This window comes from Carlito syrichta, unplaced genomic scaffold (assembly GCF_000164805.1).
Source record: "Carlito syrichta isolate Samal-C Ts95f unplaced genomic scaffold, Tarsius_syrichta-2.0.1 Scaffold289529, whole genome shotgun sequence".
Lineage (NCBI taxonomy): Eukaryota > Metazoa > Chordata > Mammalia > Primates > Tarsiidae > Carlito > Carlito syrichta.
In genome coordinates, this window is record NW_007233625.1 from 348,526 (window position 1) to 399,839 (window position 51,314).

At 46.5% G+C, this 51,314-nt stretch overlaps 2 protein-coding genes and 1 pseudogene across 6 annotated transcripts; 2 read left to right on the forward strand and 1 right to left on the reverse strand.

The window, feature by feature from the left end:
* Positions 1 to 12,224: 12,224 nt before the first annotated feature.
* On the forward strand, positions 12,225 to 31,313 carry WDR61 (WD repeat domain 61). 4 transcript variants are annotated; one of them, XM_021710531.1, is made up of 11 exons: positions 12,225 to 12,493; positions 16,830 to 16,880; positions 17,547 to 17,574; positions 19,451 to 19,556; positions 20,284 to 20,456; positions 24,288 to 24,436; positions 24,673 to 24,766; positions 25,559 to 25,652; positions 27,880 to 27,972; positions 29,248 to 29,326; positions 31,033 to 31,313. In XM_021710531.1, the coding sequence occupies exons 2-11, from the start codon at positions 16,869 to 16,871 to the stop codon at positions 31,120 to 31,122; spliced, it is 918 nt and encodes a 305-aa protein (XP_021566206.1). In that variant the 5' UTR covers positions 12,225 to 12,493; positions 16,830 to 16,868; the 3' UTR covers positions 31,123 to 31,313. The 4 variants fall into 4 exon arrangements, with proteins under 4 accessions (XP_021566206.1, XP_021566205.1, XP_021566207.1 ...); XM_021710530.1 differs by having other exon boundaries at positions 12,231 to 12,387; XM_008054318.2 differs by lacking the exon at positions 12,225 to 12,493 and adding an exon at positions 13,737 to 13,850.
* LOC110595327 lies at positions 19,769 to 20,100 on the forward strand (annotated as a pseudogene).
* A 993-nt stretch (positions 31,314 to 32,306) lies between the features above and the next one.
* On the reverse strand, positions 32,307 to 49,983 carry DNAJA4 (DnaJ heat shock protein family (Hsp40) member A4). Of its 2 annotated transcripts, XM_021710529.1 has the most exons (7): positions 49,865 to 49,983; positions 44,081 to 44,258; positions 42,237 to 42,341; positions 41,114 to 41,341; positions 39,700 to 39,930; positions 34,382 to 34,482; positions 32,307 to 34,282 (listed from the first exon to the last, which is right to left on the reverse strand). In XM_021710529.1, the coding sequence occupies exons 2-7, from the start codon at positions 44,136 to 44,138 to the stop codon at positions 34,067 to 34,069; spliced, it is 939 nt and encodes a 312-aa protein (XP_021566204.1). In that variant the 5' UTR covers positions 44,139 to 44,258; positions 49,865 to 49,983; the 3' UTR covers positions 32,307 to 34,066. The 2 variants fall into 2 exon arrangements, with proteins under 2 accessions (XP_021566204.1, XP_008052510.1); XM_008054319.2 differs by lacking the exon at positions 49,865 to 49,983 and having other exon boundaries at positions 44,081 to 44,264.
* Positions 49,984 to 51,314: the final 1,331 nt, after the last annotated feature.

Sequence of the window (51,314 nt, forward strand, 5' to 3'; positions counted from 1 at the left end):
ATCCACTCACCTCAGCCTCCCAAAGCGCGGGATTACAGGCTGAGTCACTGAGCCTGGCTTGGTCTTTCTGAAGACCCTCCATTCCCCTTCTGAATCTCTACCTCTAGTCCCTCCCACAACTGGGCCCCTTAGACCCCTTCTACAGGGTTAGCCCCATCTAGGTGGCCTTAACCTGGTTGTCATGGGAACTTCAACTGCCCTGGGCCCGGAGCCCAGCCTGCTCTGGCCCTCTCCCCAGAGTCTATTTGTAGTTTTATTTCCTGGAGTTATGACATGGGGCTCGGTCACTTCCCTTCAGCAGCAGAGGCCCCTCTAGTCATCCATCTAATCCTAGCGCTCACTCCCTCCTCCTTCTTCTCAGTGTGGCTTTGTCAACCGCCATGCCAGGGCCCGGCAGGAAGGAACACAAAAGGAGCCTGAGAAGAGCCTTGGGCAGAGATGGCCAAGGGCTGGGGCCTTGGACAAGGGTTCCTGCATGGCCTGGGCAGGGCATTGTATAACCACCTGGATGTGGAGACTGGCAATGGAGAGGACTGTGCACGATGGGAGAGGGGCCAGATCATAAGGAGCGTGAGCACTGAGGCCAGGGAGGGGGCCCTCACTCCAGACTACAGCTCTCAGAAGCCCATGGGGACTTTGCCTGAAACTTATAGTTGTGTACTGGAGAGCTGGTTGCTGAGAGTGCAGGGGTGGGGCGGAGAGGTGCTGGTGGAGGGTGGGTGGGCACTGGAGGGTGAAAGGATGCCAGACTGAAGACTGTCCTGGTTCCAAGGCTCCTTCATCTTTTACAGCCCTCCTGACAGCAGCTCAGCAACAGAAGTAACTTCAAAGTCCCAGTGGGGTGGCCATGAGGGTGGCTAGGAGGCCACACTGTGGAATTGGGGTCCACTCTGCCAGTCCTGCATTGGGCTATTAGCCGCGGTTCATACATCCCCCAGGATGGGAGGCTCACCTCTCCAAGGCAGCTCTTACCCCCGTGGAATGGTTCTGCCTCTGAGAAAGACCCTTCTCCCTGTGTTCCAGGCACCTCGTTGTAGCCTGTCCTTGGGGCCTGGGCTGGCTTGGGGTCAGAGCCAATATGCACCCCCTCCAATCAGCAGCACCCTGGGAGTACCCCTCCCAACCCCCACCTCCCAGGTTTCAGCCACAAGAGCAAAGATGCTATTATTTTTTAGCCATGCTATGAGGCATGACCTCCTCATCCCACCCCAACACTTCTCTGGGACCTCGGTTGGGCAGGATCCCAGTCCTCCTGACTACGTGCCCAGGTGTCTGTAAGATGGGGGCCAACTGGTTTCCTCCTGTTCCCCACATTCGGCAGCAACGTGGAATTGAGGTCCACAGAGGACCTGGGCCATCTCTTGACTTCCAGAGCTTTGCTCTGAGAATAACTCAGTTCTGCAAGCACAGGACACCCCACACCAGTGCACTGAGACACCCAATCCATCCAGCAAGGGTCCTCACAGATCTCCTGGTCTCTAACAGGGCCCCCCATTCCAGGTCTTCTAACACCTCTTCCACAGGGCTGAGGGGCTTCTTTATTTTTTTACTTTTTCTTTCTTCTTCTCTCTTTTTTTGTTTTGTTTTTGTTTTTGAGTTGGAGTCTCACTCTGTTACCCAGACTGGAGTGCAGTGGCCGCTCCTGGCCACCGCAGCCTCGACCTGCTAGGCTCCGGCGATCCTTCCGCCTCAGCCTTCCAAATAGCCGGAACTACAGGCGCATGTCACCACGCCCGGCTAATTTTTGATTTATTGTAGAGATGAGATCTTGTCAAGTTGCCCAGGTGGGTCTTGAACCCGCGGGCACAGGCAATCCACTCATCTCGGCCTCCCAAAGTGCTAGAATTACAGACTGAGCCACCAAGCCCGGCCTGTTTTTGTTTTTTAATAGAAGTCTCACTCTGTCATCCTGGCTGGAGTGCAGTGGCATGATCATAGCCACTGCAGCCTCCACCTGCTGGGCTTAGGCAATCCTTCTGTCTCAGTCTTCCAAGTAGCCAGAACTACAGACATGTGCCACCAGGCCCAGCTAATTTTTAAAATTTTTATTGTAGAGATGAGGTCTCACCATGTTGCCCAGGCTGGTCTCGAACTCCAGGGTTTAGGCAATCTTCTCGTCTTGGCCTCCCAAAGTGCTGAAATTACAGGTGTGAGCCACTGTGCCTGGAACTTTTTCTATTTGAGACAGAGTTTCAATCTGTTGCCCAATGCTGGAGCGCAGTGGCACCATCACAGCTCAATGCACCCTTGAACTCCTGGGCTCAGGCGATCCTCCTGAATAGCTGGGACTACAGTAGGTGGCTACTTTGTTTTTTATTTTGTAGAGACGGGATCTTGTTTTGTTGCCCAGGCTTGTCTTGAACTCCTGACCTCAAGCAATCCTCCTGCCTCAGCTTCCCAAAATGCTGGAATTACAGGTATGAAGTCCATCTGCCCACATATCTTTTTACCCCTCAAGAAATCATCTCTGAAACTGGGTGCAGTGGCCTATAATCCCAGCACTTTGGGAGGCTGAGGTGAGAGGATTATCTGATGTCAGGGGTTTGAGACCAGCCTGAGCAACATGGCAAGACCTCGTCTCTACATTAAACCAAAAAATCAGCCGGGCATGGTGGCGCACACCTATAGTTCCAGCTACTTGGAAGCTAGCCTGAGACCAGCAGGTCGAGGCTGTAGTGGCCATGGGCATACCACTGTACTCCAGCCTGGGTGACAGAGTGAGACTCTGTCTCCCCTCAAAAAAAAAAATCATCTCTGTGTACAAGGGAGTGAGAACTTCATTTACACACAAAACATTAGCTCACTTTATTAAAACAGTAGAAGTGCTTGGAGGCTGTCTCAGCCTGGATTCCCCTAAAGCAGTCTTGAGACGAAGACCCCAAGCAGAGAGCTTATTTAGGAATGTGAACCCAGGGGACAGGAGTGGGGATGGAGGAAACAAAAGAAGAAAAAACCAAATCAAGGATGTATCATTAGCTGGGGGCTATGGCTCACGCCTGTAATCCCAGCACTTTGATAGGCAGAGGCTAGAGAATTGCCTGAGCCCAGGGGTTCGAGACCAGCCTGGGCAACTTGGCAAGACCTCTTCTCTACAATAAAAATTTGAAAAAAATAGATGGGCACGGTGACGCGTACCTGTGGTTTCAGCTACTCGAAAGGTTGAGTCTGTGGCAGCCATGATCATGCCACTGCACTCCAGCCTGGGCAATAGAGTGAGACTCCAACTCAGGAAAAAAAAAAAGGATGCATTCTTGAGTTGGCCACCAGTACTAAGGAGCCTTGTGTCAGGTGTCTCAGAACCGTTCCTCGGGGCACAAAGGGGGAAACACCTAGCAGCTTCAATCTCCTATTGGCCAAGGCTGTCCACAAGCAGTGATTCTTCTAGGTGAATGTGGAGAGATTCTCAGGACAAGAAGATAGAGGTAGAGATTCTGGAGAGGGATGGTACTGGCGGTGTATGCTTGAGCCAAGAATAGACCCCAGGTTAGTAGCTTGAGTAAGAGGAGAAGCTGGGGAGATGCAAAATGATGCACAAAAAGCATCCCTACATAGCAAAGAATACAGTGTAATCGCGTGTGACACAGGCAGATCACAGCCATGGTAACAAGCCTACGGGATGAACACCAGGTCAAGAGCCACTGAGGTGAATCAGAGGGTCAAAGCTGGAAGAAGTCCCCCAAAGCCAATGACCTCACTGGACAGACAGATGAGAAAACTGAGACGGTTCAGGCAGAGGCAGGCTGGAGCCTTCCCCTTCGAGAGTCAGGGGTGACTGAGGTCATGGGGTGAGTTGCCCATTTCACACCTAGCCCCAGTCAGGGCTCAAAGTGGGCATTACAACAACAGCAATGGCAATAATAATAACAGCAGTTCCTGATTTGAGGCTCCCTGCTCTGCGCATAACTCACAGCAAGGTCTCCACATGCTTTTGTTCTTCTGCTGTTGGTCTGAGAGCAGTGGCAGCTAAGACGTGCTTTCACCTGGAGATGCCAGCTCAGTTGTCAGGATGCACTTCAGACTCATGTCCAGCATGTGGCCTGGACCTGGTGCCCTCCCTCTGAGCTAAAGGAGGGGGAGGGATGGAGCTTTGCAGGGAGGCTGTTCTGAAGCCACCTTTGGCTCCTTGAGTTCTCTGTGTCCTTCAGAAGTGCATTTGACACTATCCCCGGGGGCTTTCCCAAGCTTCCAGCTTGGCGTTGGCACCTGTTTATGCTGGCAGGATACCCTGTGCTTTGGCTGCAGCGGGAGGGGAAGCCAGGTTCCACCCAAGCCTCAAAGCAGGGAATCTTGTTCCCAGAGCTCTCCTCACTTACCTCCCAGGCCCCTCTGGCCAGTACTTCTTGCCATCCTGCCATACACACCAGCTCTCAAGCCTTTGACACCCCCCGATCTTGTAAATAAATATCCCTCTATTTTCAACTCTCACAATTCCTTAGTCCAACCCTGCTGTCACCACACCTAGCTCTTCCCAGAAGACACCACTTCCTGGAAGCCTCTGGAGTGGACACTGCAAGGTGTGCACATCCCATGTGCTCTGGGTCCAGAGTGACATCCCCAGCTATATGTCAGACCCACTCAGGGTCGAGCTGGAGCCTGTACATACCAGTTTACCAAAGTAGGTGGCACACGGTGGTCAGAAATTTCATGTTAGTTGTTGTGAATGGCTCACAGAAGTCATATGTACATCATGGAAGTCAGCAAATGCCATAAAGGTTTAAGCTTCCCCACAAAGAGCCTTTTGTTCAACATTTACCAGCACACCCCTGGAATCCCTGGTCTTCCTCCTTAGAGACTCTCAGCGTCCAGGTAGACCTCCCGCTATAGTTTGAATGTATTCCCCAAAGTTCATGTGTTTGAACCTTGATCCTTAACGCAATGGTGTTATGAAGTGGGACCTTTAAGAGATGATCAGATCATTATGGTTCCACCCTCATGAATGGACTAATACTGTTATGGTGGGAGTGGGTTCCCAATAAAAGGATGAGTTTTGGTCCCTCTTGCACTCTCTCTCTCTGCTTCCTTTTCTCCCTCCCACTTTCTCTCTCCCCATTCTTTTCTCCCTCTCCCTCTTTCTCCCTGTTTCCCCTTTCTCCTTCTCTCTTTCTTCCCCTCTCCCTCTCCTCCGTTTCTCTCTATATGTGTTCATCTCTCTCTCTCTCTGTCTCTCTCTGTGTGTCTGTCTCTCTCTTCCCCTCTCCCTCTCTTTTGCTTCTCTCTCTCTCTCTCTCTCTCTCTCTCTCTCTCTGTCACTCTCTCTGTCTCTCTCTCTTTTTCCCTCCCTCCCTTCCTCTTTAGGTTTTCTGCCTTTTGCCATGGGACAACACAGCAAGAAGGCCCTTAAGCTGCTGGCACCTTGATCTTGGGCTTTCCAGCCTCTAGAACTGTGAGGAAGTAAATTTCTGTTTGTTATAAATTACCCAGTCTCAGGTGTTCTGTCATAGCAACACAAAACGGACCAAGCCATCTCCGCCTTCCTCATCATACTCACATGCTTGCAAATGGCGGCACTGGCCCACAGCTCCCACACCCAATTCCTGCTGCCCTCCAGGGACTTGTAGCCTCCTCCTGGCAGGCCCAGCCTCTGGGCTCCTTGGCTCACCTTTCTCTACTCTGAACTTCTTTGGTAGCCTGTTCTTGCAGCCTAGCTTTGCTGCTTCCTATGTCAGAGGTAAATGCCAACAATGTCCAGAAATTCATGGCGGGGTCCCAGCTACACCAAAATCTCATGCACTGCTGGGCTTGCCCAGACCCTGCCCCCTCCCCCAGCATTGGGCCTTGTTCTCTCCAGCTGCCCTTTGGCGCCCTTGGGGGTGTGACTCAGTCTCCCACTCCTGGTTCCTGACCATTTTCGAAGGTCATGGACGCAGTAGGCTGTGAAGGAAGGACTCAGGCCCTGGATCACCCATCATGTCTCTGGGCCATGCCCCACAGCCTGCTTAGGGGCACAGAGGCCACCTGCATGGGGACTTAAGGGGCCTGGGCTCTAGTCCCCAGCCTGCCACAGCTTTACTAAGTGCTCTGGATTCACCACATGCTCTCTCTGTGCCAACATTTCTTTCTGTAAAATGGGGACACATATCCCTAGATTGCTTATGCAGGGAGACTCGAATGGGCTAGGGCTTTTTAATGGAAGGTCGATCTCTGTTAAAGATGGCTTAGAGTCCTGGTGAGAGTCACCGTGAGCTCCTTGCAGGAAGGGACTCCATCCAATTCCCTTGAATATCCCCAGCTGGGTCCCACAGAGTTTCAGTGGGTGGACTCTTGCAGAGCAGCTGGGAACAGCAAGTGACCGCCAACCCTGGTCAGCAGCTGGTGGATAGAACAGATCTGAAACCCCACCGTGAACGGGTGCTGGGTGCAAGGACAATCAGTCCCCCAAGCTGAACCTGCAGGCTGCAGCCCCTCAGCCAGATGTGTGCCGAGGGTAGCGATCTCAGACACCCCTCCCAGGGCTTGCTCTCTCCCTCTCCTACCTTCTGCTGTGACTTCCCTGGGAACCTCACTGCTGAGACTGCAAGGATTATAGGTGAGGATCCTACAACTCTGTATCCAGGGGCCCCAAGGATGTGGTGTTTGCATCCTCCTTGCTTCATACTTTGTAGGAACTGCTGCACCATACCGGGAGCTTGGCAACTGTCCTTGGTAGTACCCGGCTCTCCTCGTCTGCATTTGGTGGAGAGCATTGGTTCTCACATGGTGACTGGCATCAGCATCGCTTAGGAGGGCTTGCTAGAACAAAGATTTCTGGGCCTGCCCTCAGTGTTTCTTGTTTAGTGGATCTGAGATGGGGCCTGAGAATTCTGCATTTTGAACAAGTTTCCAGGTGATGCTGACACTGCTGGTCTGGAGACCACACTTTGAAAACCATTAGGGATTAAGGCTTTGGTATTATGAACTTCATTTTCAGGGCAAGGAATTTGAGGCCTCAGAGGCCATTCCTGGGAGGTCCCATAGTGATTCAGCACCAGAGACTCCCTGCCTCTGGGGGCTGAGGAGCTAGGGAGAGTAGACACCCCAATTCCATCAGCAGCAATTTGCTAAGTGCCATGCCCAGGCGGTGACTGCCACCCTCTGGCCAGTCGCAGTATAGCCTCTGGCTTGTGACCACTGCGGTGACCAGTGTTCCCCAGACTTGTCACTTCCAAGGGATGCTGGTTGCAGGGTAAGGAGCCAGTTCCAGGAGGGTCCCTGGTTCAGTCTCCCTGGATTAGTAAGTGAAAGGAGTGATGCATCTCTGTGGGTTTGAATTTGAACCCAGACTCCTGCCTCTGGCCCCATAGCAGCCCTGCCCTCACCCTCTCATGCCCCCTGGCTTCCTGGGACCTCCTGCTCTCCCACCTTCACCTCCCATAGGAACGAAAAAAGAAATATCCGTCTTCCAGTTCAGCTTGGGTTTCCATCCTGACTCCGTCTTGCTGCAGAGTGATCCTGGAGTCGTCTCTCTGCCTCCCTGGGGTCAGTTTCCTTCTCTGTGTAAAAAAGGGCTAATCGCCGTTCCACGGCATTAGCAATAGAATTCCTGACAATTGTGTTTCTCAGTACATGGTTTCATCTGCACAAGGTCCAAAAATTAGGTTAGCAAACCATCCCAGAAAAAGTACTACATACCTCATTGCTGAATATCACTACGTTTACCTTCCAAGTATTCCCCTTGGGAAGCTATGCACTGATGCCAGTGGCTAGTCTACCTGTTAAAGCAATTTTGGAACTCTTTTTTCTGGAATGACCATCAGAGCTGTTGTCATTGTTTGTTGAGGTTTGACAATTAAGTTCACAAACTTGCTACTGTGCACTTATGTTCGTGGCAGTGTACAAATAACTGTATTGGAACACCCTCCCTACTCACCTGATCTGGCCTCCAGTGACTTTTCGTCTTTACCTAAAGATAAAGGACACATTGAAAGGAAGACATTTGATGACATTCAGGACATCATGGGAAATACGCCGACAGCTCTGATAGCCATTCCAGAAAAAGAGTTTCAAAATTGCTTTGACGGGTAGACTAGGTGCTGGCATCAGTGAACAGCTTCCCAAAGGGAGTACTTTGAAGGTGGCAGTAGTAATATTCAGCAATGAGATATGTAGCACTTTTTCTAGGATGAGTTTGTAAACTTAATTGTCAGAACTGATATGTCCATCACTGCAGCTCTCCAGTTTTGTTTGAAACCAAAATTAAAATTCAGAGACATTCAGTTTCCAAACTGGGATTTGCATACCTCAGATGGTGAGCAAGACCACCCACTGGAGTATGGGAAGAAAATTTTAGACCTTCTGATTAGATTCTTTTTTCATTCTTTTAAAATTATATTTTTGTATTTGCTTGATTAATATATAAATAAGTTAGTAGTATACATACACATACATTTATAAGTAGTGTACAATAGGAGAATGCATGGTAAAACAATTTTAATGACAGGTATGTGGGGTTGCTGTTTAGAGAAGGAGGGGCATGACTTTCTAAAAGGTTCCTAATGAGGAAATACCCAGAGTGACTGACTGCTGGTTAAACTCTAGACGTTACCCTGGCTATAAGCTTCAAAGGTGCAAATATCCTTAGCTGTCCAGCAAACTAGTAAAGGAAAGAGCCTCAGGAGCTTTCAGGCCTTCCCTATGGGGGGGAGCTGTATGTTTGAGGCATCTTAGAATTTCAACTGTAAGCATAATAACAGCTGACATTTATTAAGTGTTTTCACTTCCAAGTTGGAGACTCACTCTGTCACTCAGCTGGAGTGCATGGCTCACTGAAGCCTCAGCTTCCTGGGGTCAAGAATCCTTCCACCTCAGTCTTGTGAGTAGGTGGGACTACAGGTGCGTACTACCATACCTGGCTTTTTTTTTTTTTTTTTTTAGAAACGAGGTCTCACTATGTTGCCCAGGCTGGTCTCAAACTCTTGGACTCAGACAATCCTCTCGCCTCAGCCTCCCAAATTGCTGGGATTATGGGTGTAAGCCACTGCCCCCCGGCCTCTTAGTGTGAAGCAGAAGTGCCTGTAGAAAAAAAATTTTACTATATGAAACTTCACACCACTGTGAAAACAATTCAGTTTGGTTTATGCAATATTTCTACAGGTACTGTCCAAAATTACCCACAGCCAAGGCCTTGTCTTCATGAAGTGTTGGCCTCTACTAAACATCTGGGACTGTTCTATTGAACTGCTGCCAGCATTTCATATCTAGTTACCTCCACTTTTTTTAGTCAGAGTCTCACTCTATTGCCCAGGCTGGAGTGCAGTGGCACACCATGGCTACCGCAGCCTCGACCTACTGAGTTCAGGCGATCCTTCTGCCTCAGCCTTCCAAGTAGCCGGAACTACAGGTGCGCGCTACCACGCCCAGCTAATTTTTTATTTATTGTAGAGATGAGGTCTCGCCAAGTTGCCCGGACCGGTCTTGAACCCATGGGCTCAGGCAGTCCTCTCACCTCAGCCTCCCAAAGTGCTGGGATACAGGCCTGAGCCACCATGCCTGGCCTGTTCCCTCCACTTTCTAGAACATATTCTCAACTAACGTTATTGAAACCAATTTCTACTTCATACAGATTTTTTTTTGAAACAGCAATTACAATTTTTCTTCCAAACATTATTCTGAGTGAGGATTCATGGGTTTTATCAGAAGCCAAAGATGTCCACACATTTTAAAAAGTCCAATTATCCCTGCTTAGTCCCAATGCTAAGGTCATGAGGTCCCGATGCTAACCTCATGTGCCTGGTGCTCTGGGGGGCACAGAAGTGAAAGCAGGTGCTTAATAAATAGTTTTTGAATGAATGATTTAAAGTTTCTGGCATAATTATACAATTATAAAGTTGGAAAGTCTTTTGAAAGCCTTTCTTGCAATGATTTTCAAAGTTCTTGGCCATGACCCACAGCCAGAAATAAATTTTCCTTGGTTACCCAGTACCTGCATAACGAAACATGGTTTTTACAAAACATGATGTAGGCCGGGCTTGGTGGCTCAGTCTATAATCCAGCACTTTTGGAGGCCGAGGCGAGTGGATTGCCTGAGCCCACAGGTTTGAGACCAGCCTAGGCAACTCTACAATAAATAAATTAGCCGGGCATGGTAGCGCACACCTGTGGTTCTGGCTACTTGGGAGGCTGAGGCAGAAGGATCGCCAGAGCCCAGGGGGTTGATGCTGGGTTACCCGTGAGTAGGCCACAGCTCTCCAGCCTGGTCAATGGAGTGGGACTCCAACTCAAAAAAAAAAAAAAAATGATGTAATATTACTATGCATGATGCACTCTTATTTTTTTCTCAGTATACTCTATTTCTCTCTCTCTAAGAGATGATTAATTGAATTTTTATCCAAAACAAACTCGGTTTAACTGGAAAGTGATAGTAGCTGATTTGGAAGCAAGTAAGCAGAAAGCATTAGTATTCACATAACAGATAAAATCAAAAGGCAAAAAGGCCAAATGTGGTGGCTCATACTTGTAATCACAACACTTTAGGAGGCCAAGGCATGAGGTTTGACTGTAGCGATGAGTTGGAGGTTCGAGACCAACCTGGGCAACATGGCAAAACCTCATCTCTGTAATAAATAAGTTAGTTGGTCATGGTGGCACGCGCCTGTAGTTCCAGCTATTTGGAAGGCTGAGGCAGAAGATCACCTGAGCCCATCAGGCCAAGGTTGCAGTACTGCCCTCCAACCCAGGCAACAGAGTGAGACTTCCAACTCAAAAAGAAAAAAAAAGGCATAAAGATGATCAGTGTTCTTTTACAATAATCTGGAGGTGGAGTATTTGTAGTTAATACGCAGAAAAGAAAAAAAATCACATAAACCCAAATCACGCAAATTAAGGTTCACTTAATAATATAGTTGTGAGCACTTGATAGTCAAAGTTTCACCATTCTTAAAGTAAGGGTTTCTCAAAAATACTTCTTTATATTTAAAAGCTAAAAGTTAAAGATGGCCTAATTATCTTGGTTTGGGAGAGGCCACATAATAGTGTATTTCCAAAACCCACAAAAACCTACAAATTTCACCAACAAAAACAAAGGATCAGACCGGTTAAAACCAAGGCAAACTATTTGTATAGGAAGGCAGTAGATCACTTATTCTTTCACTGCTAAATGTCATTGCTTTGGGGGGACTAGAGTCCTTTCTGCACTTCAGGAACCAGACACTGTAGGGTCAGTGTCTGTGTATTTAGCCCTGAGAAATATACCGGAACACCAGGGTCCATTTAGCACTTAAGTCAATGTGAGGGGAATCACCTCCAGTTTGAAAATGAGTTCCCTGGCCTCATGATATATTTCATACCCTCTTCCTGGGCTTCAGAGGCACATGCTTTCTGGTCAGAGAGATCCAGAATGGTTACAAGGATATCTTGACTTTTAGGAGGTGCTATATAAGAATTTTGACAATCTAATCTTGAAATATGCTCACTTTGACCCAAACTTTCAATGTCAGTGGTACGCAGGGGATCCACTGGGACCAGATGAAGCTTCCAAGGACAGGAGTATCACTCAGGGAATTTGAGGACCCTGGGAGATTTGTGGGCGTATTCAGCAAACCTCTGGGTCACACAGCTTTCTCAAAAAACTCCCAAAGATGGCTATCTAGTTGTAAGTGGTCTAACAGTCTTTCGAAATCATCATAGACCTCAATCCTAAGAAACGAGATTCTGTGAAGCATTAACTACCAGAAAAGGAGAGAGGACAAAGATACTTCGAGGATTTGCATTCACAGAGGCCATACTTCACGACTGCCACCTTCCACTATAACCTTTTTGAACTTTTAATTCGTTTCAATCTGGAGAAACTACTCTCTCCCACGACTAGCTGAAACAGGGCTTAGCTCTTCAGGGACAACCCCAGACATTCCGCTCCCAAAACATCTCTTCCCTCTTGCAGTGAGAGGCCTGGGCAGCCTCCCCAGGATGGGGTAGGGTCTCCTCCCTTCCATCCCATTGTTTAAAATGCTTGTCACGACCTACTACTTTGATATCCGTCACACTAAGGTCGTGACTTGCAGACTGAAAGAAAAAGCTCGATCGCACTGCTTTAAGCAAAAAAAATAGTAACAGAACTCTAGAAGACATCTAGAAGCCTCAGAAGTCCAACTTCAGAGTACAAAGAAAGAAACCGGAACCCAAGTGCCTAAATCTGCAGGTGCCGGAAGCTGAAACTCTGCGCTTCCGGGAGCAAGTTCCCAGAGGCCGCGACTCTGAGAGAACGAGCAGGGTGTGGCTTCTTCCCTCCTCTCCTCGCCCATCCTTCTCCACGTCTGCACCGCGCGCGGTGTAGCGACGGCAGGGGGCGCTGCGGCGCGCGCCGGGGCTCTGGGGGCGTGGTCTGACGAGCTGCCCCGCCTCTTCGTGAGCTCATCAGCACGCGTCGCAGTCGCGCCGAGCCCGGCGTCGGATTTGCAGGCTGGCGGTGTAGCGGTGAGTTGGAGCGCACGGCGGTTGGGGACGGTGGTCGTTGTGGCCGCTGATGGCCCGGGTCGGAGGGCGGGTGAGCGAGAGCGGGCCGGAAGCAGCTTGCTAGCAGGTTTGTTCAGGGATGCTCCAGCCCGCGGGACCCGAGAGTGATGGCTGCCGTGACTGCATTTACCGTGGCTGCCTGTCAATGTACGGGGAGTGAGAGAAGGGAGGCCCGTGGGGGGCCTTCTTTTGCGTCCTGTGAATGTTCTGTGCAGCCCCGAGATGAAGGCTAGTTTCCCGTAGATGAAAGGACTGTCTTAACTGCAGTTTTCAAGTCGTGGGCCACGCTGTCTTAGGTGGCGAGCCCCCAGTCGGGGGCAGGCACAAGCAGAGGCTGGGGGCGCTTCCCTTCAAGTGCCATGTCATATTGTGGGCTGGTGACATGTGTGGGTTCTGTAAAAGAGACATCTGTAGTGTTCGCTGGGAACACTGAGGAGCGAACAGTGAATCCTGCCTGAGACAATTAGGGGAAAGTTTTCCTAAAGGGAGAAGGTGGCAGAAGGGGGCTCAGAGGTCTCTTAGCTCTGAAATGATCTTTATGAGAGAAGAGACTGGAGGAAGCGAATGTATCTTGGTGTCATATACTACAGTTTGTGCCCTCTTAGTGTCAGACTATCCTTGAGGAAGCGTCCGTCACCTCTCTAAGCCTCCATTTTTTAATTAGGAAAGTGGAGCTGATAATCAGAATACAGTAGTTCCCCCTTATCCGTGGGGTGTACGTTCCAAGACCCCCAATGGATGCCTGAAACTGCAGCCAGTACCCAATCCTGTATATACAGAAGGTCCCTGACTTAACTTTCGATGATTTGGTTGACAATTTTTCAACTTTATGTAGGTGTGTAAGTCAGGGAGCATCTGGACTGTGTTTTTCCTATACAGTACATACATACCTGTGATGATGTTTAATTTATAAATTGGGAACAGTAAGAGATGACCAATAACTAACAATAAAATAGAGCAATTATAACAGTATACTGTAATAAAAGTTATGTGACTATGTCTCTTAAAATGTCTAACTGTACTGTATTCACCTATTTTTGGACCATTGTTGACCTCTGGTAACTGAAACTGGGAAGCAAAACTTCAGACAAAGTAGGGGGACTACTGTACCTACTAAATGGGGTTATGAAGGTTCGATGAACTAATCTATAAGGGGGAGACCCCCAAAAAACAATGTATGTAAAAAAATTGTGTATTTATTCTCACATGTTTAAACTTCTGTCACCTTCAAAGCACTCTCCGTTTGATGCAGTACACCTATCAAGACACTTTTTCCACTACTCAAAACTGTTTTTGAATTCATCCATTTTGATGCCTTTAGTACTTGTGCCATTTTTTGCTTCACCTCTTCCATATCAGCAAAACATTTTCCTTTGAACTTGTTTTTCATCGGGAAGACGAAAAACTGCTCAGGTAGAGATTAGGTGAGTAGAGAGGGTGGGACCCAGGGGTCATGCCGTTTTTGGTCAAAAGCTGCTGAACACTCAGCACAGTGTGGGCAGGTATGTTGTCATGGTGGAAGACCTAGTCACCTGTTGCCACCAAAAAATTCACTGAAGCCAAACATAGCCTCTCACAACAATGCTAGCTGGTACACTGATGCCGATGGGTTCCTAGAACACCTAACTAGTGTAGGAAACCTGTACTGCAAGGGGCCCACCCTCCAAAAGATAATTCTGGTTTTTTGGAGTCTTCCTTCATATGTATATTCTTAAAACAGGACTTGATTCATAGTACATCTTCAAATGTGTGCCTATTGATAGAATCACACCTTTGTCTTGGTGAGACTGGTTTTTATGGAAGTTGCCTTACTGCAAACCTTCCTACTTTTTTGTTTCTCTCCTTGCTAAATGTGAGGCTCAGATTGGCCGGGAAGATGACAAGCCTGTGTCTCACCAGGTAGAAGGCTGTGCTCAGGCAGAGGGTGAATGCCTTCCTGTTAGCAAAGCTAACTTGAGCTCCTTTTGTATTTCTTCCTCTGGGCATAAGCCTATTCTTGGTCATAAATGAATAAAACACTGTCAGCCTGATTGAGATCTTCATAGAAGGATTAATCTGAAATCATTTGTTTGATTGTCTGTAATTCTTGGAAAACCTTTGGCAGCTTTTTGAATTTGCTGATTTAAAGCAAGTAACCTAAATCTGAATGCCCTCACTGTATGGTTTCTCTAACTGAACTGCCTGAGGACAGACTTGAGGGGGCCACAAACTTGGATGCAGAGAAAAACTGTGTCCTTATGTTTCCTAACCTCGAACTGGAATTTAACATTTTCTTCAATTGTGAATGTAGGCAACAAGCCACAGTATCAGCAGTGTGACTTTGTTGTGAATAGAAATTGCAGATATTTTTGTATCTCAGAATATTGTTTATGATCATTACAACTTTGAAATTATGGTAGTTTAAATTAGGCTCACTGTTAGGCCTTCTTATATGATGTGTTAATACAGAAGCACTTGCTATACTATCACTAATTTAGTTTTTGTATTTTGATAAAATTGTATTTGGACAGTCTATCCTTATTGTTTGTGGATTCTTTGTTTTTGAATTCACCTACTTGCTGAAATTTATTTGTAGCCCCAAATCAGTACTTGCAATGATTTTGTGGTCTTTGGAGGACATGGTGCAAGGTGGTAAAAAATTTGAGTCACCTGGTACTCAGGTTCTCAGCTAAGGTCAAACAAGGTAACCCTATGCCTTCTTGTTTCAGCTGACATACTGTAAACAAGTGTCATTTTTGCTTTCTTTGGTGCCTCACTTTTTGCATTTTTGTGCCTTTTTCTTAGCGATTCCACTTTAAGATATCCCCCAAACATAGTGCTGAAGGGTTGTCTATTGTTCCTAAGCTCAAGAAGGCTGTGATGCATCTTATGGAGAAAATATGTGTGTTAGATAAACTTTGTTTAGGCATGAGTTCAATACTAATGCATTACTAATGTATATTCAGTAAGATACTTTTAAACAGAAACACACACAAAACCTGGTTAAGTATTGGCTGATTGACAAAAATGTGCCCAGAGGCTTTCAGGAACCTAACTCTGTTTCCCAGAGTAGCGGTGGTTCACTATTTGATAATTTAGTGTTTGTAGTCATACAACATAACTCTCGTGAATAATGAGAATCCACTATATGTGGTTTCTTTTCTAATCCTATATATTTTCTGTATTAAAAGATATCCTGAGAAAGGGTTTATAGCCTTTTCCAGTCTACTAAAGGACTCTGTAGCACACAGACACAAAAGTGAGAAACCTTAATGTAGCCTGAGAAATTAAATATATTCTTTTTTGGGGTTTTTTTGAGTTGGAGTCTCACTCTCTCGCCCAGGCTGGAGTGCAGTGGCACACTCATGGCCACCCCAGCATCGACCTGCTTGGGCTCTGGTGATTCTTCCACCTCAGCCTTCCAAGTAACCGGAACTACAGGCGTGCACTACACACTCAGCTACTTGAGACGAGGTCTCGCCAAGTTGCCTGGGCTGGTCTCAAACCCACAGACTCAGGCCGTCCTTTCGCCTCAGTCCCCCAACTGGGATTACAGGCTGAGCTGCTGAGCCCTAAATATATTCTTCAAGTAAGTTAAGTCTGTGTTTAGCTGAACTAAGGCCTTGAAGATGTTGATGACTTTTGGGGACATGTGTCTCTCCCTAGCCCCTGCCCTTATCTACATGCTTGTTGACTCTTAAAGGCATTTTTGGTTGAGACCTCTGCATGTAAATAAAAACTTTGCTATCTTTGGTCTCCCCCATGTTTGTTGAATAAATAACATTTCAAATTAAAAGGGGGCTGGCCTGGTGTGGTGGCTCACACTTGTAATCCAAGCACTTTGGGAGACTGAGACAAGAGGATTGCCTGAGCCCAGGAGTTCAAGACCAACCTGGGCAATATGGTAAGACCTTGTCTCTACAATAAATCAAAAAATTAGTTGGGCATGGTGGCAAGTGCTTGTAATCTCAGCTACTTGGAAGGCTGAGGCAGAAGGATTGCTTAAGTCCAGCAGGTTGAGGCTGCAGTGGCCTTGAGCATGCCACTGTACTTCAGCCTGGGCAACAGAGTGAGGCTCTGCTTCAAAATAAATAAATAAATAAATTTAAAAAAAATATGAAGGGAGCTGTGGTTTTGTCTCTTTAAAGAACAGCAAGGGACAGAGACTAGTCACTCTCTAAAGTCAGACTTAGGAAAAAGAAACTATGGGATGGGAATAGGCATTAGTTGAGTCCCTAGGTTCAGAGGGAGAAAGAAGAACTTCATATTGTCTGATGGACTGGTGAAGGGAGCCCCAGGGACTGATCCAGAGAAGGGTGTCAGAACAACCCCTAGCAAGTATTTTCTTGGCCAAGGGGACCCTCCTGCAGCCCCCTCTGTCCTGATGACATCTCCTTACTAAAACTCTGGTGTTGTTTCTACAGAGCTGTTTGGCCTTTTGTCCTTCATCCTTGGTTAAGGAAATGACCAACCAGGTAAGGCCTATGTCAAGGGGAAGAACATCAGTTGGTCCCTTTGCCAAGTTTAAGTCCAGTAGGTTGTCTGGGGATGCAGCCAAGAAACCAGCATCTAATTCTTGCCCTGCTCCTAAAGATCTGTTGACCCTGGACGCCCAGTCACCACAGGGTTAGGTGGCACTAGTATGTTAGTGTACAACACTCAGAGGAGGATTAGTTTATGTAAGTCATGGTTTAGAGAGGATTGTGGAAGCTGAAAAGACTTTGTACACAAAAATAAAAAAGATCAGAGCAGAGGAAACATTTATAATAAGTTAACCAGTTATTATGCAGGCTGTGTGGTTGTATACAATTGCAAAAATTAATCTGCAAACTATACTCCAAGCTTCCTGGTGATCAGAGCAGAAAAAAATATATAATGTGTGAGTCTCTTGTCTTGTCCACCAAGGGGAATGGTAGTAGGGAAGGAGGCAGTATCAGTTTTTTAAATAATTTTTTTCTGGTATGACTGTACAAATCTTGCATGAGTGGGAATAGTGGAGCTTGCAGGGTGACCAGGGTGTCAGCAGAGGATGTAACTAACACTGTAGTGACCATATCTACTTGGGGAAGAGGCTTCAGGAAGGGAATGTGGGATATCTGAAATCTGACCGTGGGTTTAATGTAGCTTCTGTTCTTTTTTAGTACAGTATTCTCTTCAAGCAAGAGCAAGGTAAGTAGCCTGCTTGTTCAAGCACATTCATCTGTGAAACATTGTGTTGTCCCTGGTTTCTTTAAGATTTTCATCATGCTGAGCAGACATGTAGTTCCCAAGTATATTTACTTTGCAAAGATTGGCAGAAGCAGCCAAAAACAAATACACTTAAACAAACAACAGCAAAACCTAAGCAACTGACTAAAAAGAAATGGCAGGGGTCATGTGATAGACTCGAGAGGGCCAGACTGAGAAAAACCTTCCCACCGGAGGTAGGCACCACTGAGCTTCCCAGCTGCCAGGATAGAAGAAGGAAACACTTTGTGCCCAAGAACTCTGTTGAGGACAGCTCATCTAGGAGGCGAAGTGACCTGCCCTCAGCTCATAACTTGCCTTGGAGTATTTTTTTTTTTTTTTTGAGTTGGAGTCTCACTCTGTCGCCCAGACTGGAGTGCAGTGGCCACTCCCGGCCACCACAGCCTCGACCTGCTGGGCTCCAGCGATCCTTCCGCCTCAGCCTTCCAAGTAGCCAGAATTACAGGCATGTGCTACCACGCCCGGCTGATTTTTTTATTTATTGTAGAGATGAGGTCTTGTTGCCCAGGCGGGTCTTGAACCCGTGGGCTCAGGCAATCCACTCACCTCAGCCTCCCAGAGGCGCGGGATTATAGGCTGAGCCACTGAGCCCGGCTGCCTTGGAGTCTTTACACAGGGTCCTCTACTTACAGCAAAGAGAAGCATTTATGCATGAGCTACTCATGCATTTCTTCAGTGTTTAGCCTGGGTGAGTTAGGGAAGGCCTGAGAAACTTGTGGAATGCCTAGTACTTTAAAGCTCTTCCACTCTAAGTAGGTGACATTTAGGTAGTCTAAAGTTTAAGCCAAAAGCATTCTTTCCAAGTTAACTAGTCTAGATAACTAGTAGGCTACTTGGGCACACCAGTCAACTACCTTGTGTATCGCTAATGCCGTTCCAGGTGGCACGTTAGCAGGCTTGGGTCAGGTGGGGATTGTCATTGAAGCCATGATTCTTTGCAACTCACAGCTATGTAAATTTAATGCCCTTATATTCATTATTTTGGCAACACCCTGGAGAATTGCTGCCAGGCATGGATAAAACCTCCATGTGCACTTGTTGCAATTTTATACCCACGCCAGGTCTGCAGACCCACCAGTGTGGCCCCCACCAGACATACAGCTTGCAGACGTAGATTTAAAGTGCACTTTAGTTAATGGAGAGATGGATTTGAATCCTAGCTCTGTCTCTTAGCTTTGTGACTTTGGGTGAGCTCCTAGGCTTTCTAAGCCTCTGATTCCTTGTCTATAAAATGAAGATGATATCAATAGTTCCTAAGTCATAGAGTTGTTATAATGTAATAACTGGCCCATTAATGTAATAAAGATGCTTGTAGTGAAAGGCAGTTTATGTATGGAGGCTATATTAGGTGTCTACTTTTAGACCTGTGCTGTTTACAGTTGAACTGCCTGCTAGTTTCCAGAGATCTCCAAGGCATATCTCTTAGCAAGTTTAGATCTTTTTAGGGGAGAGGAGTTCCTCTCTGGTTTTACTTGTTTTAATCAAGTGATAGCCATTCCGGACTGCTGTATGCCAGACAGCATGCAAAAGGAAAGGTCGCTGGATTTGGAATCTGAAGACCTGGCTTATTCTGGTGCTGTCTTCTTACCTGGCAAATGTGATTTAGGGCAAGTGACTTCTTCAGAGCCTCCAGTTTTCATATGTGTCCCAAAAATTCCAATAAAAACTCTGGGAAAGTGCTTTGGAAAACAGCATAGCAGATACGAATTGTTGAACAGCATTTCAGCTTTACTTTGTCACATTAAACTTAGAAGTTGCATGCATGAAAACTTTCTAAACGAAGCACTTTCCATTCTAGCCCATGATGATGCCATTTGGTCAGTTGCCTGGGGTACGAACAAGAAGGAAAACTCTGAGACAGTGGTCACAGGATCCCTGGATGACCTGGTGAAGGTCTGGAAATGGTGAGCATCTCTTCTGTAGCACCCAGCCTTGGAAAAGTGGGCGCTAGGGTTTTGTTTCTGGGCTCAAGTTGCAATCAGGGAAGTATTAACTTTTCTAGGAAAGAAAGCAACAGCAATATGGTGATATAAAATGGCAGCTTATTTTTTCTCACTTGTTTTCCTGTTATTTGGTGTTAAAGTCCTATAGTGTTTTCTTTTTAAAAAATCACATTTTTGCTGGCTATAAGTGAGGTCTCTGGAACCAAAGGGAGTACACAGCTCTTCTCAAAATTGAAGGTGTTTATGCCCAAGATGAAACAGAATTCTATTTGGGCAAGGGATGTGCTTATGTATGTAAAGCAAAGAACAACACAGTGACTACTGGCAGCAAATAAAACAAAACCAGAGTAATATGGGGAAAGGTAACTCGGGCCCATGGAAACAGTGGCATAGTTTGTGCCAAATTCCGAAGCAACCTTCCTGCTAAGGCCGTTGGACACAGAATCTGTGTAATGCTGTACCCCTCAAGAATTTAAACTAATGGAAAGTAAATAAATAAAAGTGGCTTTTAAAAAAAATCACAAAGTGAAACCCTCGCAGCATTTGGTGTTCTGTATCTCATCAGTTCTTTTCTAATTCTGTATTTCATAGACCACTGATAATGCATAGTCACAGGGACCCAGAATTTCAGGGACGAGGTACAGTGAGTTGTGTTTGAAGATATCCATTTCTCTGTCCCCTGTTGAAGGCGTGATGAGAGGCTGGACCTGCAGTGGAGTCTGGAGGGACATCAGCTGGGGGTGGTGTCTGTGGACATCAGCCACACCCTGCCCATTGCTGCATCCAGTTCTCTTGATGCTCATATCCGTCTCTGGGACTTGGAAAACGGCAAACAGATAAAGTCTATAGATGCAGGACCTGGTAAGAGTTTTACTTTTAAGGGAGGTAATAGAGGTTCATAATCCCTTTTCCAAAACCTTTAGGGATAGATGTGTTTTACAGGTCAGAACTTCTGGGTCTTGGGATGGGTGATATGGGGGCATGGCATGAACTGTATGTCACATAAAGTTTTCAGTGGGGTTAGGTACAGCACCCTCATCATAAACTTAGGTTTCTACAACTAAACTTGGGTATTTACATTAAGAGAAACAAATAAATAAACATGTAATTTCAGATCAGGCTTTACTGCCACATGAATTTTGGTAGTGAACCTATGGACAAACAGTTGTCAGAGCTTTTTGGGTTTCAGAATAGCTATGTGGGATTGTGGACCTGTATTTGGATGATGCTAAAGGTTCCCTATTTGCTGTATTGTGAGTCGATACCTTCCTTGCCTTATAGAAGCCTCGCATGTAAAGCAGTGTGTCTTCATAGCTCTGTGTTGTAGTAATCGCTACTAATTTTGAGTGAAGGGTCTGATTTCTAGTACGTGATAGATAAGAAACTTTTTAAGAGAAAAAGTCATTGATTTTTTAAAGTACTGTAGGACACTATAATCTTGTCCATCAGCCTTGATAAACATCATCTGACATGATGGGAATTAATGATGTCAGTGGACCGGACTAATGTGGAACAAGCAGTGCAACACTTGAGGATTCCTTTGCGCCCTGTGGTTACTTGTAAATGACTGCATAGCATTCACCTGCAGAGCCTGTTCTGCCACAATGGGTGGTGGCCGCTAGAGGGTACAGGTAGCCTGGCGCCTCTGGCACACCCCTTTGTGGGTTGATTGTAGAAGGTTGCATAGGTGACTGGCATAACATAGCTTAACTAACTCCTGTGATTGGCGCCCGGATGGATTTGCTACCTATCCGTTGTGCTCAGTAGCCACTCTAGGCCATTCCTGTGTTGAAAACAATGATTGTCCCAGTTTGTAAGGAGTCTGGGTTGTTTGGAAAACATAGTGTATTTCCCCTCTGAAGCAGTATTCCTCGTCTGTGGTTCTTACTACTGGAAATTTTTTAAAGAATACTCATGCCAGTCTGCCTTTTGGAACCACTGAATCACAGTTTTTGGTGCATAGGCTCCCCAGATTGTTGTCTTTGCATGTGCCCTTACCCTGCTTGCGTTACTTCCAGAGGACTTGGGTCCTCAAACCATCCTGTGAAGTCTATGAAGACTCGGATATGCAAGAGGGGTCATGAGAAGAGGAAGAGGCAGCCCTGTTGCTGCCTTTTAATCCCAGGCACCTGGGCCCTCCCTCACTAACACTGCATGGTTGTTATGGCCCTGGGCACATGGCAGTGGAAGAAATGAGTACTGGATTGAGTTCAAGTAAAAGGATGGCATATGCATCCAACTTGCCTTCTTTGACGAGCAGTACCTTGTACTGGGTTATTATTACTGTTTAGAAAGAAAAATATACTGAGAAGAATAAAGGAGTTGGGCTTATCTTCTTTTTGGATAGAACTGTGCACAAAACTAGATAAGACCATTAAACAGTGGCTATTTGGTCAAGTAACAAAAACAAGCATCGCTATTGACAGCTGAAGAGCAGCTGAATTCATCTGAAGGTAAAACTCCTTTGTTGAGTTTCAGACTAATGAATATAGGGAAAATGGACACTTAAGTTTTACCTATCTTGAAAATATACATAGAGAATGTGAACCACCACAAAAGGAAGAGAAAACAAGAAGAGAGAAAGTCCCAGATCCTGGAGAAGAAAGCAGGGAAACAGAAGAAAGCAAAAATGAAGGGGAAGACCCTATGCTTTCAGCCCAACCAAGCTGCAGTTTTCTAGCAGCCAGCAGTGAAGGAGAGCAAAGCTGGGAATACAGAGGCCTCCCAATGTCAGGTACTCAGGATGCCCAAGGGCAAAGAAAAGCAGCTCTTGGGGTGATGAGTGGAGCTGATTAAAATAAATATTTAATAGGAAAATATTAAAATGAAATCTTAGAGTACAAGGTTTAATAGAGGGATAAAAATTGCTCCTATTTTGAGCATAAGGACATTGGGTACTAAAAGTTACACATTGCAAAACAGTGAATAAGGAAATGTAAAAATAATATAGAAGTATTTTATTAAACTATGAGGATAAAAACAGGTTTTCTAGCAATTATTATCCCCGCAAATGGCTAATTATAATAGGAATAAGGAAACAATCCTGTTGGAATAAATGCTGTGGTCATTTGGGAATAAAGATATTTAAAAACAGCTATTTGAGAGGTTGATTAAAGCTTTTGCAGGTCTTATTGGTTAACTGAGCACTTTTGAAGTGAATGTAATTTCTATGACATTTTCTAAGATAGAGTTAAGTGAGTTGTTATTGCTTTGAATATGTGTGTGGAAATTTTAAAGACATATTTTTTAAAACATCCTAGATATGGTAGTTACCTGTCTGTGCTGGAGCCCTGTCTACCATGAGACACATTCAGAGGCCTCCCCACCTTTACTGTCCCTTGAGCTAAAAAGGGTAGCAGAGGGCCGCAGTCATGACCTCTTTGAGCCCTGCTCCTGGAATGAGGAAGGTGACTTGGGAAAGAGTCCTTGTCTTTCTTCCCTTGGATCTGACCAGCACTGTTCCTGGCAGTTGCAAGACGGGGCAGGACCTTAGGAGTGTTCCCATGTAAGAGTGGGCTTGGGAAGAGCAGACTAGAAGATTGCTTCTTGGCCTCTAGGCCCTGACCCTGTTCCCAAAGCTTGTAAGGTTGCCTCTGAAGGGCAGAGGCTCCCATGAAGCTGAGAAAAAAATGATAAAATACATCAGTGGTCCAGATGAACATTTGCAGTACCTGTGCGTGCACCAACTGCATATGAGTGTGACTGAAGAAGCACTGTGAGGCATAAATAATACTTGGATAGAACTCTTGAGCTCTTAACTAAAATGTGTGGTATAACTTAAGAACTAATTTTTAAAAAAGGGGTTCCTTATTCTTTATTAATTTGTAGTAAATACCTTGTCATATTATAGTTTTATGTACAAGTATTTCTGCCACATTTCTATTTATAGCTTGAGGTCAAACTTTACCTCTATACTTGCACTATGAAATTCATCCATTTAAAGTTCACTGAGTAGATTTCTGCAGTTCGGCAACTCGCCTCAATTCAGTTTTAGAATATTTCCATGCTCACCTATAGGCAATCCCTGCCCCTACCCCCCAGTGTCAGGCAACCACTGATCTGCTTTTTGTCTCTACCATTTCACCTTTTTTGAAAAATTTCATGTAAGTAGAATTGTATTATATGTTTTCATTCTTTCTTTAGTATAATGTCTTGAGGTTCATCCATGTGGTAGCATGGATTTCTTCCTTTTTATTGTGAGTAGATGTCCATTGTAAGGGTATATCACATTTGTTTATCCAGTTACTAGTTGATGGACATTTGGATTGTTTCCAGGTTTTGGCTATTATGAATAAAGCTGCTGTGTACATGAGTGTACTGGTCTTTGTGTGGATGTATGTTTTCATTTATTTGGCGTAGCTATCTAGGAGTGGAATTGCTAGATATTATCATAAGTGTTCGTTTTCACTTAAGAAATTCAAACTGGTTTTCAAAGTGGCTGTACTATTTTCCCATCAGTTTATGAGGGTTCTGGTTTATCCACCATCCAACTAATGCTTGGTACTGCCCTGAATTTTTAACAAAAAATTAAGAAACTGGGCAAAGAGTTAGCATCTTTACAACATAGTTTTCTGTATTAACACGTTTCTCCAATTTTTTTTTAAAAAATGTATCTTTTGGTAAAACTTTAGTTTTTGTAATTAAGGTCAGATCTTTTCTCACTGTATTTTTTTCCTTTTTTTTTCTGTTCAGTGGATGCCTGGACTTTGGCCTTTTCCCCTGATTCCCAGTATCTGGCCACAGGAACTCATGTGGGAAAAGTGAACATATTTGGTGTGGAAAGTGGGAAAAAGGAATATTCTTTGGACACAAGAGGAAAATTCATTCTTAGTATTGCATATGTAAGAAACATTGCTCTCTTAACTTGCTCTGATTATTTTGGTTTACCCTTCTAGCACATAGTGGTCTTTGGCACAGATTCTGCATTGGTCTCGTCAGGCAGCTGCTGTCTCACTGGTGTGGTTTGCCAGCCAACCGGCTAGACCTGTGGCCAGCAGAATGTTTGCTTGTGTTAGTAGGTATAACTTAACAACATGGAGTCTCACAGTGCTCATTTTTCCTTATGTTTTCTGAATAGAGTCCTGATGGGAAATATCTGGCCAGTGGAGCCATAGATGGAATCATCAATATTTTTGATATTGCAACTGGAAAACTTCTGCACACACTGGAAGGTATAGCTCATCATCTTACTTTTACAAACTGGGTTATCACAGATCACAAAGGAAGAATTATTCTTTTATTAAAATGCCATTACGTGGCAAATGAGCATTAGATGTATAAGATATCAATCTCAGTTGGAAAACTGAAATGCCCTCCAGGTTTTAATTTTGTTACTAGGTAGTTTTAACCTAGATATATTGGTTCTTGTTACAGCGTCACATGCTTATTTTGGTGAACAAAACTTTTATGTGTTAATGTATCTTAGCTATATGAATGTCTGGTTTCTGTCATTTTTGGTTCTAAAGAACTTTGTGATTGGAAAACAACTCCTTTTTGTTGCTAACTTGAAGGTAAATGCATGTCTCATGCCCACCCTCCACACGGGTGGCCTCTGGGCAAGAGGGCTGGGTGGTTAAAGAACAGGCAGAGGTAGGGTAGGAGGGAGATTTTATTACATATGCTTTTATACTGCCTTGAATTCTAATCAGAAGCAATGCATATTTCCATGTTTTACCATCTTTGTAGCAGAGGAGTGTTTGTTAAGCAATGTATGCTGAGGTCAGAGAAGAGAACTAAGGAGAAATTGCTCTGGGAGGAAAGGCTACCATTATGTGGATGTTTCTAGAACATTCAGAGAAAGGGCCTAGTCAGTGGCCTCCCTTTACTGACTGAAACTCATGGGCAGTTCAACTCAGTGACTTGTCCAACTCTGTGACTTGTGGTCATTAAAAAGGGCATGGTCAGTGGGAAGCCATGTGAAGAGATGGGTTCACCAGATTAACAAGGGCCTTTGTGGATTTCAGGCCATGCCATGCCCATTCGCTCCTTGACCTTTTCCCCGGACTCTCAGCTTCTCGTCACTGCTTCAGATGATGGCTACATCAAGATCTATGATGTGTAAGTTACCTTGTTGAGACTAAAGGCATCTCGCTGACTGCTGATGCCCATGTTGTGTTGGGGGAGCTGTAGGGAGTGTGCTACACTCTGTTCTGGGTCTACAAAGATTTGTGCTCAGGACACATCAGACCACCCTTATCTCCCCAGGCAGTCTTCCCCTCTCAGTACCCCTGTCTTTGAGCTTAGCGTGTGTCCTTGAGGGTGGCGTGGAGGAAGACATTCATGGGTTCCTTGGGAGGATCAGGTACTTGCCACTTTTTCTCAAGCAGCCTGTCTTTTTTGGCTGTGCTGATTTTGAATTCTTTGGGGTAGGTAAGTACAATACAGAGGAAGAAATGGAGCCAGAGGCTGTGCTGGCCCTGAGTGACAGTAAAAAATTAGAGCAGCCGTTTTTTAGCCCTATGGCTATTCCAGAAGATACTCCAATGCCCTAGATAGGAAGCTGTCAGTTCATAAGCCTCCGTACTGCAGGTCTAGACAGGGAGCATTTGTGTTGTTGGTTCTTGACTGCCAATGTCGACGTGAGCTGCTCACTGTCCTCAGGTTATGGTTCTCTGTGAGCCTGTGCAGGCCATTTCTCTTCTTGTTCCCATCATTCCCAGCTGCCACTCCTGTTCCCTCTGAGGTATCCCCTGGGTTGTGTTTGACATGTGTCCTTGATGCTGTGGTCAGCTCTCTTGCCAGGAGTGCCTCTGGCTCGTTGATCCTGAACACGGCATTCTAAACCACTTCATATGTCACACCTTCAGCCCCAGAATGGGTGCCAAGATTGCCTCCACCTGCACGTCCTGGGCCATCCCGTGCATGTCCTTTCAGGGGCCTCTGAGAATTTTTTTGGGAGTAGGAACACTACTCCTTTTAGCCTACTAATGGCAGATGTTGAATGGCCAAAGGTCGTCAGACATGAAATTAGAACTGCAGCCTTGGCATTAGAGCCAAATAAGGGAAGTGTCTTCCTGGAGCTGGACTTGCCTGTTAGGAGCAGAGCCAGGATAGATGTAGCCATTCCTTCCACACCTGACTATTTTATGAGTTTCATTGCTTCTATTATATTGACCCTCCCAATAGTGAAGTGGCAGTACAGACTAGTGTCCCCTTACTGCAACAAGGGATCTGCCCAAGATGGTGGTGCTGAATGAAGACCCAGGAATTTTTTTTTTTTTTAGCCAATATTGATACGTTATTAACTAGGGTCCATAGTTCACGTTAGAGTTTACTCTTAGTGTTGTGTGTTATGTGAATTTGGACAAATATATAATGACATGTGTCCAACATCACAGTAGCATCCTGAGTAGGTTTGCTGCCCTAAAATTCCTGTGTTCATCCCTTTCTCCCCTTGAACCCTTGGCAAATCACTGATCTTTTTACTAAGACCCAGGATTTTTACCTCGCATGATCCCACCGCATGCCACCAAGGCTGCCCTTCCTGACGCCTAACTAAGGCCTCTCCACTCTACTGAGGTCTGTCTCACAGGTAAAACTACGGACCTCAGGCCTTAGTGCTGTTCTCCTGCCATAGGTGATTTGGTTCCATGTTTATTAAAAATGTGAAAATGGCTGTAGTCATTAGACCTGCCTTGTTCTTGATTAGGTTAGAGGTGGTCTCTGTACCCATATCTGTCGAGAGTACATCTTGATGCTTTCCTTGGGCATGAGGCACTGGGCCTGTATGGCAGGGTTGCTGGTGCAGACAGGATCCGACCTGCCGCTCTCCTAAGATGGCCACATCCCTGCTGGTTCTGTTTCCTCATCTCAGGGCTTGGCTTGCTGAGCCTCAGTAGTGTGGTTCTTTATATTGAGCTTCTAAGCTCTTTGCTTATTATACATCTTATTCTTGGCTTGTGGTGCTGTCAATACATTGTGGGTTAATGCTGCTCTAAAAATTTGTCTCTGTAGCATATGATGCTACTTTGAAAAGGGAACTTTTGGCCAGGTGCAGTGGCTCACGCCTGTAATCCCAGCACTTCAGGATTGAACCTAGTAGTTTGAGGATGTGGTGAGCCATGGTGGTACCACTGCACTCCAGCCTGGGTGACAGAGTGAGACTCTATTAAAAATAAGTTTAAAAAATAAAATTTATAAAGGAGTTTTTGATGTAGTAACATGGTCATTATAAGGATAGCAGATTCAAGCCAATTATGGGCAGAAGTAGTGATATACTTTCTGCTTCAGTGATGATATTCTAAAAATTAACATCTCCATTTTGTTTGACCCTTTTCCATTTCAGACAACACGCCAACTTGGCCGGCACGCTAAGTGGCCATGCCTCCTGGGTGCTAAACGTTGCGTTTTGTCCTGATGACACTCACTTTGTTTCCAGGTACTTATGATTCTTAGTAGTTTCTAAAATGCTGGGAAGATGAGGCAGTCTTCCTGTTTGGTTGCCTTAAAATTTGAAGACTGGTTGGACACAGTGGCTTATACCTGTATTCCCAGCACTTTGGGAGGCCAAGGCTAAAGGATTGCTTGAGCCCAGGAATTCGAGACCAGCCTAGGCAATATAGCAAGACCTCTTCTCTACAAAAAAAATCAGAAAATTAGCTGGGCATAGTGGCATGCACCTATCGTCCCAGTTAATCCTTCCCAGTGGAGGGATCCCCTGAGTCCAGAAGGTTGAGGATGTGGTGAGCTGTGATCATCCACTGCATTCCAGCCTGGATGACAGAGTAAGGCCCCGACTCAAAAATAAATAAACAAATAAACATAAAAATAAAAAATTGAAGACTATATGGCCCTTTTTTATATAGGTGGCAGTTTTTAAAATTTGTATTTAGTGACCTTAGTTGGCCTTAGCTGGAACAAAGGTGAATTCTTTTGAATAGTTCCACTCTTCGTTTTTTCTTTATAAATCTAGGCTTCTACCAAAGTTACTCTACTTGTGTTCCAAGAGTAACTAAAACAAGTAAGTGTGTTTGTAAATGTTGTGCTTATAGACTCCAGTGTTGTTCAGGCCCAGGATGGCCAAGACAGAAAAACATGAGACTGACAACTTATAGGTACTGCACAGTGGTTTCCAGATGCCTCCTGAGAGCCTTTGTTTTGAAGAATTAATAGGCCTCCCTCTCGCCCAGAAGTAGATAGAAGTTTGACAGCAACTTAGTATGAGGGCCAGGCAGCTCAGAATTACAGGAAAATGGCTGTCTTGTGAGGAGGAAAAGCCACAAGTGATGCTGCATTCTGGCCATCACCCACACCGGGGGTGCCTCTGAAGTTAGAAGAATGGGCTGGGCATGGTAGCTCATGCCTTTAATCCCAGCACTTTGGGAGGCTGAGGTGAGAGGATTGCCTGAGCCCAGGAGTTCAAGACAAGCCTGGACAACATGGCAAAACCTCATCTCTACAATAAATCAAAAAATTAGTCAGGTTTGGTGGTGCATCCCTGTAGTTCCAGCTACTCAGGAGGCTGAGGTGGAAAGATCGCCTAAGCCCAGCAGGTCGAGGCTGTGGTAGCCGTGAGCATACCACTGCACTCTGACTCAAAAAGAAAAAACAATATAAGCTAGTGAAGGAGTGTGTGATTTTTGGTCAAATTCCTTCTAACTTCAAGTCTGTCTGAAAACTGTTTTCTCATACTGATATTCATTTTTTAAAATAGTTCATCTGACAAAAGTGTAAAAGTTTGGGATGTTGGAACGAGGACTTGTGTTCACACCTTCTTTGATCACCAGGATCAGGTATGGATAATCCCTTTGTCTTTAGACTGCTGGCATTGTTTGATCACTGTCCCAGAACGCTTTTCTTTTCCTAGCCTTGCAAGCTGGAGCTCTGGAGTCTGGTAGATCTGGGTCTGAGCTGTTCTGCTTGGGTGCCTGTTTAGTGGGCCTTCCTTTGTGCGGTCCATAGTGCAGCCCAGCAGCCGTGAGGCCTGCCCTACACAGGCCAGAGTACACGGTGTCAGCCGCACAGCCACTAGAGGCCTTCTGTGGTGTAGGCGGTGCCGGTGGCATGGGTGCTGCTGGGCCATGGCGGGCTCAGTAAGGATCTTCCTCTTCAGATGCTTCTGTTGCTTAAACAGTCACTTTTGGAACTGTCCGAAGAAGTGATGTGATTTTTTTTTTTTAAATATGGTAGAAGCTGGATATTCTTAAAAGTCTTTTGGCTTTAGTGATATTGATAACTTTTGTTTCAATCTTTAAGATAAAACTGTTCTCCCTAGTCTTTATCTTTGCCAAGTGAATATGAAGTGGTATTCTCCTCTGGTGTAACACTATTCCATCTGTCATGTGTATGTGAATCCCCTGGGAATCTGGCTAAATTGCAGATTCTGATTTGGCAGGTCTGGCACTAGGCCTGAGCTTCTGCATTTCTAACAAGCTCCCAGGTGAGGCCAAGGCTGCTGGTCCTTTGAGTGGCAAGGGTCTTAGGGAACTAAACATGAACGACAAAATGCCCATGACAGTGTAAAATCGACTTTTAACATATTTGAAATGTTTTAGATGATCTTATAGATATTTCTTCTTTTTGGAATGCAACTCGAAGTTACCTGACATACCTGCTCACACTTTTCTGTTTACCCCTGAAGTATAGCCAGTACAATTAAGGGACTTTTGATACCAATTCTGGATTTAAACATTTTACTCAGGGAGTAGGTTCTGGCTAGTTGTGCTGACTTGTATGTGGGTGTCATTGTGGTACTGTTTCAGAGGAAGATGTTCGAAGTAGAAGTGAGGCCATTGTGTGGCAAAATCACAACACTAAAATCAGTGCTAGACACCTGTCGCAGGGTTGGGATGACAGGCTGACTGCCCAGAATCTCCTCCTGATAATCAAGAAGTTATGCCTGATTAAAGAAACTCCAGCCACATCAATTGTCTGGGAAGGAGGTGTGAATCTGTTAATTTCACACATAGCGAATAAAATCAATGGTCCCCAGCACCATGTTGTCTAGCTCCTGGGGACAGGCAGGCTCTGTGGGCCTGTAATGACAGGGTGAGAATGACTGGCCGCGGGCAGTGGGCACAGGGAGTCTGGTGGGCAGTTTTCAGTTTTCCCTGTAGGCAGTGACCTCGGGGGTAGGTATGGGCTCTTTTTCTTCCTGGAAGCATAAGTATTGGTCCCCTATGGATTCCATCTTCCTGGTATTAGATTTTCCCAGATTCTGACTCTTTGAAAGGATTGTAGATATCTTAATGAGTACTGTATTTAAAAATGAAATTTTTTGGAGTCTGGGAGGGAAGGAGAATGGTAATTAAAGATAAATAAAGATGCTTGGTTGAAGAAAAGGCTCCATTCTTGCTGATTTAGCAAGTACAAGAATATCTTCGTCACAATGTTTTTCTAGATTCAGAGTAATGACAAGAGAGTAAGGATGTTCATTTCCTAAACATTCCTTATAAAGAATAAAGGCATTTGCAGGATTTTTTTTTTTTTTTAATTACAGGTCTGGGGAGTAAAATATAATGGAAATGGCTCAAAAATTGTGTCTGTTGGAGATGACCAGGAAATTCACATCTATGATTGTCCCATTTAAACACCAAAGTCTTCCAGGCTCATGCTGCAAAGAGAATGTACAGATTGACTGTGACATTACTACCTTTCTAGGCTTGTTTAAAGGGAATAGAGTGTTTATTGTAGCAGAGACTTAAATTTTGTAGATATATGTTTTCATGTTTTATGGAAACGCTGTTCATACTTTAACATAAATAAAGCATTCTTAATGCACATGCCTGTGTTCTTGAATATGCTGCTTTTTTATTTGCCCTGTTACTAGTGGAGTAGTGAGAGGAATTGACATTAAGAGCGAATCTCTGCTTCTGAGTTGAAGAGGGCCAGGCACTTGTAGAACTTTCCAGCTTAGAAATACGGGCTTCCTCATGCAGGGGATTGACTCATGGAGTGAGATACAGCAGCACGCCCCCAGACACTGTGATGAAGCAGTTCATCTATTTCAGAATGGGGTCCTGAAGGAAACAGGACACTTGACTGAATGGAACCTTCTGTGGTCTTACCTATCCAGGCATCCTTCTAGTTGATGTAGTAAAGATGTCCCCTGCCATGCCCTCCTTTTTACCCTATTAATTTCAGAGAGGACTCTCACTTGCTGGGTGGGCACTGGAAGGCAGGTGGCTGTTCTTGCTGCCTTAGCAATGCCTAGTCTCAAGTCTGTGCCTAACATGGAACTCCAGCCCTGCTTCAGTTACCTCAGAGTACCTGTACCTTGGAGCTGTCTCTTCAGCAGCCTCCTTAAGACCTGGTCTGCATATTAGCGGGAAAGGTGTGGGCAGCAAATACTTGGAAGCTTTTTATTGATCATAACTGCCAGCGCCTGTGAGTCAGGTCGTGTGCTTTTCCCCACACCAGCTAGCACTCTCGGGATTGAGCCCACGCTCTTGCTCACAGCCCCTGCTTCTCTCTTGCCTCTGCTTTCCTCATCATCCTTGCCATTTCCTCTGCCTGGAATGTTCTTCAGACCTTCAGAGTCTAGCCCCTGACTGCATTCGGGTAGCTGCTCCAATGGCAACTGCGTAGAGGCCTTCCTTCCCATTTTTCTTGTTCATAGCAGTCATTGCTCCCTGGCGTCTGCATTTACCACCACCCCCAGAATAAAGCTCCTGAGGGTGGAAACTTCATTCTATGACATCAGCCAATGTGGGGCAAGCTGGCACTTAACGCTGATATTTGAGCTCTCAAAGAAAGAAAAAGCAAAGCCACATGTGTCTCATACCAGCTTAATTTTAATTTTAAAGTGACAAATGTACAGGTGGAATAGAATTTTAAGCAACATCCTCCAAAATCCTCTAACATGACAAGGAGCCGAATGCTCCATCCCCAACTCAACAGTAGTTCTTTAGCAAGAATTTATTAGTAAGTCACAGCACAGAAACAACACCCTGGAGTTGTGGTCCATTTGTAATCTGATTTTAGGTCACATAGGTCACATAGGCTTAGTTGGAAGAATTGGTTTTATGTCTATCCTGACCAATGGTCAAAGTGGGCACAGGTGGGCTCTTTCTATACTTTGAGCAAATTGTGTCCTGGGAGCCAGCAATGTTCTGAGGAACCTGGTCCACCTACCTGGCTCACCTCACCTGCATGGTCTGACCTGCCCTTCAACCCTCCTAGGGGCAATGCCTGGCCTGAGACAGACTCTCAGGAACCATATGACCAAAGGTGGGTAGATCTGACAGGCGGCCTCTGCTTTAACCCAGCAGCTTAGAAGGTTTTTCTTCATGACTTGGGGGAGAGAAAGCAGCAGTCATGGCTAAAGGTTGAGGTACCCCTAAGTTCAAACTGTAATCTATCTGCCAGGAATAAAGTAATAATGAATACCGCTGCAAACAAGCTACACTTGACAGTGACAACCCATACAATCTGTAGTCCATGGGAGAATGCGTGGTACAGTTCTCACCAAATCGCCTCTTGAGCAGGAAGCCCTTTGTGATATGGCTGTGCAGTGAGAGGAACGCTCCTTTGGAAGGGAGTCGGATGGGGGAGAACGAGGTGGAAAGCACAGAAGTTCTGCACCTTTCTAGACCCTCGAGTCACCCAGAATCCCTGGTCAGAGAAGCTGGCTGTGGCATGGGACCCGACCACCAGATTCTCCCCTGGCTTCTGCTGCTGCTGCACCGAGGCTGCTGTGGACAAGGAAGGGCTTCGTTTTCTTTACAAGTAAGCACTTTGGTGGGAGAGCATTACAAACATCAAAAGAACCATTGAAAGCACAGAGGACAAGGTGTGGGGGTCACAGGCAAACAGTTGTGTCAGCGTATCATTTAAAACAGGTTTGTCCTCCCCATGGGGCCCAGAAGTTTCAAAAGACTTCCAAGAGCTGACCAGACACACACACACCCCCACCCACCACCACTAACCAGCACAGGACAGCAGGAACCGAGTTAGCCCTGCAACTCTGGGCGTGCTAGGCAGGCACAGGCAGCCAAGCCCAATCCACAGATGTGCTTTTATGCTTTAAAAGGATCGCCCAGACTCTAGATTCAGAAATGTCCTGTTAGCAGTCCTGAGATCATGCCCTCAATACCTCTACCAGGGGAGGAAGAGGAGAGAGAAACCACAGACCTAGAGATGGGCAAGGACCCCACCTTGTGCCTTGGGGTTGGGTAGGGACTGAGTGCTGCTGCCTGGGCTGCGCTGTATGAGTGGAACTGAATCCTGGCAGAGCTGCTAGAAGCACAAGGTGTCGGTGTGTCACTGGCATCTCCAAAGTATATCCTGAAAATGTCAATGAACAAATTCCATATGCAGACTAGAAGTGATTGACACTTAAAACATTTAAATATAAATTAAGCTATAACTCAAGTTACAAGCAAAAGAAAAACCAAAAAGACACTCAGCAATGAAGGATGCTGAACACATACACAGGACACCCCAGACACGAGGCCATGAAAGCGATGCCATTTTCATTGTGCCAACGTTACATTCACCGTATGTGAGTCCGGCGAGGCCGCGTGTGCCATGCGTCATGCCGTCTGGCACTGAACACCGGCCCGGGGCCCATCGTCGTCCTCCTCGTAGGCCTCCCGGTGCTGGCGCCAGTTCTGCTCACTGGGGTTAAACTCCTTCAGCTCTACCTGGTCCATGTCCTCTGTAATCCTCACTGTCTGTCGAGGCGGGAGCAGGGCTTCCAGCTGAGGAAGCTTTTCTGGAGAAAGCCAGTGTTTTTCTGGAAAGATGACCTGTCAAGGGTGAGGTGGGAAAGAAAGGTCCTTGTTTGTTCTCCTTCGACTAAGGCATTTACAAATATGTCCCATGAGAGGAAAACACAGTGAACTTACTAAAAACTGGATGATCAGAGTCCCTCTCTCCAGGGGCGCCTTGTAGATGGGCATCCCCTCGTTGTGCACACACTTCAGATCCCCGTGCTTGACCACCTCACCTGCCACACAGAAGGGTAGTTATGAAACAGGAAGGTAGGGGCCCCAGAGGGCCGTCTTCTGAGAGCCTGGGCAGGCCCTGGCCCCTGTGACAGGCAGGGGGAAGGCAGCACCTGACTAGCAAGCTGGCCGCAATAGAGCTATCCTGTCAGGGACTATCTGGGTAGAGGGGCTGGAGTGGGACTCTCTGACCCATACTCGGGGCTCCAGCAGGGTGTCAAAGGGGCAGCATGCTGAAGCCTCCATCATAGGAAGGCTTCAAAGTGAACCAGGCTGGGTGTGGTGGCTCACGTCTGTAATCCCAGCACTTTGGGAGGCTGAGGCAAGAGGATTGCCTGAGTTCAAGGGTTTGAGATCAGCCTGGGCAACTTGGCAGACCTTGTGTCTACAATAAATCAAAAAATTATCCGGGCATGGTGGCACATGTCTGTAGTTCCAGCTACTTGGAAGGCTGAGGTGGAAGGATCGCCTGAGCCCAGCAGGTTGAGGCTATGGTGGCCGTAAGCATGCCACTATACTCCAGCCTGGGCGACAAAGTGAGACTCCGACTCAAAAAAAAAAAACAAAAAAGTGAACCAGACATCACAACACCAAAGTCTGCATAAAATGGGGACAGCACATGCCAGCCTGTCTCTTAGGTGGTGACAGATCTGCTCCGCACAGACTCAAGCAGCTCCTGGAGCAGGAAGAGGCCTCAACTGAGTCCAACCAGCCCCACACCTGGTATGAAAACTGGCTCAGGGCCACCTGCAGGTGACAGCCAAGATCCTGGGAAGGGAGGTGGCTCCGGCCGGCAGTCTCCCCATGGCAGGGCACGGCATGGCACGGCACAGCATGGAGCCCTTCCGCACACACTGGTGAGCTGAGGTCACACTCCTGGCTGGCGCCCCCTGGGTCTCACAACTGTGTCTGCAGAAGCAACACAGAGTCTGGACCCTCAGAGTGCCGAGGCTCTCCCCCAAGTCTAAAAATGGGATTTCCCCCCAAACACGGGAGAGAAAAGAACAAAAGGGTCTGAAAAAGGATGTGCTTCAGCTCATGGTGAAAATGGACAAAGACAAAGAGAACATTCAGAAAAACCAGAGGGAGGGAAGGAAGGAAGCTGGAAGCTAATTTACTCAGCAGCCTCTCCCAGAAGGGGACTAGTCAGAAAGTGACATCTCGCAAGAGAAATCTTTAAAGGTACGTCATACACGGCTTTAAAAATAAAGTGTGCTGACAACTCTCTATCCTTGGGGGTCATCCAGGGGCAGGGCTGTGACTCAGACTCGGCCCTCGGAGCCTATTGAGGTGCAGGATGGTGGCCCCTTGGCTGCACAGCTCCCGGCTGCTGGACTTTTCGTGTTCTTGGTTTGTGTTTTGAAGTACAGTCATGTACTGCATAACAATGTTTCTGTCAACATCGGGCCACATGTCTTGGTGGTCCCATGAGATTACAATACACACTTAGCACTGTGTTACAACTGTCGACAGTACTCAGTGCAGTCACATGCTGTACAGGTTTATAGCCTAGGCACAACGGCCACAGCGCACAGCTGTACCATCTGGCTTGCTGTTAAGTACACTCTACGGTGTTTGCACAATGAAATCGCCTAACAACACAGCTCTCAGACTGCATCCCCATCGGTAAGTGACATGTGACTAGTTTTTCTATCTCCCTGTTCCTATCAGGTGTCACTTCTTTTTTTTTCTTAAGGTATCACTTCTTGCTGCTGTTGAGCCCACATCCCCACGCTTCTGCTGCTAACTTGCTGGGAGCTGGGAAACTGGGAGACCAAGCATGGAAAACAACAGATAAGAAATGAAGACCATGGCTACCACGGTGCCTCATGCCTGTAATCCCTGTACCTTAGGAGGCCAGGGAGGATTGCTTGAGCCCAGGAATTTGAGAGCAGCCTGGGCAACATAACAAGACCTCATCTCTACAAAAAAAAAAAAATAGCCAGGTTCGGTGGTAGTCGTAGCTACTGGGAAGGCTGAGGCGGAAGGAACGCCTGACCCAGGTGGTGAAACTGCGGTGAGCCATCATTGTGCCACCGCACTCCAGCCTGGGTGACAGAGTGAGACCTCAACTCAAAAGAAAACTAAAAAAGAGAGGAAAATCAGAGTCGGGCTCTTCCAGGAGGTGAGCATCGGCCTGCAGACCAGGGCATCATACCCTGGTGTGGCTCCTAAGTAACTTTTCTCATGAACCCAATTCTCAGCAATGCTCAAGACACACTAAGGCTCTGGGGAGGAAGGCATTTCTACAGCAGAAGAAAAGAGGGAGAGAGGAGGAAACGAAGAAACAAGAAACAAGCCAGAACAAGAGAGGGATGAAGAAATTGAGAATGCAAAAAAAAAAGGTGGGGGGGGGGAATAAATGAAAACAAAGAAAAAGCAAAGACAGCAGAACTCCCCAGCTTTTTGGATACTCTGTCCTTCCTTAGTTATAAGGGGGTTTCTTGGGGTTTGCCACTTCCTTCCCTCTAACGCTCATTTCTCACTACCCTCACTCTGTCCTCCCAGGTCCCCTGGTCTGGGGTCAGCTGAGGCAGCAAGGAGTGCTGGCTCCAGTCCCTCTACAGGGCACTGCACCAGGGAGTCCTGCCATGTTGACCTGGAACCTCAAGTCATCACCCCAGTCAAGGACAGGTTTTCCCAAAGCTGCACACAGATGCTCCCTGGCTCGGCTCTCAGGAGCTAGATCTGGGCTGGGACCATGTGAAGGGGCCTTGGACACGATGCTGGGGTACACAGCACATGTCTGCTCACAACCAGTGCCCTGGACTTCCTCCTCAAGGGGGGAGGCCACATGGGCCTCAGGAGGTCGACAGGATGAAGGCTGGAGGAAGGCGTTTACATTTTCATGCACAATCTGCATCACACTGCAGTTCTTCCCCCATCCTTGATTAAAAATATGGAGGCATGCCAGGCAAAGTAGCTCATCACACCTGTCCTCTCAGCACTTTGGGAGGCTGAGGCAAGAGGACTGCCTGAGCCTGGGGGTTCGAGACCAGCCTGAGCAACTTGGTGAGACCTCATCTCTACAATACATCAAAAAATAAGCCAGGCGTGGCAGCGCACATCTGTAGTTCCAGCTACTTGGAAGGCTGAGGTGGGAAGATCGCCTGAGCCCAGCAGTTCAAGGTTGCGGTGACCATGAGCATGCCCCTGCACTCCAGCCTGAGCGACACAGTGAGACTCTGACTCAAAAAAAAAAAAAAAAAGATTGTGGATACAAACATACACAAGCAAATGAAAAACCAAATGGGGTAAATGGTAGGACAGGCAAGTGGGCCTTGGACTGTTTTTATCTTTACAACTTTTTGTAAGCTTGAAACTGTTTCCAAATAAAAAGTTGTTTTTTTAAAAAAATAGGCACAAGTGGTTCATGTCTGTAATCTCAGCATTTAGGCCAAGGTGGGAAGACTGCTTGAGCCTAGGAGTTTGAGACCAGCCTGGGCAACACAGCAAGACCTCATCTCTACAACAAATTTTAAAAATTAGCCTGGCTGGGCTTGGTGGCTCAGTCTGTAATCCCAGCACTTTGGGAGGCCGAGGTGAGTGGACTGCCTGGACCCGCGGGTTCGAGACCCGCCCGGGCCACTTGGCAAGACCTCGTCTCTACAATAAATAAAACATTAGCTGGGTGTGGTAGCAGGTGCCTGTAATTCCAGCTACTTGGAAGGCTAAGGAGGAAGGATTGCCAGAGCCCAGCAGGTTGAGGCTGCGGTGGCCGAGAGCGTGCCACTGCATCCCAGTCTGGGTGATGATGAGACTCCAACTCAAAAAAAAAAAATTAGCCAAGCATGGTGGCACGTGCCTGTAGTCTCACCTACTTGGAAGGCTGAGGCTGAAGGACCACCTGAGCCCAGGGGGTTGAGGCTGCAATGAGCCATGATTGTGCCACTGTACTCCAGCCTGGGCAACACAGTGAGACCCTGACTCAAATAAAGAAAAAAGCCCACTAACTGACCAAGGCTTGGATATGTAATTCCATTTCATATTATCCCCAGAAAAGGAGGAACCAGAGAGAACCAAAGAGAAGAAGGTGACAAAGATGGAGCACAAGGCTGGCGAGAAGACGCAGGCATGAAGGAAAGGGAGACACGGGCATGGAGGCAGAAGCCTGGGCCTCACTCACCCCACTGGACTTCGAGTCTCATCCCCAGCTGCCACTGCGCAAGGACAGGCTTATCAACTGGTTACCTCCCCTCAGCCTAACTTCGCCCTCTATCCCCAATCCTCAGATGGCCATGGGAAAAGCTACCCCCCAGCCCTGTGGCCAGCAAGGGGACTGGAGCAGCACTGCTCATGGATGGTGCTGGGTCTCCGGTACCTGGGTGGCTTCACCCAGAACCTTTTACACATATAGCTAACCTCAGTGTTATCCAGAAGCAAAGTCTAGCCCAGGTCTCTAGCCTGGCCTCTCCCTCCTCAGCCCCTTCCACGCAGGTGCTCTGGTGCCCACATGGACCCTTCAGTGCAGTAAATGCCAGCCCTCTGGGGGCGGGTGCCCTGTGTCTGACCAGCGTGAGGGGGCTGAGCCCAGGCCCTGGGGAAACCTTTCTGCCCAGAGGCTGCTCCCTCTGGTTCCCATGGGTGTGTGTAGACAGCAGTTCCTGTGGAAGCCTCTAAGGATAAGCTGATGGGCTATGTCTTTTTTTTCAGGAAGATTCTATTTTAAAATGTCTCTCATGTAATAGACAACACAGAGGGTAGAGGAGCATGTGGATGAATCAGCACGGATCACCACCTGATAGAAAAACACCACTATTATCAGCTGTGTTTTATTTAAAAAATTAATTTTTTAAAATTTAAGCTTAATGGGCAGATTCCGGCTAGAATTTTAGACCTCCAAGATTCTTATTTGAAGCTCCCCCCCCCACCCCAACACTGAATTTCTTTTTGGGGGGGGTATATATGTGAAATTCAAAAAATTCTCCAGTCATTAGTGATAACATTAAATCTGGAGAAAATCAAGTCAAAATAACTCGTGTAACAGAAGTCCACCTTAAATGTGTGGGCTGTTTCCAACACACAGAAATAAAAAATACTCAAGGTGATGGGTATTCCCAAGTATCCTGGCTTGACTTACACATTTGATGCATGTAACAAAATACCTCATAAATATGAAAAGAATTATGTACCAACCTTAAAAATCAGAAAAACTTGCTAAAATGATAGTGCTACACATTCAGAACCACCTCAATGGAAACCCACATTTGAAGCCTTACCTGATTTGGATGTAATCACAAGTGTTCGATCATCCAGTGTTTTTATCGTCTTCTTGAAGCCACAAAGAGCTTCAGAAAGCTGAATTTTCATTTTCATGACCAAGTCATGGCCTCGTCTCTGAAAGACACTATGATCCTTCTGATCAAGCACAATGATGACATCACCAGGCTCCAGCTCAGGCTCCTGGTCTCCTTCTCCATGAAACAGTATCTTCTGCCCATCTTTCATACCTGGGAAACAGCATCCCTTGCTGAGTAGCTGATTCTCATACACACCATTCTTCCTCAAGGTTTTTGTTTTGCTTTTTCTCATTCGCAGTCAAGTTTCCCACATTTGGGGAAATCACAGGGCACAGCTGGAGTGTAATGCCTATGCCTCACCTGGGAAAACCACCTTCATGACCATGGTCTCTCCCCTGCCAGGTAAGTATCCTCAAAGCTTCTGAAGAAGGAACACAAGGTCCTTCAAGGATTCTTTATTCATCAGACCTCCCAACTTCATGCAGGCAGGAGGCAGGGCAGGGTGGCAGGGCTTATCACTGAGAAAGAGTTCCCGCCTCCCTCAGCAGAAAGTAGGGCTCGAGCCAAGTGGGCTCAGGGAGAGGGCAGATGAGGCCCCATGTCCCAGGTTCACAAGACACATCCTGCCCAGGCCCTGTCACCCTGTTACCACCCACTTCCCAGTGCACATGGTACATGGCTCTGGGGACTGCACAGCAGCCCTGTCCCTCTCTGTGCCTTTCCTGGCCTGAGCTTCAAGTATGTTTAAACAGGAAGTCCTTTAACAACACCACTGTGGCTTCAGGTGTCTGATTCTTTTCCTTTTCGTCTCATCTCTGATCTAGAATATGCTCGCTAGATTAGAAAGCCTCAGCATCATCAGGGGATACTTGGAGATCAGCTGAGATTGAAAGAAGCCTTAAAATGATGGTGTTAGGCAAAATGAACAGCAGAGGAAAGCTTTGCCCGTGGGAGAATCTATGCAGCAGAGGGGACGTGGAGAAAAGGAACACACAGCCACAAAGGCTCAGACATGTTCTTACGGCCAATGAGCACTGAAAGCTATTAGGAAGAATGCACCAGAAGATTCTAGTGGGATGGTTTCAGGCTGTCAGGAGATGGCAACTAACCAAAGCTGAGGTTGAGGAAGACTTCAGAGCATTAGAAACCCTTCAAAAAAGATCGTGTGATCTCAAGGAAGCAGATTTCAGCAAGAAAACTCTGGCAGGTGACACAGAACGGAAACAAGGCCAGGGAGGGTCAAGAGAAGATGAGCTGGAAACAGGAGGAGCTCAGGCACGCCCTGGTGGGTGTGTAACACAGCTGCTTCCCTGCCACCTAACCTGTGTGGCCCGCAATGGGCACCCGAGTAGCACTGCCGGCCAGCGGGGGCGCCAGTTCTGCCCAGCCTCACCTTTTTCAACATGTACCTCGATAATCTTCTTCTCGCGGGTCACCTTGGCGCCGCTGCAGCTCTCACAGCGGTCCTTGGGGTTGATGCGCTCGCCCTGGCCCTTGCACTCCACGCACACGGTCTGGATCTGCTGCACCATGCCCGGCCCGATCTGCTGGATGTGGATCTGCATGCCCCGCCCCTTGCACAGCGGGCACTTCTCCACTGATCCCTTCTTCCCACCGACACCTGCGGGTGGGGGCAGGAGGTAGGAGTGAGAGCTGTGCCCTCCACCAGTTTCCCTGTGGGGCGCCACAGCAGAAGACGGTGGAACCTCACACTGGACACCGGGTTTGGGATTCTACTGATGATCACAAAAAATGCAGAGGAGTCTGAGTCTCACCACCCAGATAACATCTGTTTATCAAACATTTGTGTTTTGGGCTGTGCCAATCAAATGTATCACTTTAGTTTCACTAAATGTGTTTTCTTCCACCCCAGGGTGAGAAAAACCCCATGCCTTCAGGTTAATGAGGCAGCCAGGGCTGTGGAGATCAAGGGAACACAAGTTTTGTCACCACGGGCGGCCACCCAGCTCAGCCAATGCTCTATGGGATAAGGTGGGCCTGGGGTCACCAGACTTGACTTTTCTTGAAAACTCAGATTCTCAAAAGTTATGGTTCATCAATAAATAAAATATATATTAAAAGTTATGGTAGTTACATTTACATTTATATCAGGGATTACAAAACTATGGCCAGAGTGCATGGTTTTATAAATAAAGCTTTATTGGAACCAGGCACACCTATTCATTGATGTACTTTGATGGCAGAGTTGAGTAATTACAAGGCCTAAAACAGTCACTCTCTGGCCCTTTATGGGAAAAGCCTGCCAACTCCTAGACAGGTGAACTGTCTTGATTTGTAAAATTTTTAAAGAATAGTCAACATATTCAAGAGGTGCCGTTCAAAGGAACACTCATTCAGGCAAACAAATGTGGCCCTGGAAACACCTGCTCACACCCTCTGCTTGACCCTTGCATTTGGAAAGACAAAGGATTTTTCTCTGAAGTACAGAATAGGCAGACATGGTTCCAAATCTAAGAGATCAGAACTGTGAGATTCAGTCAAAAATTGATTTTTACCTTCACATTTCTCGCAAATGACATTTTTCTGGAGGGCCAATTTCTTCGTGACTCCGTTATATAAGTCTTCAAGAGTTACAGACAACTGGTGTACAACATTCTTGCCTTACCAAGGGAGAAAAAAAAAATGAGTGATACTGTACTAAACAGCCCAGTGTATTCAACACCACCCTGGACCCTGCATTGTACAAAGTCTCCAGAGACCAAGGCTGCACCTGGTCATTCACCTCCTCCCCCGTGGGAAGTGATGCTTCTGTTACACCAGCGCACCCCAACTGGCCCCTGGCCAGTAACAAGAACAAATATCCTTACTAGCGATGAGCTAATTATTCAATCATTTATAGAGGTCAACAAAAGGACTCTCCACCTTTATTTTCTGAGAACAAATCTGATGACAGGGAGCTCGCTACCTGAGAAACCTAAGGAGTGTTAACCAATGAAACAGGTTAGGTAAGTTCTCCCATGACAGGAGCCTGTTCTCAAAGATGAACGTATGACACCCGGAGTCTCTGGACCTCTCACTGAAACTCCTCCTTGGACACACAGTGCTTTCCTTTCCAAGCCCTTCTGTAACCAGGGACCAAGTGGGAATCCCCTCCTCTGCAGAAATCTCACTTCTGCCTTTAGGACGGCGGGCATTTAGACCTCAGGGTGGCAATGCGTTTGCTCCAGTGCCTGCCCACCTGTAGGACAGGCAGCCTCAAGACCCTCCCTGCTGCCTGTGGCACTCTCGCAGTCACTGAGACAATGTGTCCTGGCTTATTGGCTGTCAACTTTGAGAGATGACTTAATTAAGGACATGAAGTTTCTCACCTCAAGATGGGGAAAGCTGGGCCAGAGAACATCCGAGGTTTTAATCACGTTCACACCATCAATTATATGAGTAGGCCTCTTCCCAGAGGACACAGGAAGGATTTTTCCCTAATAAACACTTGGTGATCTTTAGCACACTGTGTTCACAGAATTGACATCCCAGCTTTATAAAGCTCAGTCAATTATAATGTGAGAATAAACACAGCTTCATTTATCCAGGGGATCTCACTGACCAAAACCACATTTCTTAAACCCCAGCTCAGACCTGATTTTATCCAGAATTGTAATCTGACTTTATCCAGAATTGTAATACGCTTGGTTATCTATCTGGGTTCAAGATCCAAAGCAACTTGTCAACAGTAAATCAGCTGAGCAGTAAACAGTAAACCAGGGAGCTACCTTGCTAGAGACCACTCATAACAGAGGTGACGACCCATAGTCTGGCAGGAGGTGACACGTAGAAAAATTAGCGCAAACCCCAGAGCTCAAAAACAGGGACCTGGGCCATTCAGTTGAGGGTTAAGCTTCTCGTTCACCCCCTGGGGATGAAGCTGCTCAGCACAATGCATTCTGAAAAGAAAGCCAGGTCGCTTACAAAGATTTTAAAACATAAATCATGTTACCTAGAAAATTCCCTGAGCAAACTGGGAAAATGAGGCCATACTAAACATGACAGAGAACCAGCCAGAACAAGAGAGCCCTCAGGCCCAGGGCAGGGACAGGGGCAATCTTGGTAAAGGGATCACTGACAACCACAGAAAGTGCCATTGCGTACCTCAGGACACTCGGGTCTGACCCATCAACAAAAGAAAAGAGGGCAAGATGAACTTGAACCACTCCATTTACTCCTTCATAGGTGATGCTGGAGGGTGTCAGAGAATTACTAAATACACCAAGAGATTCCAGATGATCTCGAAACTAGCCAAGGGATGAACTCGTTGAAGTGGACGGTCCCAAGCATGACACTCACTCCCTTTTGCATGATCCATCCTGATTCCCAGGATATGTACAGTTTCCTTCAACACACTTACCTCTTCTCTCTCTGGCCATCCGTCCTCCACCACCAAAGAACATGTCGAAGATGTCCATGGGCGAGGAGAAGCTGGGGCCCGTGCCCCCCTCTTTAATGGCCTGTTCTCCACCCTGGTCATAGATGTCCCTTTTCTTTGCATCTGAAAGCACTTCATATGCCTGGGATATGAGTTTAAACTTTAAAAGAGAAAGAGAAAGAGAGATTTTTAAAAAGAGAGTGGAGGTTTGAGTTGTTTTATTAAATAGACCCACCATATGAATATAAAATATTATCAGAGCTTTCATTTGACCAGCATCACCCCTCAAACTAGACTGTTACGCACCCCCAGTTCCCCCTTGAGCAGGAAGCATAGGGCAGACTATAAAGGAACTGGTGGCAGGGACACCACAAGAATGAGAGAGAGAGAAGGCCACAGGGAGGGGAAGTTTCTCCCTACCCTGGCTATACCAGACAGAAAGTTGAGACCAGCTAAGACGCCATGAGACCGTGCCAGAGTTTAATATATAAGCAGATAACCCAGTACTCCAGGTGCAATTACTGCTTTCCAGCCCACGAGAATCACTTCACTACTTTACTAGCATGAAACTCAACTACATGCTGGGTGTAGTGGCTCATGCCTGTACTCCCAATACTTTGGAAGGCCAAGGCAAGAAGATGGCTCAAAACCAGAAGTTCAAGACCAGCCTAGGCAACATGATGAGACCTCATCTCTACAAAAATAAAAAAAAATTAGCTGGGCATGGTGGCACATGCCTGTAGACCCAGTTACTCAGGAGGCTGAGGTAGAAGGATCATCTGAGCCCAGAGGTTGAAGCTGCAGTGAACCATGATCATGTCACTGCACTCCAGCCTGGGCAAGACTGAGACCATGACTCAAAAAGAAAAAAAAAGGAAAAGAAATTCAACTACAGGTATCTGTGAGCCCCTAACCGCGAGCCAGACAGTATGTACAAATCTGTCCTCCTGGTCTCTCCCCCAGAGTCCTACCCCTCTCAAAGCCTTCCCTACCTCACTTATTGGCAACACTAATCTCACTGGTCACATCTGCAGCTCCAGTACCCTAAGACGGACACAATGTCCCACGTGTAGCATTCCCACCAAAAACATAACACTGGAGGCCAATTGTAAGAAAAGAATCAGAAAACCCAAATGGAGGGGCCTTCTGCAAAACTAAAAGACAGGACAACAGAATACAATGTGGGATCCTGAATGGGACCCTGCACTGGGGAAAAAATGGCTACCAAGGACATTATTGGAGCAACTGGATAAATGTATCCTTCTTCTCGCTGTTAAACTTCTTAAATTTGGTAACTGTACTATGGTTATATACAAAATATCCTTGTTCCTAGGAGAAACACGTGCATTCTTTAGGTCTGAATGGTTATAATATATGCAACTTCCTCTCAAAAACTCTAGCAAATGGTAACAATAAATATAATAATGGATGTGACAAATGTGACAACATATTTACAACTAGTGAGGCTCGGTGAAGGTATGCGGTGTTTCCTATACCACTCTCATCTTCTCTGCAGATATATGGAAGTCTTTTTTAGAGTCAGGGTCTCACTCTGTCACCCAGGCTGAAGTGCAGTGGCACAAGCATAGCTCACTGCAGCCTCAAACTCCTGGGATCAGGCGATGGAATTTTTAAAAATAAAATCAGAACACTAAAATATGCAAAAGCTCTTCTCACCACCACTGCATCTACAGCAGTCAAAGTTCCCCCCACCCTCTCTGGTCTGGACTATGCCTCCTCACTGGTCCCCTCCTCACCCCAGTTTCCAGTCTTTTCCCCATCCAAGCCTGCTAACCGTCGATCCCTGGTGCAACCCCCCCCCCCACAGGGGCCCAAGTCACTGGAAGTAAAAGTCAGTCCTTTCATCTGGGAACGCAGTCTGACACTCCTCTCTGCCTTCATCTCCACCTGCGTCCTTCCCGCTCCCCAATTCCACACCAGCCTCACCAGCCTCTTTGCTGTTCCTCAACCTTGCAGCATGTGCCTTGGGGATACCTCAGCCATTGTGGCCTCCCCACTCACCTCTTTCAAGCCTTTCAGGCTACCTTCTCAGGGACACCTCCCTAGTGATCCAGCTTCAAAACTGCAAAGTCTCACCTCCCTGGCCCTTCCATTCCCCTTCCCTGTTTTATTTTTTTCCACGGCATTAACCACCTTCTAACATGCCACAACACCCAATGCATCTGCTGTATCCCCTACTGCAATACAAGCTCTGTGAGGACGGGCAGCTTCATACATGGCTGTCTCCTGAGCCGAGAACGGTGTCTGCCATGGAGAAGGCAATTGATAAATGTGTGCTAGATGAATAGTTTGATTCTGGGATTTCAGAATTGAATAAATGAGGCACGGTCTTGGCCATCTGGAGGCTACGGTTTAATCCGAGAGACAGACGTTATGTGGGTGCCAAAAAAAGGTATACCCATTATAAGCAATGTTAAGAGATGTTCACCATAACCAGCAGTGTCTGGACACTGATGGCAACCACTTTGAGCACCTCTTGTAATTGCAGAAGTCAAACATGAATTGTATTCATTTTATTAAGTATTACAATGTTAATACAGTTTTTTCCTTCCTTAAAATGTGTGCACATTATTTTGGCACCCTCTGTATATTTAAGTACCCTATAATGCAGCTGGCTTCATAAAATGTACAGGAAACAAAAACACCAGGAAGATACAGGTACAGAAATTGACAGAGACACTAGGTATTCCCTTGTTCTACAGATCCCTGTTTGAGAGCTAATCAGTAACTAGTAAATAATAGCTAATAAAAAACCGGACAACCTAAAAAAATAAGTCTTAAAAACATCAGTACAGGCCGGGCTTGGTGGCTCAGCCTGTAATCTCAGCACTCTGGGAGGCCGAGGTGAATGAATTGCCTGAGACTGCGGGTTCGAGACCCACCATGGCAACTTGGCGAGACTTCATCTCAACAATAAATCAAAAATTAGCTGGGCGTGGTAGTGTGCACCTGTGGTTCTGGCTACTTGGAAGACTGAGGTGGAAGGATCACCGGAGCCTAGCAGGTCGAGGTTGCAGTGGCCGGCAGCGTGCCACTGCACTCCAGTCTGGGCGACAGAGTGAGACTCCAACTCAAAAAAATTAAAAATCAGTATACACAAGGCAGCTAGATCTTTTGATGTATTCATTCTCATATCATTTCTGCACAGAAATAGATAAAACTCACCACTACCCCTTTTCTCAGCAGAAAAACTTAGGTGCAACAGAGATACTGGATGCCTGCTACAGCTCAGAAAGAATGAGACCAGGTGGACGTCCACTAGAGAGTTTTGTGCCTATCTGCAGGTCAGGGACTAGGTAAATACACTTTATGGGAATATCCGCTAGAAACATGCCCAAATACCCCGGATACTCACCAGACACTTGGACTTAATAGAATTAATCTATGAATGGACAAGGAAAACCCTGTTGCTTGGGACAATCAGAAGCCAGATCTCACATGAGATGGGGGCCCCAACTACCACTAGCGGGTCCACTCACCTCTGGGGTCTCAGAACCCCCGAGTCTAATTCAGCTCCCTGCCTGCCCCTTTCCTTGTTGGAGACTAATGCTCTAACCAGCTTGCCTTTCTGACTGTGGCCATTTGCCGCAGAACCTTAATAGGATTACTGCACAGCTGGAAAAAATGGCTCTGAAGACTATACAGCAAATTGGAAAAGTACTTATGATCAAATATTAAGTGCAGAGAGGAAAAAAAAAGTCTGTGTACCAGGGTGACCATGCATGACCATCCTGGGAAAAGTCTGGAAAGAAGTGGGTAGGACAACGTGTACTTGGGGGTTTTCCTCTGTATTATGAAGTTTTCTGCACTGTTACATGATCCCTCATGAATTTTTAACTGAAAAACCTACTATTCAAACTAAAAGATACCATGAAATTAACCAAAAGGCTAAACTCATCTCAGCAGGATAACAGCCAAGAAGATGCCTCACACCGCTGCCCCTGAAAAGATCTGTCTTGCCAGCCTGCCACCCACTTCTCCTGTGTCCTACACAAAACCAGTCACAGAGGAGGTAAGCAAAGACTCCATGCACAGCATCTGACAACAGACACGGGCTGCCGTGACGCTTAGCAACACAAGACAACAGGGCCAAAAACAAAGACCAACCAACACCCCAACGGCCTTCTCAGTTGTCCTGGAGCAAGGGTGGAAGGACTGGCACAATCTATTTTTGAAGAGACATTAATAATACAGTGACAAACTTAGGAAAAAAAATAAATAAAAAGTTCTACCTGTGACAGATAAAGTAGACAAGAACTCCACACAGACTCTCTTACACACACACACACACACACACACACACACACACACACACACACATATACACAAGGCCTGTGCAGTGCACCCAGCACACAGTAAGCCCAGGAGTGTGGTGAATGAATGAACGAATGAGCCTTCTCTGTAAACTTGAAAGCAGAGTTTCTATAAGCTGTGTTCCCAGTCTCCTCATCCCCTTTGATGTCCAATCTAAATCTCTACTGGTCTCCCAATCTCCCCCTCACTGCAATGCCCCTTCTCATCCGTCCCTTTCCAGGGCTCTCTCCTCCTCCTATATAGGCTTTTAAAATTTTTGTTTTGTTTTGTTTTTTGAATCAGAGTCTCATTCTGTCTCCCAGGCTGGAGTGCAGTGGCATGTTCGACCTTCTGGGCTCAGGCAATCCTTCCATCTTGGCCTTCCAAGTAGCTGGGACTACAGGGGTGTGCCACCACACCCAGCTAATTTGTTTTGATTTATTGTAGAGTCAAGGTCTTGCCAAGTTGCCTAGGCTGGTCTCAAACTCCTGGGCTCAAGCAATCCTCCTGCCTCAGCTTCCCAAAGTGCTGGGATTACAGGTGTGAGCCACCGCACCCTGCTCTATATAAGCTTTTTAAAAGTGCATTTCTTCTTGTGACATTGCGGTTCACTCACTCAGTCAACCAACTAACACTTCAGCACCTGCCCTGCACAGCTAGACACACAACCCATGAGTGGCCAGGGAGGCCCAGTCCCTGCCCTGCTTACATTACGGCAGGGAATCTGGGTATCAAACACATAGTAATCATCATTAAAGTAGGATGAGTACTAAGCCGGGGGTTCAGTCCATGGGTCAGAGGCAGCCTCCTGGAAGACGTTTAAGCCAAAAACTAAACTAAGGTTTTATTCCCATCACCAAAGGTATTCATTAAGGAAAGTATACTTGGCAGTGGGTACATCATAAGCTGAAAGGTGCCTGCCAGACCTCAATGCAAGAGCCTCATTTAGGGGACACCTAATTCAATGCCTGGCTTTATTATTATTATTTTGGATTGGGGTCTCACTCTGTCATCCAGACTGGAACGCAGTGGCACAATCACAGCTCAAGTGCAGCCTCTACCTCCAGGACTCAGGCAATCCTTCCGCCTCAGCCTTCCAAAGTAGCCGGAACCACATCTATGCACCACCAGGCCCGGTTAAGTTTTTGTGATTTATTGTAAGATGAGGTCTCGCCATGTTCCTCAGGCTGGTCTCAAACCTCTGAGGACAGGCAATTCTCTCGCCTCCACTCCCAAAGTGCTGGGATTACAGACATGAGCCACTGCGTCCCACTAAAACAAACTATTTAAATATTAGTTTAAAACAAACCACACAACCTGCCCAGACAGGTACAAACAGAGCGAAACCTACAAACATACAATACAGGTCAAGTCCAATTTTTTAAATGTAAAAGCTTCTGAACACCAAAAGCACATTCATCTCAAATTGTATGCACACAGCCATGAACTAACTCTTAGTGAATGCTGTGAAGTCTGACCTGAAACTGGGTGAGCAGGCTTTCCCACACCCTGTCTTTAGCCAGCCTGCTGAACACGAAATCAGAGCCTAGAAGCTCCCCTTAAAGGAGACTGTCAGAAGCAGACTACAATGAATTTAAGGAGCGGGCCTATGAATCACTAACACCATGTTAAAAGCCAGTGACTTTAAAAGCTACAGTAAGCCACCTAAATATAGATGAGAAAGAACTCAAGTGAGCAACAGACAAACGGTCTTGCAGGAAAGCATTTCAAACTTGTGACAACCACATTCAGCACATGTGGCTAAATATAAACATTCTATCACTGCTGCTATCAGTCAGCCCTCTTGAAGTAGGTTTCTCCAGCTTGGAATAACCATGCGGGCAGGTATTTTGATGCCAGCATCATTTCCACAAGTCTAAATGCTAGATGGGTAATTGGTGCCTTCACAGGTGTCATTGCCATCAGCTATGACAACGGTCTCACCTCCCAAGACCTGAGACAACCGAAGTTTTATAAGAAAATGGCAAGGCAGCCAAGGTGGGAGGATTGCTTGAGTCCAGGAGTTAGAGACCAGCCTGGGCAACATAGTGAGATCTTGTCGCCACAAAAAGGAAGGGAGGGAGGAAAGAAGGAAGGAAAAAAGATAGGAAAGGAGGGGGAACTGAGGGAGGAAGGGGGGAAATGGCAAGAATGAAAACCAATAAGCTTTCCCTGCGATGTCTCATCCTTCAAGTCCCTATTGAGGTGGGTCAGGGGCCTCTTTGGGGATAAAAAACAGACATTTCTGTAAACAGGACAAAAAAGTCTTTAATTTAGGTCTCTGTCATGCAGAGCATTTTCAGTCTATTACTGGTACTTAGGATCAACTGTAGGTCATTTGTCACAGAAAACCTGGAATATAAGCTGACACCAGGTTTAAGACGTCCATATCCCTGTGTAATAAAGAAAATGTGATTACTTAACGTCTGACACTGTATTGGGTAGGAGGTAGGTGCACAGACCAAAATCCCATCAGTCATTCCAAAGAGGGGCACCGGGTTTTCTCAAGGTACCAGCTCAGATTAAAGAAACTCACTCCTCGGGTTTGTACATCAACAGAGCGAATGACCCCATCGTGCCCAGGAAGTGCACAACTCCAGGTCGTGTGTGCCTCGGTTTCCCGATCTGTGGGCTGCCTCTCCCACTGGAATGCCCCAGCACCTGGCAGGGGCTCCAAGTTCGTGGAGGAATGAATGGGCTCCGCGGGGACTGACCAAGGGCCCGAGTCGCTCGGCTCCCGGACGCCCCCACCCCGTGCCCCTCGGCCCCCCCGGCCTCCCCGCGGGGCCCGGCGATCCCCACCCCCACCCCCAACCCCCAACACAGCGGCTCGGGTTCCCCGCTGCCTTCAATAATTCACAGCCCCGGGCCTCCCGGGCCTCCCGGGCCGGAGAAGCCCGCA

What these genes read in the sequence shown, in the direction of transcription:
- DNAJA4 (XM_021710529.1), bottom strand. Translation starts at nt 44,138, where the DNA reads ATGGACATCTTCGACATGTTCTTTGGTGGTGGAGGACGGATGGCCAGA. An exon ending in CGAGGTACATGTTGAAAAAG is followed by an intron (nt 39,931 to 41,113) that starts GTGAGGCTGGGC and finishes GCTGTTTCCCAG; the next exon opens with GTATGAAAGATGGGCAGAAG. An exon ending in TGTGATTACATCCAAATCAG is followed by an intron (nt 34,483 to 39,699) that starts GTAAGGCTTCAA and finishes TCTGTGTGGCAG; the next exon opens with GTGAGGTGGTCAAGCACGGG.
- WDR61 (XM_021710531.1), top strand. An exon ending in TCTCTTCAAGCAAGAGCAAG is followed by an intron (nt 17,575 to 19,450) that starts GTAAGTAGCCTG and finishes TTTCCATTCTAG; the next exon opens with CCCATGATGATGCCATTTGG. An exon ending in TCATTCTTAGTATTGCATAT is followed by an intron (nt 24,437 to 24,672) that starts GTAAGAAACATT and finishes TTTTCTGAATAG; the next exon opens with AGTCCTGATGGGAAATATCT.